At 35.3% G+C, this 72,089-nt stretch overlaps 2 protein-coding genes across 5 annotated transcripts in view; both read right to left on the bottom strand.

The window, feature by feature from the left end:
- The window catches only part of LOC138706413 (protein croquemort-like), a 64,540-nt gene extending 57,576 nt beyond the window's left edge, over nucleotides 1–6,964 (bottom strand). The window contains exon 1 of the mRNA XM_069835690.1: nucleotides 6,824–6,964. The gene's annotated coding sequence lies outside the window, so the exon portion shown is untranslated. The remainder of the gene's footprint in view (nucleotides 1–6,823) is intronic.
- A 37,477-nt stretch (nucleotides 6,965–44,441) lies between these two features.
- IFT57 (intraflagellar transport 57) lies at nucleotides 44,442–67,707 on the bottom strand. Of its 4 annotated transcripts, XM_069835688.1 has the most exons (11): nucleotides 67,461–67,707; nucleotides 64,745–64,933; nucleotides 64,127–64,289; nucleotides 62,252–62,370; nucleotides 60,195–60,360; nucleotides 58,401–58,515; nucleotides 57,747–57,943; nucleotides 56,306–56,450; nucleotides 46,290–47,327; nucleotides 45,987–46,105; nucleotides 44,442–45,695 (listed from the first exon to the last, which is right to left on the bottom strand). In XM_069835688.1, exons 2-9 carry the CDS (start codon nucleotides 64,921–64,923, stop codon nucleotides 47,164–47,166), a joined length of 1,248 nt encoding a protein of 415 aa, XP_069691789.1. In that variant the 5' UTR covers nucleotides 64,924–64,933; nucleotides 67,461–67,707; the 3' UTR covers nucleotides 44,442–45,695; nucleotides 45,987–46,105; nucleotides 46,290–47,163. The 4 variants fall into 4 exon arrangements, with proteins under 4 accessions (XP_069691789.1, XP_069691787.1, XP_069691788.1 ...); XM_069835686.1 differs by having other exon boundaries at nucleotides 45,987–47,327; XM_069835687.1 differs by lacking the exon at nucleotides 45,987–46,105.
- Between the last annotated feature and the right edge of the window lie 4,382 nt (nucleotides 67,708–72,089).

The raw sequence follows: 72,089 nt of genomic DNA, 5'->3' as shown, positions 1-72,089 counted from the left end.
ACCTGCGCTCTGGATGTCAGTATGACGCAAGTCCTCCCCTCTCCCCCTAGTAGAATACCGAGAATCGAATACAAGACAATCAGACTGAGCTGCCTTATATTACGCAGAACATTACAATAAAGTCACACGAGTCGTTCACGTATTAGATGGTGAAGATTCGGCTGATTTTACAACGGCAAAATCCCCGATTTCAAAAAATACAATCTGCAATTCATAATGACCAATTAGTTTATAACGCAACTGGAAAGGTCTGGTCTATAACTGTCCGAAGGTATTAAAATAATTGAGGAAGTATCGAAAACAATTATGAAGGCACCATAAGGACCATATACTGATAAGGTGCAAAACAAGTTCCAGTGTTAGGCCTATACAAAAAAAAAAAGTTACTATGCAATGTTGTGCATTTTGGTGAAAAGAGAACAAGATCGCAAACTTGCAATGCTTGGAAAAAGTGGCATAAGGTAATTTCCACAAATTTTTTTTATCAGTTTATTGGAAACTTACGGAACATCTGCTCGCTTGGGAAAAGAGACTTAAGTATTTCTCCAATTAAAATAATTCATACAGAAGAAAATCAAATTAACAAACCAGTGTGAAGCCAGTTTCTTCCTCCTCCTGTAAAATTAACATTTTTGACTTGTGCCACTTTTCCCCGAGCACTACAGAAATTATGTGGGACTTTTTACTTGCGCTCCATTCACCTCATGCGATGTCGAAAGAAGCTTCTTGCAGTATAAAAATTACCTAACTGATAAACGCACAAGCTTTTATTTTGACAATCTACGTATGTACATAGTAATTCTTTATTGTGAAGATGACATTGGCACCACTAAAAAGTCGAGGATCATATGGACGAAGTATGTTAATTATGATATTCATGGTTTAGTGTATCGAGGCATTTCTTATGCTCTCACTGTACGTCTGTAGGTTGGCCCGTTTCTTTTTTACTTCATAGTTCGTTGTTGAACACTTCAATCATACTTAACCTAGAAGATAAGGGCACCGAACCACGCGGTCTACTTTTTACTACCTCGTTCGATGAAAACTTCTTTCAATGTTCGGATGAGAATTTGGCGAATATGGTGGATTTTCAATTAATTCAAAGCAAATTAAATTTTTCTGCAACGCAATTAAGGACTTCTCAATTGCGGCATTATCTTGCAGTAGCAGCACACCTTTGAAAATTCTACAACTTTTTCCGAAGCTTACCTACGCTAGTTAATAAAGAATGAAACGCCCCCTTTATAGTTTTACCTTATTTTACAGTAAGTAATCCAAGTTCTTCCTCCTATATCTGAAAAAAAAAAAAAAAAAATGACGAGAAGATCTTTCCTGCCTACTTAAAGGCAAAAATTCATTTGGACAGGAAGGACCAATATTTCCATCCCTTTTACCGTTCTTTTGTTTCTGTAAATTTCGACTGATCCGAATTTCGTCCACAGTTACAATACAAGAATCCTATTCAAAATTGCCGCAAAGAGACTTTAAAATAAGCGTTTAGGAATAGACTTAGCATTTAATTTTATCATATCCAATTCATTGTGTATGATGTGAAAGACACGTTCATAGGAAATTGTCAGAGCCTCTGATATACGTTTTAACCAAATTCGCCGATTGTCCAAAATTACTTACGTCCTCCATGGCTTTGATATTTACTGAGAGGTCAAATAGGTCTTCCAACACCAGCTTTTTAACAGTTTTTTCTCTCAAATTTCGCAACTCAGTTTTGTATGGCGGCATAAGAAAGGACAATTATCCCTCAAAGTATCGGGATTACTGAAGAATACGATACAGCCATATTAGATCCCCACTGATGAAACAAAGATGAAGACGATAACTGCAATGCACAATTATAGGCCTATATGCAAGGCATACCAAAAGCCTAAAAAAAACCCAACCTGTCGAAAAAAAATCGTGCAGTTTCGTATCGTATTCTCCAGTAAACCCAATATATCCACCATATACTCTAATGTCCTTGCCGGACAAACTTTAAAAAATGATACATCACAGACTGATACTGAATTTTATCGAAATTATTTTTTTCTTAGAAAGTTTCTTAAAATATTCACAACAGAATAGGGTAAACTTTTTATCACAAAGTGGAGTGAGTAGTTATATTTATCAAATACTTTCACGGTAACTTCTCATTTGTTTAACGAAGATCTGAGGCTAACCATATAAAATACCCTTTTTAAACGAATTTTGTTTCCTTAAATTCTCTGTACGCTGCAGACTACTTTTTCTGATTTTTCTCTGGGTTTATATGAAGTTACATTTAAAAATTTTGTACCTATGTAGTGTGTATACTAGCGTTGTGCATTATAGGCGCTATGTTCGTTTCAAGTTTGTCGAGTATAATGAAGTTCGATATTTGCCGACGTTTGCTCCACAGATGGAAGTTTGTCGTATTTGTTCCATGTTGTTACAAAAATATTGGCTCTCCTCCACTCATGTTTTAACCGCTTAAGGATTTTAGCACAGATCTTGCGATTAATTTCTCATCTAAAATAAGACTAAGCTTTTAATATCTTGGTTGTCTCATGTTCGAACATTGCAGGACACTAATGTATATACGTGAATATGTGTAACTCTGCCATAATTGACTTGCAATTGATCGCACTGACGCCAATATTTACATACACTGTTCACTTATTGAAGAAAACTGACTTTTCACTCTGTAGCTATATAACACGAACGTCTCTGCATATGATACCTTAACAGAGATAGCTTAGCAGCAGCTGAACTATTGATATAGCGAGTAGTTTGTATATTGCTTATACTTGCTCGTTATGGAATTAGATTTCGTCACTAGAGTAAGTTTGTCTGTCATATGCAGTGAACCTCTATGTAATACGGGTTACAACTAAACAAACAACCTAATATAAAAAAAATATTAGTATCAACATGCAAAATGAACATGTTTCATTCACAAGATTTCCATTACACACTGAACGGTCACGAGTCGCGACTCTTTCGAAGATAAAATCACATTCCATTTATTTATTTTTTACCGAGTTAGACGTTTATTCTTTCCTTCATTTACCTCTTCACTTAACCTTTAATTAATAGGCTGTAAAATGTCGCGGAATTTTATGTCTATTTATTTAAAACTATAACTGCGTATGAGATTTTAATGCTTTCACGGGGATTGCGTTTAGAGGAAGAATTTTGATTCTGCTGTAGTTTTTGCCTCTACATCTCCAACGTTTCTTTTTTAATTATTATCGACATTTTATTGATATTTACTTCTACTAAATTAATTATACAGAGCATAAAAAGATCAGGAACACCCGTATGAGCAAAGCTCGTGTTCGGGTGTAGTTTCAACGTTGAGAAAGTACTTTGTCATCGCCAGTACAGTATTAGGTTACCAGACCTGAGGAGTCATCCACTTTGGGTCCGTTATGAAGTCGTTTCTATTAGACATGTGTTAAATGGGAATGTGTATTAATGCTGAGTTGCTGGCGCTACAGCTAAGAGCACTTTTTTTCTTCAACACGATACAGATAAGCAGACGCAGATACCGATGTAACAGAGGAAGTGAGAACTGGATTAAATTAGTGAATTTATTGACGATTCCTATTAAAAAGTTTTCTCTGATCATGTTCTAATTTTGTAACAAGGCTTAGGATATGAAATTTGAGAAACCTCAGACTATTAGCGCTCGTTAACTCAGAGGAAGTCTGTAATCTCCGTATGTGTCTGCATAAGCAGTCTTCTTTCCTCCTTTTAAAGGTGTGTAGTGTTCCTCAGTTTGTCGACCATAAAGTGTACAAGTCATTTGTATTTTCTTTTAATTGTGTGCAGTGTTCCCTCTCAACGTCTTATTCAGTTCGATTATTTATTTCAGTCAGTGAGGTCTTCATTCTCTGGTGACTTCTTGGATGCCGCTTCCAACTTATTCGAGTCTCAGCCGTCTAATTAAAAATTAACGGAACTTAAAATTATAGAGAACTATTCAATTTATTTCCAGAAATGTAGGCTGAAGCTATGTTGAACACGACGAAAGAATGTGAATCTTTCTATTCGGCGTTCAATTCTCAGTTTTATAAATCTCAACCCAACTTTTTGGATTTTATCGATATTTTAAAACGGTTTCTTACTCAAACTTAATTAAAATGTAAAAAATCTACAAGGTAAAGAAAACACGCACAATATTGCGCAAACGTCAACAAGGAATGAGAATGGCAGACTTTGAACACTACATAGAGATGACCTGGTCAAATACGTCAATAATAATATTCATCATCCTCGATTACAAAAACGAACCAATTTTAATTCAGTATTAAAAAACTGAACTCAAAAACAAAGTTAAACGTTAATAATACTTCAAAAACTGAAAAAAATTAACCACACAATAGGTCTATGCCGGTTAAGTCTGAGAAAAGTGGGAAGAAACTTGTGATTTCGTGTAAAATTTTGCAAAAATCTTTAAATATTTTTGCCCGTTTCCTCAAATTACAAGGGAGTTTTTGACTATTCCCTCATTATGTATGTGATCAATAGGTTCTATTAAATATTCCTGAAATTACGTGTGCCAGTCCAGATATCGAACGTTCACTATGGGACGTAACTAGAACAAAATGTCACAATGTTTTCTTTTGCCTTAAAAGCAAATGTATAATACAGTCTGACAGCAGCCTTGAAGTATTTCCAGAGTTATCGGTGCCGCCGGCTTTTTTTCTAATGAAAACGTGCAAAAATACTTTTATCAGTGTCTTGTTAAGATCGGACAGACATTAACGATAACGTGTCGGTTAATGAAAAAGCGCCTTAACGCTAGTACAGCAGTAGTATGCTATATCCACGTGTAAAGACAGATGTAAACTGAGTCCGATCGAAGACCCCCAATATCGAACTTATTATATTTAATGGATTCCTTAATCCAAAACAGCCTTGGAACAAAGGATTCTTATTTTCCGCTTCATTTCTGCTGCTGTACAGAGATTAGAAATTATGTTATTCCTCTAATTTCGAACTTCTTTTGATATCTCTCTTTTTGTTCACTACACGAAATTAAGTGTAATGCATATATGAACCAATACGAGATATTCATACAGTTTTAGATTTTGTCCAATTTTACCTACAGAGTATCAGTACAATTAATTTCAAGATCAGACGGCGCCAACTCCATTAAAACTTGAAACGTCTAGTCTACTTTTTTTTGTAATGTAGTAGTTGCATTCTCACTTTTTCCCTTAATAATTGAGTAACCAAGACCTAACATGACTAATATTCTCATTATGTGTTTACTTACAAATTAATTTGTGACTATTCTATATTGCAACAATTTCATATTTTTATATTGACCACTGTATCAGAAAAGGGGTCTATATTCGATATCGCCCTCCTGTATTTCCTAAATAAATTCATAACAATTGTTAGCTGGGATATGAAAAGAATATGAAATTATTTGAATTTTCTGTATAATTTTCTCAAACCCATTTATGAGGTTTTAGAAGTAAGCCAACGATGCAAGACATTCTGAAAGTTGTAGTGAAGTTTAAATCTATTACATTTATTACAAATAAATTAATGTACTATATTTAGATTTCACGTTAGAAAATAGCAATAGTAAATAACTTATTTTAGCTGTTATATTACAATGAGGGGAGATGTCCGCTAAGGCAGTCAGCATAGTACATAGGTCATTCTATCTCGGACAGACTTTTTTTTTTGTATCGGACGGTTAGAGTTCTTCCTCCTTTGCACGTAAAATTAGGTCTTATGAAGAACTTCGTTAAGCCTATGGATAAGATTGAAGAAGGTTTTGCGTATTTCAGAAGACAGTTGCCAAAGCTAAGTGATGCGAAAGTGAAAGAGGAAATATTTATCGACCCTCAAATTAGAAAACTCCTGCTCGATAAAGACTTTCAGAAAAAGTTAAGTTCTAAGGAACTAGCGACTTTGACAGCCTTTTGTGCAGTAGTTAATGGTTTTCTTGGCAATAGTAAAGCTGAAAATTATCAACAGTTCGTGCAAGAACTGTTAGATAACAACTAGGATGTCAAATCAACACCACATACGGGATTGACGTTTGATTTTTGTTTCGTTATGGGTTAGATGGGTTAAATGAGAGATAGCTAAGTGACTAAGGCCGAGGTATGCGACAAGGTTAGTGGGTTAGTTGAGGGGATATATAAGAGATGATGTCGAGGAATGTGAAAAATTTTCAATGGTATAAGTAAGTTTTCTTTCCCGTGTGTAGTGTGGGGAGATATCGAAGTTTCACCGAAGAAAGTTCACATCCTAGCCTTGTTGACAGCAACTTTATAACCTCCTGAGTTGAGACATCTGTCGTTTTATTTTCAAAGTTCAATATAATTTTACATTTAAAAAAAGTAACACACGAGTAAAAATGGTTAAAAAATTCTGCAGATTACAGTTACGGCACAAATGCAGGTTAAAGTATATTAATACTATTCTTCAGGTTTCTGCACATCTTATATCATAACCACATATGATAAATAGATGAAGAAAAATCTTTCAGCAGAGTTTCCATATGCTAAATTTAGGTATTATGCAGTTTGTTATATCACCGATAAAGTTCTCCATTTTACTCATCCCCCCAGTAATACAATTTCAAAAAAATATTTTCCTAATATATTATGTTTGATCGTCTAATACAATAAAGAAGCATTGATTTATAAAGCTCATAAGGACAACGAAGTTCGATAAACATGCTGTTAACAGCGCAGATAGCTTAAGCCGGTTCATACAATTTTAAAATTTCTGCGAAATACCAAGTTTAAGAAATGCTGCTTTTATAATCTTATTAAATTTCTCTTATTTCTATGCTAAATTTAGGTATTATTCCGTTTACCTTTACACAGCCTCGAACAGTTCACAACAATGTTGCAAGATCACGAAACCATGACAATCCAACACGAACAAGAAGCTCAGCCGTGCACACTAACCACACGATGATCGCAAGCACACTAAAGCACTCACTGTCCAAGCTCACTGAATACTGCACGAAGAGGGGAATGGAGAGGTGGGGGGAGTGGGGGACATGACGGTACTCACTGAATCATTGGTCCACTGGATGATCTGCTTCTGATTCATTTGTTGGAATTACTGGACTCCGAGATCAAAGGTACGAATGCAATCAACAACGAATCCTCGAATTAATGAGCGAAGTCCCTGTCATCGCTATCGCAATTCTAATTTAATACTTTTCAATCGAACTGAATGTTTTCATCTTTCTTCTCTTTTTCTTCTTCCCATTTTCCTACCCTACTTCCTTTTCCTCCTGTTTCTTCTTCTCTTGTTTTCTTACTATATACGTCAATCATAGAGAAAGTAATTAATTACTAACAATTTATTTCAAGATCCTTAAATAGAAATGCATGTTTTCAGTATCTGTGAATAAGAAAAAAAAAATGTTTTAGAGTTCTCTCTGTTTTTTTTTGTTTATCTCTCTCTCTCTCTCTCTCTGTACAATCATCCCTCCTGAACGTAAAGAAATGAATGAAATCCAGGGCCGTATTTATACATGGGATATAAGCCCGACGCGTCAAGTGTTGGGGGGCGGCAAATTTTTGGGACTAGAATTATTTAATGCTGTACTCTAAAAATTTGAGAAATTTAATACACTCGTGCATACGACACAAGCGCTTTACATTGTATATATATATATATATATATGGTTCGAATCCCGGTCGGGGCAAGTTACCTGGTTGAGGTTTTTTCCGGGGTTTTCCCTCAACCCATTACGAGCAAATGCTGGGTAACTTTCGGTGATGGACCCCGAACTCATTTCACCGGCATTATCACCTTCATATCATTCAGACGCTAAATAACCTAGATGTTGATACAGCGTCGTAAAATAACCCAATAAAATATATATATATATATATGTGTGTGTGTGTGTCTGTCTGTATGTATGTGTATATATGTGTATGTGTGTGTATGAATGTATGTATGTATGTATGTAAATAGATAGGCCCTACTTAACTAATACTTAACAAAAAGTATAGTTGTCTGATTATATTATACCGGTAATTGAGGCATTCTCTGGAACAAGACTTAACTACAAAATATTGAATTTGAGATATATCGCATCTCTCGTATAACAGTATTTTGATTCGAAACTCCTCACATGTAATTCTGACTTCAAGTAATCTTAAGATGGTTTTAATTGGTTATTTTATGACGCTTTATCAACTGCTGTGGTTTCCTAGCGTCTGAATGAAATGAAGGTGATGCCAGCGAAATGAGTCTAACGCAGTAAGTTACCTAGTATTTGTTCTAAATGGGTTGAGGGAAAACTTCAACGAGGTAACTTGTTCCAACCAGGATTTGAACCCGGGCCCACTCGTTTCACGGTCATGCAGGATAACCGTTACTCTACAGCGGTGGACTTCACAATGTTACTGAAGTGTATTTCGTATATACAGTATACTATCGAATAACATAGCTCACAATTACTGAATATTAACACAATGTTTGTAGTAGTTTAGAACAAGATGCATAAAGAACAAGGGATGGACAAGGATAGACGGTACGCCAAAACCCACTTTTTATGTATCAGGGATATTGAAAACGCGTATAATCCGTAAAATCTCTAAACAGATTTTTTTTTTTTACTGTATCACGATTCTTCGTGCAATGAAAAGGTAGGCCTAAATATGGATAAAATAATTCTCAGTGAACACTGTTGTAGACTACATGCCTTACCGGAGAAGTAAAATGTTTCTACCAGTATACAAAAAGCAGTTCACATTTAATAAATTCGTAATTTCGTTTCTGGAGAAGAGAAGAGATTCATTAAAGCAATCCTCAATTACTGATTATTCCTATCAATGTGTTTTCAAGCAATCTAAGGTTCGTTAATACCAAATTCTCTGTTAATTATATATAATTATCTTATCGTCATATCTTGCCATAAAATCTGATCCATTGGCTCGCCCCATTATAATTCTTGTGAAGGTTTTGAACCACTATTAGACATTCACAAATAGAAAACATAAGACATAACTTACACAGGATAAGAGACACATAATCAATCATTCTCAATAGAATGGATAAAAGTTATGTTAAAGTATGGCACTCCGTTACATTTATTGGAGTAACCAGTGTCTTTCTGCAGTCAAATGAACCACCTGGGAAGATTCTTTGAAGTCTGTGATGCACAAAGCATGTATGACTGAGTTCTCCATATACGTGGGGTTACTTTGCTGTTATTAATATTACTTATTACGAGTACAAAACATTATCGCATTATTATCTCGTCGTTGGTCATCACTCATCAATCATCACATTATATTTTATTAATGGCTTCTGCAATTGAAAAGGGGCGTTAAGAACTGATACAGGGCTGCCAAGTTAAAACTCTGAAATACACTGGAAATCGTATTTAAAAAAACTGACAGAAACAAAGAAAAGCTGACACCACTAAATTATTATTTTCATAATAATAATAATAATAATAATAATAATAATAATAATAATAATAATAATAATAATAATAATAATAATAATAATAATAATAATAATAATAATAATAATAAATGCATTACAATACATAGAATAATAAATTATTTAGCATTAAAAATGTGAAACACTCAACAAATGCAGCCAGATTACTATGAATTACTTTCATTATACTTTTCAGTGACATGTCTGGCTTCATTTAAATATGTTTAATAAAAGACTTGTTCATGACACTTTCCCTCATAGTTCAATTTTCAACATACAATAAAAGAGAGAGTTATGTCTATTTTCATTGAGGTACGAAATCGAGTTTTATTTTTTCGTCTCTATAGACATTCAAATTGAAATAAACGGAATAATACAAAATAGGAATTGGCACAGCACTTATGAAAAAATCTGACAAATGGGTATCGTACGCTGGCAAGCTGAAAACCCTTGGAAAACGATGCCAGCTTTAAAAGGTATGTAATAGTAGTAGTAGTAGTAGTAGTAGTAGTAACAGTGGTGGTGCTAGTAGTAGTTGTAGAAATGGCAGTAGTAATAATAGTAATACTTAGTTGTAGTAATAGTGAGCAGCAGTAGTAGTAGTAGTTGTAGTAGAGGTAAATATAAGTAAAGGTACTCCCATACACGCCATAAAACACATGGGGGAATGGAGGAAGAGCTCGTGCAATATTTTATCTCGCCACTAGAATGGGGCACCACGCACCGACCGCCTTTTCACCCCCGTCACCACTCGGGATCGAATCCCGGACCTTTCAACCCGTAGCCAGCTGCTCTATCAACTGAACTACCCGGCCGCTGTAGTAGTGATGGTAGTAGTAGTAATTGTGGTAGCATTAGTTGTAGCAGTAGTGGTGACAGTTGTAGTATTGGTAGTAGTAGCAGCAATAGTAGGTACTTGTAATGATATTGATAATAGTAGTTGTAGTAGTAACAGTTGTAGTAATGATAGTAGTAGTAATAGTGGTAGTATCTATAGTCTTTCATCAGGGTGGCCCGAGTTGGTTTCCTGACCAGTTCGTGATGGGATTTGTGGTGGTAAAAACAGATGTTGACGGTTTTCTCGGGGCACTCCAGTTTCTCTCTTTCATTCCACCATCACTCTCCACCTCCGTCTCATATAGAGAATCACCAGCAATAATTACAAATAGGTCGAAGTGAAATCTTGGGGGCTTATCAAGTACTCGTTAGAACCTAGCTCTACAATTCTTATATTACAGCTCTGCCTCTGTGCAACGTCAGAGTTTTCGGTGAGGGAGAAGAGAGATAGCAGAAGTTTGCAATGTTTTTTAATGCTCTGACGCCTACGAGTAAGATATGTCACTTGAAATTTACCGGTCACTCACAGGCAGAGATATAATAAAATAACTATAACAGAGATGAAACAGGATGACATACCTGTCAGCATTGGATTCACGAGTGCGATTCGGACCACCGGTTTGCATATACGATATAGGGCACACCAACCAGGAGATTAACCGTGAAAGGAATGTGCTTACCATTGCGTCATCTATTGGAGCGAAGTAGATAGATAATATTACCGTTATAACGTCAGTTTAAAAAACATGCGCTTTCCTGCATATGTTATTTCCTGTATGGAGGGGTTAAAAGACCAGGAGATTAATCGTGATCTAATTTTGTAACTGGGGTAGTATAAATATGTGTGTATCAGTGTTATCGATTGTGCTTTGAGAGTTAGCCAATGGAGATGCGTGTACCCACGTATGTGACCTTACGACATCAACATTCATTCACAGCATTACCCTGCTGCGTCTCATTTCTCTTAGACTTTCTCCTGGTTGGAGTACAGTAAGTGCATAATCCGGTTCTCGAAAAGCTAATCTTCCAGTAGTAGTAGTAGTAGTAGTAGTAGTAGTAGTAGTAGTAGTAGTAGTAGTAGTAGTAGTAGTAGTTGTAGTTCATGTAATAACTCACTCTCACAGATTATTCTGTCGAAGCATAAGGAGGATAGATTGCTAGAAATAAGTGCATATTTATTTTACAAACATTGTTTGATAAGCTCACAGTCAGTGAATGTCTCACTCGTCCACTGTATGCCGATGCGACGTTATGTTGCGTGGATGACCTCGTAATACGCTTTCTCACACACTTTCTCCATGGCAACAAAACATGACGGAAGCGCACATTGCGTTCCAGTGCAGGAAAGGAATGCCACATGGGCATGTTTATATCAGAGATCAAGTATACAAATTTACCTACATATTAATGTGTGACAAGACATCGTGGTTCATTAGCAGCATAATACTGTAATTTGCATCTGCATAGAAGTTCGGACAAGTTCTACGCGTTAAGGACAAGGTTTATTTGAAAGCTAATAAGATTATTATTATTTATTTATTTTTTATTTCATTTATTTATTTACCTGGTAGAGATAAGGCCATCAGGCCTTCTCTTCCCTTCTACCAGGGGATTACAACTACAATATTAAGAATACAATTACAATTATAATTACAATTAATATTAAATTTACAAATACAATAAATATCAAAGTACTAAAAGATTAACTGATTAATAAAGACTAGACAGTTTATTGTACAAGTTGAGAACAAAGAAAGCGAAAGAGAAAGAGAAAAGAGAGAAAAGTTATTTGGTGAAAATATTGTCTACTTTATTGGGTCCTTATTCACTATTTTAATTTTGTTGTATAATATAGGCCTATATATTTTTTATTATGTAAAATAAAGCGACAAATGAGATGAGTTATTTAATAGGCCTATCGACGGGAAAACTTTCCGTTAGGAAAAATTATTTATTATATAAATATGATAATATAATTGATATTTTTTGTCATGAGTTTCTCTCAAGTCCCCTGTCCTAGGCGGTGATCACGGAAACAATACACGGATAGTCTCTTGCTGTTACCCCTGCGGTGACTAAGTGACCTTCAGTCTGTCACGCAGATCCGGATTCGAGTCCCGATCAGAACCGGGATTTTTCATTGAAAAATCCATAGTAACGCTTGTGGCGGACAAGGTCGCAGTTAGGTTTTTCTCGGGGTTCTCCCTTTTCCCCCTATTGAGCATCTACGTCATTCTATCAATATTTCTACATTTCGTCATCATTCCATAGCATTCCCCGAACGTCGGCTGGTGCCGCACGGAGGTGGCTGGCCTAGAGACGAAGGAGGTTGCCTGTTCGAAACCTGGGTACACAGTTGACCTTAGTGTAGTCAGCCAGTGTTGGTTTGGGAATGCGCTTAGTTTGAAGGTTAGCCCAATAGATCTTGTAAGGTCAGAATGCTTGGTCATTGTGCTTCTTTCCCGAAAATTCCATTCCATTCCATTGTTCAGAAGATAAGTGCACTATTGTAAGAGCATTTGCTATGCGTGGGAAAAATTTGAGTCCAGATCTTAAATGCTTAGAATGGAAAGAGAGAAATTTGTTGAATGCCTCAATATAAACTTATAGCAAACTTTTTAACATACACATTACTTCTAAGTGCCGATTTTCGTAAATAAAACATTTTTGAAATGATTATGATATGTTATTTTATCTAAATTTGGGAAAAGTAATTACATATTATATCTATGTGTACTTGGACCGTGTAAATGAAGTGCAACATCTTGCATTTGTTATTATAAATATTACCTTTAATGTTCAATCCAGAAACCGAAAGTTCATCTTCTTACAATGGTACGTATTTAATGATTTCATTTATGTACGTGCCGTACTTCTGTTTTTTTAGTTGGTTGTTTAACGACGCTGTATCAACTACTAGGTTATTTAGCATCGATGGGATTGGTAATAGCGAGATGGTATTTGGCGAGATGACGCCGAGGATTCGCTGTGGATTACCTGGCATTCACCTTACGGTTGGGGAAAACCTCGGAAAAAACCCAACCAGGTAATCAGCCCAAGAGGGGATGGAACCTGCGCCCGAGCGCAACTTCAGACCGGCAGGCAAGCGCCTTAACCGACTGAGCCACGCCGGTGGTCGTACTTCTGTTGAATTACATTTCAAGAACATAAACTATGAACAGTCATATTTATAATTCACAACATGATAAAGGAACTGAATTGATACGAAATGTCTAAAACGTATAATGAAAAAGTATGCGTTATTTTCGAAACTCACATCTTTCCAAATGTCTTCGATGTCTTTTAACCTTAGTTTTAAGTAGTTTAACAGAAAGTACATTTCAGATTTGACCATAATAATTACTTTAACAAACTGTACAGGAAATGAAAGTTCTTGTCCGTTTCCACTCTAGCAAACTAACTAATAATTTACTTACTGATCACTACATTTAAAGAAGGAAGGAAAAGTGGAAATGAGAAATGAAGACTATAATCACCAATGCTGTTCAATATTGTAAAATTTCACTATAACAATATTATACTTCAGCACTGGCAAGGTTTAGGCCTACTACGAGTAGGATATTATGGAGAAAACTATTAATCTGCAAAGGCGAGTAAAGACGCGGCAGGACTTGGACTACGTAATGCTATAGAATCAGGGGTGATCAACCTTATGAATACTACGGGCCAATATTAAAAAAATATATATTCTTTTGGAGGGTCGCAGACATCCTCCAATAATAAATACAATTTACATAAATGTCTTACTAATTAATGATTACTGTAATTTATAATAATTAATAATACAAGTCTGTTCAAATATTTTTTTAAATTTTAAGTTTGAAACTTTACTATCGGGCCGCAGCAAACATAGTGGCGGGCAGCGGGTTATGCACCGCTGCTATAGATGTTACGTACGACCGCTCGACCTATGCTATGTAGTCATATTCCCTTTCAGATGTGGGTAGGTAACTATGAATTGGAAGACTAATAATAAAATTCACAAGCAAGATATTCATGTTATTTATAATGTTATTAAGTTTGCAAATGTAGAGAAAGAACAAGGCTTTAAAATCCCAGTTAAGAAAGCAACAGAACGAGCTGCGGTGTTGATTCGTTTCAGTAGATCAACTATTTGTAGAAAAAGCAAAAATCGGCACTTAGAAGTAATGTATGTTAAAAAGTTTGTTATACGTTTATACTGAGGCATTGAACAAATTTCTCTCTTTCCATTCTAAGCATTTAAGATCTCGATTCAAATTTTTTCCCACGCACAGCAAATGTTCTTACAATAGTGCAATTTTATCTTCTGAACAAGGGATTAGAATAGAATGGAATTTGAAATGCTTATGATAACTTATAAGTTATGTATCTAAATTCGGGAATATCACGAACTTCATTAAGCATTTCCAACTTTGCGTAAATTGCATTTCAAAAAATTGTGAAGTCTATGGAATTTACATTTAAAAAGGCAAAAATACTGGAAGTTTCATAATGAGCGCCCCAACATAGTAGCCCACAGGGCGCTGTATCTTCGAACACTTATTATGTAGGTCTACGTCTAGGTGGTTGAAACATAAATTCACACCCGCTGTACAGTATCTAAATGTTGACTAAGCGATAACAATTCCGAGGGCATACACAAATAATAGTCTTAGACAACGTCTAATATTGGTTCATGCAGAAGCTGAAATGGATTTATTCTGGGTGCGTGTAATGTTATGTTATTATACTTATTCTGAAGTATTACAGAGCGTACGGTTAGGCTCCCGATTCATGAAAGCGAGATGCGCTTGTTACTTGTTCGGAGCCGTACATTATTATTCTAATTGGTTATTTTACGACACTTTATCAACTGCTATGGTTATGTAGCGTTTGAGTGCGATGAAGGTGATAGTGCCAGCGAAATGAGTCCAGGATCCAGCTCGAAAGTTACCCAGCATTTCCTCTTAACAAATTGAGGGAAAACCCTGAAAAAACCTCTTGACCCAACCAGAATTTGAACTCGGACCCGCTCGTTCCACGGTCAGGCATGCTAACAGTTACTCCACACAGGTGTACTTCATTATTATTATTATTATTATTATTATTATTATTATTATTATTATTATTATTATTATTATTATTACTGCACGCATTGTATTCTTCACCTGACATAATTAGGAACATTAAATCCAGACGTTTGAGATGGGCAGGGCATGTAGCACGTATGGGCGAATCCAGAAATGCATATAGAGTGTTAGTTGGGAGGCCGGAGGGAAAAAGACCTTTAGGGAGGCCGAGACGTAGGTGGGAAGATAATATTAAAATGGATTTGAGGGAGGTGGGATATGATAATAGAGAATGGATTAATCTTGCTCAGGATAAGGACCAATGGCGGGCTTATGTGAGGGCGGCAATGAACCTTCGGGTTCCTTAAAAGCCAGTAAGTAAGTATTATTATTATTATTATTATTATTATTATTATTATTATTATTATTATTATTATTATTATTATTATCATCAATGTCATCATGTTAAATTGTCGTTTCCTCATTTCAAGAAATCTGCAAGCATTGTGAGTAGTGTCGTGTGCTTTAGTTGTCCCTGTAGGCTGACTGTACTGTTTCAAGTTGTTTCCAATGTAAATAGTGCTAGTAGCGACCACATCTTCAGGATTCTACTTGCCTTTGTGGGGTAATAAGTAAGAATGTATACAACTTCCCATAAAGAAATGAAGTTCATACAAAATGATAAAATGATTAGCAGAATTTTAAATAGCTCGTCGAGGAAATGCTCAATGCATTTGGGAAATATGAAATAAAGTCAGTTAGTAATTCTGTAACAGCCTAACTACTTTTCTCTACGAGAATATGATCGAAGGAGAAGAAATTTTTTGTGATTTTCACTTCCTGAAATTGAATGTTAGAACATATAAGTAGGCTATTAATCAGTTCAATATTAATTACCGGTACATATTGGAAAATTCATAGCTTATCACTTGTTTCGAAACAAGATTTATAGATGAAGAATCGGTGGAGCGGAGAAAAATTCTCTTCGGCACCGGGATTCGAACCCGGGTTTTCAGCTCTACGTGCTAACTAAGTCACACCGGATTCCAATTCCGATGCCGGATATAACGCAGAATTCCTGCAAGGAAATATCATACGTACTTCGGTACATCGCAATAATTAGATTAATAGTCTGTGTGCCCTGCTTTTGCTGATCAGAATTTGGTCGCCTATTGTGTGACCCTCTTTATATGCAAAATGTCTTCACTTATTTTAGGCATATGCTAAAATGAAAAATGGGTAGAATTAAAACGGTAAAAGTCCCACATTTTTTAACAATTTCTTCGAAAATCCTTCCATTATTGAGACATTAAATCTCTCTAAATTAATTTTTCTCTAAACCTTGCAACACCGGTATCATTTATTTATTTATTTTGCTAATAATTGTAACATAAAATATAATAAAACAGAAAAACCTTAGCTCACCCCTGGAAGAGTAGAACTCATGCTCAGGTACGGATTCCAGAAATGAAATTAAGAAATGTGTAATACAATTTGTCTTATGTATACTACGCAATAAGAATAAATACATTTAAATTTACAATTTTTCATTTTAGTATTGGTAGTTTTGTCACTCCATATTACAGTTCCTCTTAGTCACGGTTAATAAATATTAGTCTTTCCGGAGGTAAATGTTGTCATTCAACATTGCAACACACTGTAAACAAACAAATGTATAAAAATAAAAACATATTAGTCTTGTCAACTGAATGTGTAATTCTACGTATTACGCTAGTCGCTCAGTTGACATCTTTATCTTCAAAGCCGTTACTGATAAATCTATAATAATTATAATGTATCCGTATAAACAGAAATATGAGCACTAAACACGCCATAAGTAAACAACTTTGTGCAAGATTCCATTTGATTGTTCTTCGCGTTATCACAAAAATAGACCTTAGTTTTGAACTTATGACGCTGCCAGGGCATTTTTGGGGCATTTAGGTTCCTATTCAAGCCACTCTCATTAATGAACATTTTATGTACAGTAGTGGCAAAAAAAATCGGACCGACGAAATAATCAAAGTCCCCGAAATGAACCACTGCGCATGCCACGCCCGCATTCACAAGATAGCGAGTAATCTATTGAAATTGTTGTCGTTTCGACTGCTGACGTAGCCCATTGCGAAAGCCATTAGAAAATAAGCTAGTAAAATTCATGTTCTGGGAATAATAAGTTAATTACGTAGTAAAATATCGCTGCAATCGAAAAGTATTGGGAATAAATTTGAATAAGGAACAAACAAAGTTTCCTTTCCAGGCAGGATTCGAACCACGAAAGTCTTAGTTACCAGTCTATCGTGCTGTCACTGTGAACAAGGCTCTGAAATCAGCTACAAGGGTCGGTCCGGTTTTTTTGCCACTACTGTACTACACCTGTTCCTTCTGAATAATAAAAAAAGATTACGGTAACAATATTGTTATCAGTTATCAGTATCAGTTTATCACAAACGACGATTTGAAATCTTGCTAGAGACAAAATATTTGTATTAAAATGTTGAGTCAGATGTTCAATACAGCTATTTATATCGGAAAGAGAGGAAACGTGTATAGGTCTAGATTCGAGAATGGGAATTATCAACAATTCTTGATAAACAAAAGCTTGCGTACAACTCGAAACTTCGAAATGCATCGTATGCACAGTAGTAACGTATGTTTAAGATGTTAATTTGCATTCGATAAAAATGACATACGTATGTCCATAGAGTATGCGCTTCTCACCTCAAGCGGTCCGTGCCGGGCACAATGGGACACTTCACTCCCTCACATGGCTGAGAACCCGAGAAGAGTTATTCTACATCAAACGCCGGGAAAGCCTCAAGTCATACGATGATGATGATGATGATGATGATGATGATGGTGATGGTGATGATAGTGGTGGTGGTGGTGGTAGTAAATACATTCTCTTATATCGTATGTAACAATGCCACTAAATGTAATGCTCCCTGAATGATCACTAACATCAGCATATCACGTTTCAGTCTGTTAAGTCAATCCATGAATGTGGAAATCGTAAATATAAGTTGGCTTGTTACGTCATCGACAGGTCGGGAATGCGCAGCGTAAAGCAATTTTGTTAGCATTAGTTATACAGAGACATCATTTTATTTTTACTAACATTTTTAATATTAACCTGGCTATACCCTTTGGATTAATAAGTGAGACCCTGAAACGCCGTTTGCTACCTCCTTCCACGACTGGAGTTCGATGATACTGGCGTAAAATACAAACAAATCACTTTACTAGGTACAGGAGGGAAGAAAAGTAGTTCATCCATTTACGTAAAGTAGGAAATATCGCGATTTTGACTGTGATAATTTTCTTTACGTTTTGTTTAATCAAAATACAGTACAGTATTAACAATGAGTGTTTTTTACTCACGAACTGAGTTATCCATGCGAACGTATTCATTATGCAGTGTATATTATACTTCTACAGCACATTAGCGTACACTATAGAGAATGAAGTTAAATTGAAAAATAATCATAATATGAATATTTAAACACATTTTTTAAAATGGTGGCCGTTCATTTCGATACAGGCTTCAGTTCTTTTGTGCCTATTATCACACTATAGACTATTACATCTAATTTCAATTACCAGTTTCGTCCTTCGTACTAGTAACTCATGTTCAAATAATTCTGTACCTACTCTATAAAAGAGTACTTTAGGTACTGTAAATTCAATCTTCACTTCTGCCCGACCCGCACAGATAAAATTACTCAGACATGCTATCTACTGTCCGTCCAAGTGGTTATGTCGCAGGATCGTAGAAAGGGGGGAATCACGTGATAGTTAATTACTTAACGAGGCCCTTTTATTTAAGTACCTGTGCGAAAATATGATTCAATATTTGAAGTTTTCGTCACTCGAGAACGCGAACATATTTCTGAAACGTACTATAATCACTAACTCAGTACTGCGGCCTTGGTTCTGTGTGGAGAAGGGGTGGGAGTAGAAGGGGTAGGAGTGATGTACATTCAAAAACTCAGGTACAATAAAAGTTGAAGTAAAAATAAAATGATGTCCCTGTAGTAGCTCGTATGTAAAAGAGGGTTTCGACAAGGAGACTCTCTTAGTCCATTATTATTTAATTTAGTAATGAATGAGATTATAAAGGAAATTAAATTTAAGGATGGATACAAAATGGGAAATAAAGATCTTAATATCTTGTGCTATGCTGACGATGTTGTTCTGATGGCAAATACGGAAGATGATCTACAAAGATTACTGTATGGATTCTATCTAGGATGTATAAAGTATAACATGAAAATATCACTAACAAAAACAAAAACAATGACCATAAACAAATTCCACCTAATATGTAAACTGGAAATAGAGAGAACAATAATAGAACAGGTAATGTGAATAAAATATCTGGGTGTTGAGGTAAATGATTGGGGGCATTGCAAAATGAAGTTAAGCACCAAGCAAATAAAGCAGCAAGTATTGCAGGATGCATGAATGATGTTATATGGAACAACAAATACTTCAAAAAAGCAACCAAGGTAAGAATATATAAAGCTGTAATTCGCCCAATATCAACCTATGCCTGTGAAGTACGAGCGGGTACTTAAAAAACTAAAAGGATTCTGGAAGCAAACGAAATAAGGGTATTAAGGAAAATTATGCAGAAAACAAGAAGAAATAAAGTAAGAAGTGAAGAAATTAGAATTCAGCTAAACATCCAAGCAATAGGTGATTGGGTAAATAGAAGAAAGGAATGGAATCATCACGTATCTCGCATGACACCAGACGGAACTACACGCATAGCATGGGATAATCTACCAGCAGATGGAAAGAGGTCGCCTGGTAGACCAAAGAAAAGATGGAAAGACTCCTAATCTCTGGAAAGAACAGGCCGTAGGCCTATACAATGAGTAGAAAAAGAAGAAGAAGAAGATCGTATGTACATTTGAGAGAACTGCAGATAACTACAATGTACAGTTTCCCTGGAAAAGGATGAGACGATTGAATATTCCTAAGTCTCAGATGTAAGACACTGCGCATGATCGGAGACCAGAGCACCGATACACAAGATAACGAATATTGAGTTACTTAAATTCAGGCTATTTGGTTTGTTACTAGCATCGTTCCGAAATTCAATTAAAAAACTGCAAAAAATATGATAATATTACGTAAATAAAAGATAAATATATACATAAATCGTGTAGTTAAATCGACAATGGACCTTCATGACTAGATCGACACTCCGCACAGAAAGGAAAGCTTTCATGTCGTTTCCATAGCTCAGACGGTAAGACTTCTGCGTGTTGTGTAGAAGAGTGCGAGTTCGATTCTTAGTCTACACAAAATTTTTTTTTGTCTAAATAACGTTGAAATAGCTAAGTCACGTTGAAATATAGTTTTACAAAGTCCTGAGATTAAGTGTTAATGATCGCAAACAATACAAAATTACAAGTTATATTATAAACGTTAATCTAATGAATGCATTTATACACACACACACACATATATACAATGTAAATGCATATATATTAAAAACTAACAATTAAAATGAAATAAAAAAAATATATAATAATAGACAAACTTTTACAAAGGTTTAGAGTCCTTAGGCTATGTCATTTGTTGAGTAATTATTACAATAATTTATTAATAGCTTTCCCATATGTGTAAGAAATGCACTCGCAAAAAACAATTTTTGTTAAAAGTATGGCTTTGGATTATTTCATTCTCACCCCTGCAGTTAATTTTAACTATTTTATCTACGTGTTTGCATTCAATTTTATTCATGTTATGATTGAATGTATAAGCACTGTTGCAGTTATTGACTAATTACATATATTAATAATAATTATTAAATATATCTGTTAAGTAACCAATTGCAGTATCTTTTGCAAAATCTTGAATGTTTAAGTTGTCAATAATATTTCTGTACTATATACTATAATACGTTAAAAGAATTTGCAATAGATTTGGGATCCTCTACTTTATAATCATTGGTTTTAATGAAAAAATATTTTCTTTCTTAGGATATCTACAAGTTTAAATTTAATAATATTACGAATAGGTTTAATTGCATTATCTGAATTTTGTACTTTTCTACTCAAATATATTCTATTTCCCTCTTTCATAATTTTTGATAAATTACACTGTACTTCTTGCAGTATTTAAGAACATGAAGATCATTACATTGCAACTCATTACATATAGATTCTTCTTTTTAATACATGAGATTTTGAAGTCCCTGCGTTATCTACATGTTTTAACTTTTGAATTTTTTCACAACATAGAGTGGAGAACATCCACTGAAGTGATTATGAAATTAAGTGAAAAATTCAATATATTTACTCTTAATATCAGTAGTACCAGTATCATATATGTTTTTCCAAGATTCATTTTGTAGACATAAATGTAAATAATCACTAGATACAGCAATTACGATCCTTTCTTAGTTTTTAAATTAATATTTTGAAATTGTTCAGTGACATTGGAAACACATAGGATTTGTTTATCATGGTCAGACAAGCCATTGATTATAGGTTCTGTCGAATAGGAATTCAGTCTAATTCTGTGTACAAAACGTTTATATATGTCTGTGTTACTTCAGCTTGTATGCTATGGGAAAATGACCCTACGAATAAGGTTTCCAGTTTCAAGGAGTGAATTTAATTTACTTTTACGGAAAAGTTCCGAGAGATAATCTATGTTTATGTCACTACAGATCACAAATTCCATATGAGATTTCTAAAGTCTTTTCTTTACAAATTCAATGTTGGCTATAAATATTAATAAATAATGTAAGAAATATGAATGATTGTAGTTATAAGTCTGATTTACATTATAAAAAGCAAGAAGTTACATTCCTCGGCAAGATTCGAACTTTCGATGTTTGGTTTTGTCGTCCAACGCACAACCACGGACCTATTCAATGCTTATGTTAATAACTTACAATTTAGCTGTAGCAATGTGGTGTTATAACTTGGGGTTTGTTTATTTAATGTAATTAGATTTAATTTGATTAGTTTCGCAACAATTGGACTTCCTGTTATATCCTGTTATTTAGATATTTAATTTAGGGTTGATTTATTAACTCTTACTATGCAAGATGCATCTTATTTCAATAATTCTATATCATGTTAAATAGTCATTGTCTACACTAAAGTATTATCGTCATCTCTCATTTCTCATCGTAATGGCGAACCGACGTGACATGAGACAGCGAGTTATAGCTCTAGTTGAGGCTGGATATGGGGCTAGATCTGCTGGCCGTTTGGTCGGTGTTCCTGGAAGTACAGCCGCGAGATGGGTTCATCGTTACCAAAATTTTGGGGAGGTCGAAAATCGCCCTATTCCTGGGCGTCCGCGGATTTCTTCATTGGAAGAGGATGCTCTTTTATTCGAGACAGTTCGACAGGACCCCTTTCTGACTGCTAACGAAATAAGAGCAGCATCTAACTTTCCCGGCTCTTCACAGACTGTGATCAGCAGGTTGAGGAACCGCGGTATTAGGAGCCGGAGGGCTGCGCAAATGGAAATATTGGGGGAAGCACAAGCTGTCGACCGTCTTGCCTTCGCTACCAATCGAGTGGATTTAGATTGGAGAAATGTAATTTTCTCCGACGAAACAACCATCTCGAGTGATTACGAAGGTCCTGTCCGTGTCTATCGTGAGGATGGTCTCCCACATGATCAGCGCTATGTGCACCGACGTGAAAGATCGGGGCGCTTTAGCATATCGTGTTGGGGGTGGATGTCTTACGATGAACCTGGCGTTATAGAACGCATCGATGGCCGGTTTAATGCGGAAACTTACGAGCACATTCTGGAAAATATATTCCTTCCCTCCGCCTGAGAACGTTTTCCCGAAGGAACATTGCTGTTCCAGCAGGATAACCATCCCGTGCACTATGCTGCAAGCATTCAAAGATGGTTTCAAAGGAGACCCGAGATCGAAATCATTAATTGGCCTCCGAAGTCACCTGATTTGAATGCCATCGAAAATTTATGGGCGGAATTGAAAAAGAGAAGGATAGCCACCTATGCCCACCGACGCCCTCGAAATCGAGACGAATTGTGGGATCAAGTTGTTGACACCTGGGAAGATCTCGCCGGGGATCAGAACTTATTCCACAATCTCGTGACATCCATGCCGGATCGACTTAGAGCTGTAATAGAAGCTGATGGCATGTGGACAAGATTTTAAGTTAACAGGTCTCTTTTTGTTTCTTATGATTTTTGTTTGAGGAAGAATACTTTTAACTTCCAAGTAAGATTTATTTTTTTTGACGAGGTTCAGCCCACTTGTAAGACCCAGAAATTGGGCATAAATTATTCCATATTTTTCGACAAATTAGACAGTCGAGGAACTCTGAACAAATTAATTACACCTCAATAAAAAAAAGTTTTACCTGGGATCGAACACGAGACGTTTCGGTTATACAATGGAACCGGCACGCTACTGTATGAGCTACCGAGACAAGACAGTGATAGCAGCAGTCCAGAATGTAGATCCCTTAGCAGGCATTTGCCATTCGGTACAGTGAAGCAATGATATTTTGGGACTCGAGCTATGTTGTGAAATCCTGGCCTTAAATGGCAGTCTTCTTCGTGATCCTTATTCTGGTCCTTGTCCTTGTTGTGGTCCTTGTAACAATTCTTGTACTATCTGTCATGTTATGTATCCCTACGTCGATATCGAGTGAACCGCGCTGTAGAACTTTAACTTCCGACGACCAAGAATCGTCTCATTCTTTTTCAGGGTAACTGTACAAACAATAGTCTCACAGTATGATGGGCGCATTTGGACAAGATAATTATTCGTATAACTAAGTAAACAGTGTCACTAAATAACACTTTCTTATTACATCACACACTAATAATATAACCGCTATATTACGTAAATTTCTCACAAGTAACTTGTCCATTATCATACTGTTTTCTTGCCTGAAGTTTCAACGTCTCCCACCAAGATATTTCTGCTTCCTTGTCGCTAAAGCAATGAACAATATAGACAGGTTCAACTCACTCAATCATCCATTACACTTCAGGTTTCTGTAAAGTTTCGTCACGTTGGGTTCTACCACAGTCAAGTATATCCAGTCACAAAGCTTGAGTTGTGAGGGTGCTAGGAAGAATAGACTGTGCCGGTACTATTTCGCATTGTCTGTAATGAGACGATATTAGAGATCCTATTGGATAGCAACTATCTATGGATGCATATTTACTACGTATTCAGCTTCGTGACTATATATATACTAGACTGTAGTTCAACTGCATCTCACTTCTGATCACCGCACTAACCGAATGAAATGCTACCAAACAGATGAAATGCTTTTCTTTATCGAATCGTGATCTGTCCGTGGCATCGTGGTCTAAAACGCATCCGTTACCGAATGGGCGCGCTGGTTCGAATCCTCATGGGGAAAGAAATTTCCTCATGGAATTTCGGCAAATGTATGTGACTGGTGCCCACCCGGCATCGTTATGCACTTGGGGAGCTGTGATAGGTAGCGAAATCCGGTTACAAAAGGCAGCTATAACGGCTGGGGGAATCATTGCTTACCTCCATTCTGGTTGGATAATCGTCCACCTCTGTTTCGGCATGTGGACATGATGCCAGCAACCGGCTGGTCGGTCGGGGCCTTAAAGGGCTGTAGCGCCACAGATTATTACCATTATTATCATTATTAATATTATTATTATTATTATTATTATTATTATTATCTTAATCTGTAGTCGGAGTTCATTATTACGCCGCTGAATCGAAGATGATATTCATGGAACAGAACTTAACAGATACGAAAAATATCCAACTAACAAGAACAAAGTGTTTAAGGTTATACAGTTGTCAGGAAAAATCGTGGTGACTTTCCTGGATGCCGAAGATATTTTGTTGTTGATTTTTTCTAGAAAAAAAAACTGTAATTGTGAGATCCTCAATCGACTCAAGTATGCAGTCCGTCATAAGCCTCCCTACGTTCCTCATAGCAACTATAATTCTCTTCAATGACAACTACTGTACAGTCGTAAGACTTCCAGATAGATAAATGCCAGAATTGAAGACTTTGGCTGGGAATGTCTTGACCGTCCACCGTGCAACCTCGATTTGGTCACCAGAGATTTACATCTATATCTCGTCTTGAATACATGTTTGGAAGGTCACCGTTTTCGGAGCAATGAAGCAGTAAATAAAAAGTAGGCTACGTTTATTGTTTAGTATTGTAAGATCAATGATCCGTACTTTTGAGAAGTTGGTGCGGAGATAGGACAAATGCCTCAGAATTGAAAGTAATATATTAGAGGGGAAGGTAGGTTAAGGACGTGTGTAAAATGTCATATTTTCAATACTACGAGATTTCATGAAACACTGTTTAATAGTACTCATAGGCCTATTTGTTCATGAAAAGATATGTTTAAATGACAACGGCGCACATTAAAAATCCAGTCCACGTATTTCAATTAAAAGCAAAGTATACATTTTCGTTGTTTTAACTTTCTTATACCGAGTGATTCACGAGGATTTACCGCCACTTACGGAGCTTATTTCCGAAGACATTCTGAGCAAAACATGTCATATAAACATGTGTCCTAATCTCAATATTTTCAGAGTTACACTAATTTGAAGTTGATAGTAAAATACCTTTTTTTATTTAGTTTTAAGGGTAAAAGAATATTACAAATAGAGAATGAACTATTCAGATGCATCATTTATTTGACTAGTCTTCTGAAGCTCAAAATGTGTTGTTAATTGCTTTATACAGATTTCGTTTTTCAATTTTTAAGTAAAAATTACATAATTCTCAAGCACTTATCACAAAAGTGGTTACAAATCATACGACTTTAGGAACTTGATTCTTTACAGTTTAATTATGCATCTTAATTTACAGTCTTGAAGAATTTACAAGAGTGGCGTCATTTGTAACAATTGTTGTGATAAATGATTAAGAAAAATGTAATTTTGTAGATAAAAATCGAAAACAAAATTCTGTACCAAGCAACTATGGAATTCACAACACATTTCTAGCTTCAGAATACTAGCTAATTAAAGAAATGATACCGCAAACTGGGGTAAAGAGGATCACATGTGGTAAAGTGGATCATACGTGTACTTCTCAGATAAGTCAGCGCCACATGGATCACACATGCAAAGAAAGCCTTTCTTCTATAAATGCCACTAAAAATAGTTTTCTTTGCATGTGTGATCCATGTGGCGCTGACTTATCTAACAATACACATATGATCCACTTTACCACATGTGATCCTCTTTACCCCAGTTTACGGTACTCCTGAATAGTTAATTCTTTAATGGTATTTTACTAACAACTTCAAATTAGTGTAACTCTGAAAATATTGAGATTAGGACACATGTTTATATGAAATTTTTTGTTCACAATATCTTAGGAAATAAGCTCCGTACGTGGCGGTAAATCCTCGTGAATCACCCTGTATAATCAGAAAGTACTGTGGAGCTGAAAACTATAGGCTACTTCTAGATTTACTCGGAAATAATACATTTTCATCATCCCAGTTAAAGAAAAGTGGTTTCTGTCACGTCAACTGCTTGTATAAAGCCTTTTATTTTAAATTACTGGAAGCTCAAGAGGTAAGCGCGTTTGTTTGTTAATCTGCAACTGCGTTCGGACGTGAGTTCGATTCCCGCTGGGGCCCATTATCTGGTTAGTATTTTTCCGATGTTTTCTCCAACTGTATGACGAATTTCAAGTAATCCTGTGGCGAATCCTCGGCCTCACCTCACCAAAATATCACCTCAGGATCACTAATTACATCGACACTAAATAACTCAGTAGTTGATACAATGTCGTTAAATTACTTACATACTTACTCACAAATGGCTTTACTCATCCAGAACAGTAGACTACCGGTATCGTAAGTTATTGTTTAGTTCGACTTCATATTACTTTGCAACATTATTTGTCTCGTCTCTACTCTTATAAAACGTAGCAAAATCAATACGCTAATAAAAAAAAAAAAACTTCAGAACAATTTATAATTACATCAGTACAATAATGATAAAATTTAGCATAGGAAATAAGTTAAAAGTGCTTAAAGGGGCAATTTGCAGGAAAATGTATAATTAAGTTATATCAATACAATAATTGTATACTCTTGTATTATATTTGTAATTATTATAAAACTTAGCAAAATTAATAAGATAATAAAATTTCTGTTGTAGTATCGCTTCAGAATACAAGTACTGTACACGGCATGTGAAAAATGTTATGTTTTATTTAACGACGTTCGCAACTACCGAGGTTGTATTAGCGTCGCCGGTGTGCCGGAACTTTGTCCCGCAGGAGTTCTTTTACATGCCAGTAAATCTACTGACATGAGCCTATCGCATTTACTTAAATACCATCGACATGGCTCGGGATCGAACCCGCAACCTCGGGCATAGAAGGCCAGCGCTGTATCAACTGCGCCAACCAGGCCGACGGGTATGCGAATACATGCAGAGCTGTCATTTATAATGTACTTATTCGCCAGTTTCATAAGTTCGGTTTGAAGAACAGTACCTTAATTTGTTGATATAAGAAACTCATCGCTCTACTCAACTAGAGAAGTGCTAACAAAATAAAACTGTGAAACCTAAATGAGTGACTGTCAAAGTGAGAAATCAAACTTCACTGGCAAACGCTTTTATTGGGTCAAGGCTTCTCCGTTGGTTACATCAGGAAGCGACAAAGACGACAACCAAATTATCAAACTTTGCACGATTACAACTGCACTTTGGCCCCGAATGGTACAACGTATTCACTTAACAGTTGTCAGTTGCCAGAAACTACACATGTTCTAACAACAACCAGTTTCTCAGAATCAGACTGTACAATTATTCTGAAGAAAAATATAGTAATGTAGTAATAGGATATGAAGTGCTTAAAAGTATATGATGAGGTAATTGTGGTCACAAGATATTACAATTTTCAAAGACTAACACACGGAGCAAAATAAACAATGTTATGTGGGTACACAGCCTTTTCATTCAAAACATTCCAATTTTCTATATCTGTTTACTTCTTTATCTAGTCGCAGGATGAGAGAGAAGCTCCGCCGAGTACATGCGCGAATATACTGTATTATTTAATAAAATTTAATACACGCATTATACAAATAAATTACATAACGTTATTCAACGGTAACTTGGCAATCGAGGTTCTCCTGCTTACTTTTTAATTGCTAAAGAATGTATGTCATAATATTACTCTTCCTGTGCAATTTTATTTCTTTTGGAGCACTCAAAATAAATTTGGGCTGGAAATTAACTACTCTACATTAAGTTCCTAATTACATTTCATTTGCAATGAGTGTCTGGAATTGAGTTCCAGAGATAAAAAAATCTGTTTGAATAAACAGACAACAATTCCGTCATAAGACAGAATAAAATGAAGGGTAGGCCCTACTATTCAGATTACATGCTTTATGGTTTACTGTTTGACACACTAATTCAAATAATATATTTTTTTTTACGTGAGAGCAAATTTTTCACTTCCACATTCTTTCAATCCCTTTCTATTCACAAAATCATAATTTAGTGCGTGCGTTAAAAGAATCGAACATATTTTATGTTTTACAGGGTGATTCAAAACCTCTGGGACAAACTCTGAGGGGTGATAGATCTAACAATAAGGAACCATTTTTGTTAAACAACCTATGTCTTTTGACGCGTCGAAAAACATAGGTTGTTTAACAAAAAGAGTTCCTTATTGTTAGATCTATCACCCCTCAGAGTTTGTCGCCGAGGTTTTGAATCACCCTGTATATTATATTGTCTCCTTACCCAGTCACGTAGTGAATGAAATTCCTGCACAAAGAACATAATGATGTCTATAGTACCACCTTCCGATATAAGTCACGCTTTACTCAAATAAATTGCTGTGAGGTCCCATCCTCAGACCAATAACTGATAAAACCCAGGACACGAAATCCCAATCCCTTAAACCCTATATCAGCATCGTGACCAGTACTACACAGAAGACTTCCAGCCTATTTTTAACGACTGCAGATGATAAGTGAAATGAGGAAGAGATGGAGAATGTTGGAAAGCTATAGAAAAAATCGAGTGTGGCAGTGTTGGGAACACGGCCGTGAGTTTTACGTGAATACCTCTGGTGTAAATCGACAGATCTAGACAAGATCTTTCATTTGGCATCAAAATCAGCGCGCTAGCACGTCGGCGTCGCGAGATATATTGGCCGGAAATTTTCGCCCACACTCAAAATGGTCGCCAGTCGCCGCGGGACCCCACCGCGCCTCGCGAATGCGCAGCGCCTACTCAAGGTCATGCTCACATCTCAGTCGTATAACCGATCGAACAACGCCACATAAATATACAGTACGATTATTTAGTCCTGACAGTTGCCGGAGATGTGCGCCTGGGTCAGGAGAGTCCATTTAGTTACGCCAAGGGTTGTTTGGGTTAGTCACTCGCTTGCCTTCGGAGCGATTGGATGTCATACGTGCTGTAGAGTGGTATGTTTCTAGTACAATTTAAGCTGTACTGCATTCCTTTACGGACCGCTCGCCCTTATCTCTACTCCGGAAATCTCCCCACTACTCCTATCATTTCTCCTCTTTCGCGTCGCTGAGCTGTCAGGACTAAATAATCGGTCTGTACTTCAAACGTGTTTTTAGTCACGAAGTTATAGTCTAGTGTCGGAATGGATCGCCCTGCAAACGTTACATCACCGTTTCCGTTCTGGTACCTTTTAAAGACGTGGGTATTCACGCTAAAACGAGAATACTCCGAAAAGAATTCTGCGCAACGTCTGCATTTTCCACTACTCCATTACGACTAGGCGAGAGATCGAACCCAGACCGACTGGACGGAAGATCAGCACTCTAGCGATGAGTCACAGACGAGGCTCGGTAGCGACATAAAATATAACTTAGTTGCGTGAGCCGAGTTACACAACGAAAAATATGTTTGTTTTTTTCGTTCAACTCATTCATAGTTTAAGTACTAATTCCAAGTGTAAACAAACTTTAAGAAGATGACACATCATCATCCCAAGTTTCAGGGTTCTTAACCTAAGGATAATGACTCAGACAAGGGTCGCCGTAGCTTCTCTGATTTCATCTTAATGTTTGTCTTAAAGATAGCTTTATAAGGTAATTTCTTCCAGACTTAATTTTTAAATCGCAATCACACGTACTATAATAAGAATGAAATTGCCCTTTTTGTTTTTTTTTCAGCCACCTACGAAACATTACGTCTTTTTACCATTCCGAATTGTATTTTGTGTTATATTTCTTTTCCGGTTCTGTCACTGACGGCGAGAAATCAGAACTCGAATCTATGCTTTCTTTTTTCTGATCACTGTACATAGCACGATACAAGCCCAACAGACCAACTGAATGAACAGTCAGTGATGTAATCGAGGAACCGAGGACGGCTGTCTCGAAGAAAAATTAGAGTACCTATAGTAAATGAGGTGACATCCCTATGAATGACGTAATGGGTCTCAGACTTCAAAATGATTTGTTTCCTTATAATTTATTGACGGTAAAAAATGTCGGAAGATTTTCACCTAATTTCTTATTTTTCTGGAATCTTAAAAAAAATAAAAAAATAACGTAAAGTGTTCCGAAATTTCGAAGGACCTGGCTACACTGCATGCAGTACGCTTGTATTGTCTCTAGAGACATACCGGTAATTCGGAAATTGTCTAACGGAAAGAGAGTCCCAAGTTCATTAATTTAGGTCTCTCTTTGGATCTGACAGATATTCCACTATTTAGTATGGTTAAATATTCGAGTTGGATCCCTATTTTTGGTAAGCTTTAGCTATAGGCTATACGATTTCATTCAGGAGCTCAGTAACGCATTTAGAATACCGATGGTTTATCGTCCAAGGCTTTTGAAAGAAAACCTGTAGACAGACAAACACACAGAGAAACAGAAAAGAGTCCTCGGTATCACTTTTTCTGTATCAAGTACTGAAAACGCGTATTTGCATGAAAAGTCAAGAACCTAAAATTCTCTATTTCTCCGTACAAAGAGAAATAAATTATGGTTTATTTAACGACGCTCGCAGCTGCCGAGATTATATCAGCGTCGCCGGTGTGCCGGAATTTTGTCCCGCGGGAGTTCTTTTACATGCCAGTAAATCTACTGATATGAGCCTGTCACATTTAAGCACACTTAAATGCCATCAACCTGGGCCAAGATCGAACCCGCAACCTCGAGCACAGAAGGCCAGCGCTATACCAACTGCGCTACCGAGGCCGACGTACAAAGAGATAATAATAATAATAATAATAATAATAATAATAATAATAATAATAATAATAAATATAGTTTATTATAAAATAACCTCTTGAATTTACAGGTTACCGAAAAAGACAAGGTAAACAAAAATACAATAATAACTGGAATAAAAACTTAGGATTTAAGTGTGCATACAATAAATGTTGAAGAACTGTCGTGTTAACGCTTAGTAACCTATAGATGCTGCCAATATCATAAATACAGTAGTATTAGTAATGACAAAAATTGGTTTTTAATATTCTGGTTCTAATCCATTTCTTTTATTATAATGAACTGCTTTGTATTACAAGGAAATTAGAGTAAAATGTTGTAACATTTACGAAACCTAGGACTGTCTATGCCTTTCATCACTTCATCCAAGTTGTGAAATACAAATGTTTTGTATTTCGTTTTTAAATAATGTAGATTTATGCAAACAATAAATGCCTAATATATTATGAAATAAGAAGATACTGGTAATGGTGAATAACAGGACTTCGTAATTTTACGCTTGTGTAGCCTACGTTTTTCGTTTCTGTGTACAATATTGGCAATGCAAACTGAATTATTATGTCACGTACAGTAATTTTCTTTCAAAATTCCTGGAATTAAGACATGTTTTCAAACCATCATAAATTATTATTGTACAAAATTATCTGGCGACCTCACTGTTTAACGTCTTCCAAGCCTCCTGTGATGACTCCTGTCTGCTGGAACAGGCTACTGTTTCATTGCAGAATGAAACCTTATATCAATACCTAATTAAAATTTGCATCACTTCCTAATACAAAGCTCAGAGAAGTAATAGACTTTGTTGGAACAATATGACACACAAAGTTTCCATATACCACCCATAGGTGAATGCACATTTTTTTTTTATAAATAGCAAGGGGAGGGTGCTATAGGTAGTTATGAATCGATTTAAGATGACTCAGGAACCTAGGATGTAATAAGTACACGGTCAAGCATTCTAACATAAAATGTTTTTATATACGTATACGTAATGCATATTAATAACGCATCAATTACTGCCACTCATCCACCAACAGCAGGTACAACACAATGGTGATGCTCAGAAACAAGTATAGGCCTATGTGTTTTTGTAGTTTGGAATATTCTCTTATTCATTTTACTTTTTATTATTCTTTATTAATTTTATATTAAGTTATTTTGTAATAATATATTTTCAGTATGCTTTTTTTATTATTGTAGAGAAACTGCAACGCGGCTGCCCAACTCTCTGCTAAGCCGCTCGCAAATTCCGGTTACGCAAAGTGATATGCAGTGCAGTATCGGTAATTCGGTTCTGCGAACTAAACTGTTTATCTGCTGTGGTTTTGACTACATTCGTGTTCCCTCTCAGTCGGCCTGTACACTAGGACGTATCGAAAAAAATTCCGAAATTCAAAACGCAAGGATGTACAAAATTGCCTTGTAGTCTTTATTATAACCAGTAAAAAACCTAGGTCTCTGATTACATTTTTCACCGAGCCGCAGGAGCTCTAAAGATTATCGTATAGGCCTATCTAAAGTAAAATTTTGATCTATTTTTTTTATTTTCATAATTCTTCGGTGCATGGTCAATGGGGTTCAAATCAATTCTTTTCTACAATTTTTAATTTCTGAAAAGCAATTAAAAAGAAATCTTAAGTTATAATTTGATATTACGGATTTGTGTCCGGGCGGAATGCAAATCATAATACAGTAAAATGGTCAATTTGCCTCAAGTCTTATTTTCTAACATTTTTTCGGTATTAGCGGTTTATGTCGATATGTACCCTTAATATCATCATTATATGATGTACTGGAAAAATATTATGTTAACCACTTGCTTGTAAGATTTATATTTCCACTGTTGTTACATTCTAGAATATGAAAGAATAGCATTAACGAGTTACTGAAAGTATTAAGATGTTTTATAGTAGAAAGAAAATGGTTTTTCTTGTACAAAAGCAATAAAGGTAGAAAAATGTTTTTAATAGGAGTATTTTCTGTATTTATATTTTTAATATAAAATAGGCAAACTGACTCGCTCTACAGATTAGAATCAAATTAAAATCATGATTTTAATGATTGATATTATTATTTACTACAAATTATACAACTGATTCCGTATGGGTTATTTTTTGTCTACTGCAATAAAACTTTCAAATTATCTTCGTTCTGGGTGTGATACAAACTATTGTGCCTATATAAAAATATTAAGCATTCAAAGTGTAATTCCTGTATAATATTGATTATGGCAGTTATACTCTTTTTGTGTTACGAGTAAGCTTATAAATGCACCGGCGGAACGCTATATATACTGTTTAGTGAAATATATTATTTATAACAAATAAGTAAAATTATCTGTAAAACTAAGTATATCATTAATAATGATTAACTTTTTAATTGTATTTATTTATGTAATGTTACAAGATTTTTCCCTTATGTCGAAGCAAAAATGATGCCATGAAATCCAGGTAAATACGTCGCGTGATCGCATCATATGACGTTGCGTTAGTATCTGGTAGTTCAGTTGCCTCTATAGCATGACTGTACCGCCTGCAGGAGGCATAGTTCGTAAACAGAACAAGTTGCGCGCTCATCTCCCAGATCTCATTCGCTTTGGACGGGTAATACATGAAATAGCATCATAATATGATCACATGGCTAAGAATATAATGACACATGATTGTTTGGCGTACAAGGGAAGGCCAGCCATGTTGTCAAACTTGAAACCTGACAATTCTTGCATAATAAACATTGAACTTGAAATAAATGTCCTTAACATACAATGGGAACCACGGTCATTAAAACAGGATTTCTTGCTTATGAATAAATATTTGGCGTAGGGATTCGAGCCTTGGTTTTGTCATGAATTCATTTGGCTGGTTCCACGTTAGTTGGTGTCACATGCAACAAGGCTCATCAACCTTCCGAAATCCTCGCCAGTGAATGAGGTCAAAATGTCGATGGCATACCAAACGTGCAGTCGCTATCGTTGGTATTTGACAAACAACTCATAGCGCCTTCGACTGAAGGTAGTTGAGGTAAAATAATTTTGGTACCGAGTAAGGTTACCAGATCCATTGGAGACATTCGTAGTGTTCATTCCATAATATTTGTCTACCGCAGGAAACAGTAGAGTGTTGGAGAATTTTGAGTGCTGTATTATATAGCCCTGAGAAAATGTATGACGCCCAGTATGGCTGCGTATTATGATTTTAGAACAGTATTCGAAAATATTTACTTTCATTTTTGTGAATATCTCATTTTTATATCAGCAATTCAAAGAAAATATATTCAAAAGACGACAAGTTCGACAGCAAGGGGAGATACTACTAGGAAGGGAGAAGCGAGTTGGTCACTTCGAATGTTCCGGAACATAAGTATGGGGTATCGTAGCTTGATATTCGTCTAGTGGTAATATATAGACATTGGTACTATTTAACAGGAACACTCCTCCTCTTGTTTACCTATTTAATATCTAAAGTACTGTAATACTGTACAGGGTTATATACCTTTTCTTGATCATAAGCAGATAGTAGATTTTGTATTTGTATGTGACACAGTTGAATCACAGTCTACTATATAGTCACGAAGCTTGAGTTTTGAGGGTGCTAGAAACAATAAACTGTGCCGGTACTATTTTGCATTGCCTGTACTGAGGCGATATTAGCGATTCTAGTGATGAGCAACTATCTAATATTTGCATATTTACTACGTACTGAGCTTCGTGACTGTATTTACTAGACTGTGGTTGAATACAGCTTCAGGAAAGTTCTGTGCACATCAGCCGTTATTATTTAGGCTATATTTATTTTTCCTTACTATTGTTTGCTTAGTTATTACTGTTACATTATTATACATTACATTTATACTTGTTTGTATTTAATATTCAATTATAAATTATTATATACGGTACTAATTAATATCCAGCCTTTGTTTAGTTCTCGCTTCCACTGCACCATGTTGGTAAAATCCCTAATCACCTTCAACATGTGACTCGGTAGACGTACCCAATATGCTTTGTGTGAGATGAAGACGTCTCAACATCATTATGCACGTTATATTGTTAAGAGTTATTTTATTTGTATAATTTATGTTATGTTGCGAGTTACATCGTCCTGCTACCGCTAAGAGGCAAAACATTTTAAATTATAGTTTATTTAACGACGCTCGCAACTGCCGAGGTTATATCAGCGTCGCCGGAGTGCCGGAATTTTGTCCCGCAGGAGTTCTTTTACATGCCAATAAATCTACTGGCATGAGCCTGTCGCATTTAAACACACTTAAACGCCATCGAACTCGGTCGGGATCGAACCCGCAACCTCGAACATAGAAGGCCAGCGCTATACCAACTACGCTACCAAGGGCGACGCTAAGAAGCAAAGATATGTTGCGGGTTGCATCGAAACTCTCCCGCTATACAAAAATTGTAACATATATTTTTTTTCCGAGTATGTGCCTACTTAAACGTTCTTCGTAAAGTTATACAAAAATCCGACAAATTCAGATAACCAGCTTTTATTAATATAATAATTCCCTCCCGTATCGATACATTCGGCAGTATGAACAGGACGAATTCGTCTTGGTATAACTTCTTTTTCGGAATCGCCTTTAGCTGGCACGTTACATTCTCTTTGATCGCTGGTACACCGATTAAAAACTTTTTAGGCACAATTTTATTTTGGAAAATAAAAAAGTATGTCGGAGCCAGGCCATGTGAATCCGACGTGATGGATCACTGTGATCTGTTGTTTGCCAAGAACTGCGAGATAACAGTGGTTGTGTGCAGGAGATAAACATTTGAGAAGAGTTCAAATCGTAGGCCTACCTCACAAATCCCATTTGTTTCAAACCCTCTTAATAAAAATCAAATTCAGTTTGGCCTAGCGGCTCAAATTCGCGGTGAATTAGGCTTCGGGAATTGAAGGCTACGATGAGAATTGTCTTCACTCTTGATTTTTGTTCACCGTTTCGATGATCATCGTTTGGTCCTTAAAATGCTTTTATCAGTTGAAGGGTACTGCACATGATGTCCTTCCTGCACGCTGATTTAATAATTTCGTAGGTTTCCTTTGCATTTCTGCGTAGCTTGAAACAAAATTTGACACACACTCTTTGTTCCATCGTGAATTGAAATGGCACGCACACACGTTCATACTCTCCAACTACTAGCCAATACCGGAGAAACTTGGACACGAGGCTTCATACAAACTACTTTGGTAATTGGCCTATATTGGTGCAACTTACCTATTCAGGAAAATATCAGTCCTGTATCTTTTCATACGTATTATGCACTATGTTCTCTATATTAAAAAAAAATGGCAAACTGACAATCCAAACTATTCCAGAATAAGCTGCCATTGTTTCTTCTCGATTGTGAAAGTGTTGTTACGATTACTTTTCCGAGAAACTAACAATATTAAAATGTTCATATTAATCGTAATAAACAGACATAACATTAATGCAAAGTAATTTCATGGCAGACTTACAACCCAAGTTAAATGATCTGCAGTATCTGAACGTCACATTTATATTCACTTCAATCGCTGCACAACTCTTACATAACATTTAAGGAATATGAGCCGATAACACGATTAAAATAAAAGAATAGTAGAGTAATAATGGCAGGGAAAACAAGCTTCTTCCAACACAACTTGCCAACAGTTTCTTTATACACCTCAAATCTCGAAGGAGCTGCCGCGGATCTAATTCTGGACTTCAGTAGCGAGAAAGTTAAGGCTGGTTCACAATAAACCGAGAACAGAAACGAGAACGAGAACAGAAATGTTGTTAAAATAAATGTATTTAAATGTGGGCATTCACAATTAACTATTGTGAATGATCGTATTCAAATACATGTATTTTAACATTTCCGTTCTCGTTGTCTTTTCCGTTCCCGGTTTATTGTGAACCAGCCTTTATTCTATAGCAATCTTACTTATTAACTTACATCACATCGCTTTTTGATGGTCAGTTTCTCTTTATCGGCTTGATGAAGCTTAGCTATATTATGCATTTTACGACGTAATCAACATATGTCGAAGTCAATGGATCTCTTTTCTCCTAAGATTTTATTCTTATTTGAGTGTATGGTGCCATATCCAAATACTCATACATCGACGAAAGCTCCAGAAATTTCTGTGGTTACATGCTGCACAAAAAGTTGTTTGAATGAATTATAGGAGAAATGGGAGGACATTAATATGTACGAGAAAACACGTCCTTGCAAGAGAGTTCGGGGCTAAGAAAAACTGAATATGTGAACTCCAAGCCTGTTGGCCACTTTTCTCACTCCGAGTTTCGCTATTCCACTGAAGGAACTCTAGAAAATCCTGAAGGGGAAATGTCGAAAATGAACGTAACCTAATAGCTAACACATAAAGGGAGAAGCATCACAAGAATATGGTCTCCCGGAAAGAATGAACAAACTTAAATCCAAATACTATGTAATGTTATCTTTTCAGATCGCTTAATAGTTTTCTATAGACCTCTGCGGCCTCGCTAGATGTACTGTAGATCATCTCTAGTCTTAATCGAGGCGTAGGCTCGCAGATAGACTACTTTCTTCACCAAGTGCGAACTTGGTGGGACGAGTTTGAGTCATGTTCCTCTTGCATGCTGTCAATGTACAACACGGGCCATCTGCCATTAAGCTATTATTATCCGAAAGAGGAAAACCTACACTAAGGATTTTATCGCACCTATAAAAATTTATCGCCTCGAACCTGCGAACTTTGGATCTGTTGATAAGCATGATAATCGATAGATCAAGAAAGATTTGGGGAAGATGGTACGGTATAGAAATTTCCATTACTACTATAGCCTAACTGTAACTTTTCCTTCTGCAAAGGAATTTTTCAATGTTACATTTTGTTCGGATCAAATTTCGGCACATTTAAGAGAGGAAACTAAAATTCTTCAAATTATTTATCTTAATACACTGTTCTCTTAAACTGACCGGACATACTAGAAATGCAATCAATGGCTTTCCCAAAACACAATAAATTTTATCTCAAAAAGGAAGCAAAAACGGCAAAATTGTATTATACTTTTTGTTTAAAATATCTCAAAGAATAACCCTTCAAATAACGAATTACATTACTTACGGTTCACCAGTATATAAAGCTAATACTCGGCATCATCTCACTGGTCATTAATTCCGTCGCTGTCATCAACATCATCGTGACCATGAAAATAACAATGTTTCGGTTTGTGAAAAAGTCAGTGGCGGTTCCTCGGGGGAGGGAAGGGAGGGACGTCCTCCTCACATTTTTCTTCTTTTGAAAGTAAATACCAAATAAAATATGTGCCTTGAAATTCAAGGAAGATTCGATAATTTTTAAGTTCACAGTATAAGAAAACCTCGGTTGATGGAGTTTTAAACGATGCGCGCTCATGTGCTGCTAGAAAACTGTGAGAAAGATTCGAGATTGTTTGTGTGGAGGAAAGTCAATCCATTCCTCCTTTACTGCAGTTAGCACACATAGACAACAGCGCGCTAGTGGACAGAGAAAGAAGCAGAGTTTTAAAGCGAGTAAATGAACGGAGAGGGAGGAGATCCTCCTCTGAATCAGCGCATGGGCGGAAAATAGAAACCGACTGGTCGTGCAGCAAGCTCGCTACCGCTGCCATCTAACGATCTTGCATTCAACCAGACTATAACACATCTAGAAGGAGGCACAATAAAAACAGTTTTAACGCAACGCTATGAAGACTCCAAATAAACTTTTTTTTTTTAAATTATAAATCAAAAATATTATTCATTGCACTTTATATAAGCTACTATTCATGTTTGAAACTTTCAAGGATATTTGAAAGTTAAAGTCGGGTTTATATAAAACAAATTGGAAGTAGTTCTATGTTAGTATCGCAGATCTTTTTGGCCCCTGAAATTCACTTCCATTCATTGCGTATTAGACAGGGCAACAGCCAAGATGTCAGTTTTGTACAAATATATTTGAAATTGAAAGTAGGTACTCCAAACTACATTATTTTTAACATAAAAAATTAATTAGCCACCGGCAACGTTGAACAATAATGGTAATATGACTTGACAAGAACTGATATTCTTCAAAAGCATGTGATACTGAACTTTTAAAATGTACATGTGGCAACACAGACAACGTGGGTGGGTGCAGTGTTCTTGCTTTCCTCAGATTATTTCCCATTCCCATTTCCGCGGTTCCGGTTACGTGTTAGTAGCTATAGTCTTTTCCAACACTGTGATGCTGTAGTGTGCTCGAAAAATGCTGCGAGGTGAATTTCCTTGTAATTGTTAATTTGTGCAATTATTCAACAATGAATGGAAGTGAAAACATAATATATTTTGGAAAATTAGGAAACTCAGTTTACAAGAACAGATTATTGCTATACAGAAGGGAAGACCAACCCCAACACTACCTGGTCTTACATGTATGCATGTTGGCTAATTTGTAGCATGTTTCATTCAAGAAAGTGTCATTTCGTCCTGTTACCTTCTTTCCTCCTCTTAAGAAATACGTAGGAGCCGCCACTGGAAAAAATCCATTTCAACCCCTAAAGATATAACAGAGAAAAACAACAGCCTACATTTATCCCCACAAAAGAAACAGTCAAAACAACGCCTGATCGAAAAAGTAAACAACAAACTGAAATAGCACAAAAAAAATTGGAGAGAAATCAGGAGAAAAAAAACAGTAGCAGCACAGTCTAGGATATACAGTCACAAAGCTCAATACGTAGTAAATATGCATCCATAGATAGTTTCTAACCACTAGGATCGCTACTATCGCCTCATTACAGACAATGCGAAATAGTACCGGCACAGTCTATTGTTCCTAGCACCCTCACAACTCAAGCTTCGTGACTGTATACACTAGACTGTGGTAGCAGCTTTTCTACTCAAGACAGAGCACGATTATTAGCAAAGCACTTACATAGATTCAAAATGTTATTTTTGACAACTGCACCTTATGCACACTGTCAAATTCTATAATGGATTCGAAATACTCCAGTCAATGAATAATGTAAACAGAGATGTAACAGCAATGTGTTGGGATACTCGAAGGAGAATGGTTAAAATTACATCAGCCTGATGTCATTAGAAAAGAAGAAGGCATGAGTAGATAATTGAAATGAGTTAGGCAGTATCTCCACGTTTCGAAAAAAAAAATTATATGCAAAATTATTTCTTCTTCTCGTTTCGTATTTTGTCGAAGTTCCAAAAGTTCCCAGGCTTCACTGACAACCCAATAGTTACTAAGTTTAGTAAAGAGTGCCTCATTGTTACAGGATTAGTATTTTTTATAATACAATATCGTTGTTGTTCCTGCAATAACTCCTATGTGCAAAATATAAAATTTTTCAGTAGGAAGAAAAAACACATTTATTCATTCTATAGCAGCAGTACATAGGAGACTGTGAATTCTTACATTTTCGAAACAAAGAAATATAATTACATATAGGACATTTTATTATTTGCTGTATCACTATTTAAGTTATTTAATAGAGCAAAAATCTGAAAATCTATAAATATGTCACATAGGAGTTATTGCAGGAACAATGAAGATATGTAGGTATATGTAAATATGTGCACGTATCTACTTAAACTGTACAATGTTCGAATAAGAAGAGAGAATGGTGTTTGTTGAACACGAGAATGCCCGACATATTCCCGATGTTTACAAAAACCAAACGCCATTGATTGCCCAACATTATCTTCCGAATAACAATTCAAGAAAATAAATTGTAAACAGTAATATAAATTGCCAATAGACAAAAGAACCAATATGTTGTGAAAAGCGTAAAACATATGAGTAACTAGTCTTTGCATCAACTTTATGCCACTGAATTTGTAATAGGCATGTTGAAAACTTGTATTTTCATGAAGATATCAAAACAGACATTTTGCAGCATCGCCATATTTTTTCTTTATGTGAAAAGTAAGAAATCGAGAAGAAAATCGCATAACATGATTTTCAGCAAATCTCCAATCTTTATCAAATAACATATTATTTTTCCAGTGAAGTTAGGGCTATAATTTAAATAAAATTGACTTCTAGATATTGATAGGAGACAACCTGTTGTCTGATATCTCAGAATCTATTTCCTATAGCATCACATTACTGTCTCTATTCTTCGTATAATGATTGATTGAAGCGAAATGTGGCATGATTCAAATTTTGATACCAGCAAGAGAACAGAGATATTAAAATAGGGACAAATTTATTATTTTCCACGCAGCGCTGGACAGTGAGGTATGTAGTGCTGAGTAACGAAACATTTGTTATCACGAGCAAACAGGTTAATCTTATCAACGGTGCAATAAACAATTCTAATCCCTAAAAAGTCCGAGGTAAAAGGCCAGCTTGTAAAAATGTGGTTGTCACATGTGCATACAGTTTTCCTTCAACTTGGCTTTCCCTTCGACATTTTCAAATGTTGGATTTGTTTCAATAATTGAAACTTCAGTATGTGCGAATTTCTCGAACTATTTCTCTGGTTGATTTACGATGTTGAGCATTTGACAATTTAGTTGTTGATTCATGTCGAATGGTCTCAACTTTAACATTCATTTTTAATTTCTGCGCCTTGCACATGCACGTCAGGTAGTATCTCTACCAGTGGTGGTTCACAGAATTTATTCATGAAAGGGCTCAGTTATAAAAAACGAACAGACTCTTCATTCATTTCCTTCAAGTGAACATATATACATAGCGAGTGCAGAGTCTCACAATTATGTTGAGACTTGTCATGAGAATTGTAGGGCAAAATTCTTACCCCCTCCCAAACAAATTACGTTGTTGCGTCACTGTTAATATCAACTATAATTTCTTAAATTACGAGTATAAAACCGAACCAGGCAGGAATTGAATGAATTAGTGAATTAGACGCACTGGCACACAGTCGGTTATCCTGGTATGAGATTGTAAATTTGACAAAAAGGATCTGTTCAACAGTTGTCCTACATGATGACCATATTTAGGAGCATTGGAAATCAATTAACTAACTTTCGGGCATAAATTCGATTCCCGCTTGTGCTTGGTTGGGTTTTAACGAGGTTTTCCCTAACCGTAAGGCGAATGTCAGGTAATCTCTGGCGAATCCTCTGTCTGATCTCGCCAAATACCATCTCGCTATCACCAATCCCATCGATGCTAAATAATCCAGTCATTGATACAGCATAATTAAATACCGGTAACCAATAAACAACAGGTTAAAACTGAAGCACCATTGGACCAATATTGCAAATATGCGCTATTTGGTGAAATAATTATTATCAATTTGTAACATGGAAGAGAAATGGCCAGTAAATTTTGCGGAAACACTTTCATTCTTGGGCAGGATTTTCTTGCACACATTGAAGTCCACTGCTATGGAGTAACGGTTAGCATGCCTGACCGTGAAATGACCAGGCCCGGGTTCAAATCCCAGTTGGGACAAGTTACATGGTTGAGTTTTTCCCAGGGTTTTCCCTCAACCCATTAAGAGCAAATGCTGGGTAACTTTCGGCGCTGGACCTTGGACTTATTTTTCTGGCATTATCACCTTCATATCATTCAGACACTAGATAACAACAGCAGTTGAAGAAACGTCGTAAAATAACTCACTAAAAACCCCACACAGTGAATCAATGTCTTTTTAAAATGCATTTCTTTCGACCATGTTTGAAATAAACCTCAGAGTCAATGACAAGCATACGAGCATGGTAACTGCTTCATCACCCGAGACTTCATATTCAAGAATTTTCATTTTAATAACAGAGCTACAGTAAATTTAATTTGTCGTAAAATTCAAGACAACTTGTATCTTAAATGTTCCTGATTTAATAATACTAATTTTTTCTGCAAATGTTTTACAAATGGGATGTAAAAACTAAAACAGAAGTCATGTTGTAATATAACTAAACTAAGATATTTTACGTATTTTTTGAAGTTTATAAAATAACAAAAGTAAATCTATTCCATTTATTCCGTTACTGGAAATACAAATAAACTACAGTAATATATAATTATTACAGGTGGATGGATCAATGTCTGACATAGAAATTCTCATATGCAGTCAATAGCCTGATCTTCCTTCAAAGCTGCTAACAGTTTTCAACTACAGGACATTCTTTTTCCACAGCATAAAATGTACGAATTTTTTGTCTTATGGCATTAGGCTGTAAAATTTCCCACTTCTACTCTTTTCTTCCTTTCCCACTTTTTTCTATTGGGTGTAGAGGAAGACAGAGATTCCTTTTCTAAACTCTCTATCTCTTCCTTCATAATTGTGCTCATCACTTTTTTTGAAACTCCAGTGGCTTCACTTGTTACACGTGCAACATTAACGTCCATCTTGTGTTCTTCTTTCTGCTTTTTTAATGAACTGATGCACATTGTATACTACGTATTTCGCAATCTGGGCCTTTAGGAAAGGATGACTTCAACATCTAAATCTGGTAGGCCACTAAAAATAAAGCTTAAATGAAAAGCATTATTACTAATTTTACACTTTACTATGCTTCACTTCACTTTGGTGCGACTGTATGGTAGTCACTACGAAATGAACACTGATGTACGCTCCAATGTTCACATAATCATAACTTGTGGAAGAGGAGAGAAGCACATGTGCATTGCAACTGCATTTACAAAGTGGTAGCCCTAGAACACTTGTTCTGCAATGAAAGACAATGCAGCAACTTTTTAATTAACATAATATAGAATTTCTTTCACTGTACAAGTAGCATTTGTTTCTTTGTCTCTGTTAGAGACTTCATTGCATTCTTTGTCAAAACACAATAGCCATCCCTTTCAAAGGTTTAGAATGTTGACTGACATCCAAATCTGCAAGTTTATGGCCTGAAATGTTATCAACAACTTCTTCTACTATGGCTATTTTCATTACAATCTTTACTATAGAAACCATTTCATAATAAAGATGATGAATCAGAGGTTCTTTTTTTTTGTTTCAATGCAGAAATTATTCTTTCAAGTTCTTTGGAACGATGTGGAGATACACAGGATAAGAAGTAATGAATTAAGGCATCTTTTTCCTCCAATAAACGAGCAAATACTGGTCCGAAAGTTAAAAATCTAGCTTCACCAGATCTCATAAATACATGTTTTGGAGCACCTCCATGTTCCTAATTCTTCTCATAATCAGCTAATCTTGCACTACTGCCATGGAAATAGTAAAATACATTCACTACAAATTCAGAAAGTGAAGACTCTACTTCTTTTAGAATATCCATGATATGATATAATGAATACCTACCGTATCTATAACAAACAAGTGGGGATTTCTTGCTTTAAAAGAGCTAGCATGCCTTTACCCTAGCAAGAAAATCTATTACAATTCTCTGTTGCACATCATTAAAATATCGTATAATTACTTCAAGCTTTTATTTTTTATTATGCACACCACTCATTCTAATCCAATTGATGCATATTTCCCTCTCAAACTGTCCTTTAAAAAGTTTCATATGTTCACCCCAAACCATATTTAATCAGGTGAGACATCATTGTTCGGTGCATGTGAAATGATTCAGCAATTTTAGAGTCAGGAAAAAACTGTGTTGAATGATCACAAAACCTGAATGAAATACTGTGTTCGATGAGTGCAGAGGCCCACAAAACTTCAGCAGTAGTAACCTGATTACTAATTATTGTTTGATTTTTTAAACTTTCTGTCAAGTACTTTAACTTTGTTATAGCTTTTCTATTTTTCTTATGATTTTTACTTCTTAAATGTTGTAAAATTGCTTGAACATCCACTGTAGACCTGAAAATTCTTTTCGGTACCACACACATGAAGCTTAAGTGTATTTCTTTTCTGGTCTGCAGCATTTGCCAATTTCGCTGCTGCCACCGCCACCGCCACCGCCACGACAAGACGAGGACCATCCACATTGATAGTGGCATTGTAATTTTGACATTCATTCATTCATAGTGTTCTGTCCAAGGGCAGGTCTTTCACTGCAAACCCAGTTTTTTCCAATCTTTCCTATTTACTGCCTTCCTCTTTGTTTCTTCATATGATCCATATATCTTAATGTCGTCCATTTTCTGATATCTTCTTCTGCACCAAACTCTTCTCCTGTTCACCATTTCTTCCAGTGCATCCTTCAGTAGATAGTTTCTTCTCAGCCACTGACCCAACCAATTCCTTTTTCTCTTCCTGATTATTTGGACATATTGAACTATAAATCTATGGAGTAAAAAAATAGTAATTAATCTTAATTTAATCATTAAAAAACTAAAAAATAAATTAAAAACAACAAACTAATTAATAAGGGCTTCGTTACCTCGGTATTATAGTTCACCATTGCCCTTACATAAAGGAGCATCAAAACAAACTTAATTACATTAAGTTAAGTTTAAGCGCGTGCACACGCACGCACGCACGCACGCGCACACACACACACACACACACACACACACACACACACACACACACACAAAAATTATCTATATATATTTAGTTATACTTATTAGTTACCTGCTGAAAGACACTACCAACCTCTCTTGAGTAGTAACTGGTTGCTTATTTGGATTTTAGGTTCTGCTAGTATCGAAATATAATTGAAAGAGACTTCATTAAATATTCATCCAAAGTATCTGGAAATGTATTAAGCTGCTGACACAATTGATATATTTCCCCAAGTCTGGTGTGTAAAGTCAACTTCATGAGGGTTCAAATCAGCCCAGAGAGTGGCAACAGGTTAAAGCTCCCACCTTTACAATTGGCATTTAACGGCAGTAGGAATAGTGTGTTTCTTATAGCCCAAAAATTAATACATACCACGGTGTGTTCACTGCAAGGAACTCACTAGCTGATTCAGTTTTTTTGCTGAGGCGAGGTGCACAGCGAGGTGAGCTACTCGGAATGGCGAGATGACCAAGTCCAACATGTTTTTACCCTTAGAGTTGGGGTGAATAATGACAAGTTAAGAGCCCTACCACTGGGGGAAAAAAATTCTGTACAATGAATTATTTTTGGAAGCTAGGGCGTCAGATTACGTAAATATAATGTTGCTTAATCACTTAAGAGCATATTTAGCTATCCTGTTTAAATTATATTTCATTGTAAATTCATGTATCAAACGTCTAATATAAATCGTGATTTTTTTCATCTTTACAAGTTGCCTGGGATAAATGTATGATGAGTGACATAACAGTTGAATGACTCGAGTATTTTCATACTGTCATACTGCACATGATCCATGTCGAAAGCTTTGGTTCATATGATGATGAGTTATTCGCTCCACTTAAGTATTAGTTGTTTATGCTGAGGATGATTTAAAACTGTAGTCCGCTCAACAATTATGTACTTCACTGTATGTAGACTGCATTGTTCAATCTCTTTGATTAAGCAAATACATGATAATTCCAATAATTGTCTTGATTATTTGAGGTTACTACATAATTATGAAACTTGTGGTGCAGAAATTCGATATAAATTTTCGTGTTCATTTTGACAGCTTGAACAGAAAAACCAATTTATCTGACAATTGTTCCACTGTAGCACTAGTGTTAAAGCTCTATTTTATCTGTGTTCTCACACAGCTAGCACGGTGACACTACATCACACTAGGATACGGGAAAGTGGGCTATAGTTGTTTCTTGTCACACTCGACTAGGATGTGGTAGATTCTGCTGCAGTACATCCTTGTTTGCTACACTAGAATGTGAGGGGGAGCATTAAGGTCCTGTTGCAGCAGGTTTTTATCACGCAGCCGTGCTTGTAGCAGACTGTGTTGCAGCACACCCACGCGTACTTCCATGCTCGTGATCTCAGTCTTGATCTGTGCAATCGCCTTCTTGATGTTCACGAGGGGTGCTGCAAGAACAAAATACAAAGAACCACTATATATATTTCCGAGTTCTGTAGCTTTAACAGAGAGGACTATCGGTACTCTGCTGGGTATGGGTGAGGATGGCTAGGTGTTACAACTGTTCAATGGTGATGACTGTAGAGCCCGGATGTTAGGCAAAATGCCTTTTTTAAACTGAGTGTATGTATGAAAGACCTATTAGATATAAACACGTTTCGACACATTTGTGGATGATAGGCCCAATTTTTATTTTGCCTATTTTAGCGTCCATTGCCTATTTTAAGGTTAAATGCCTTTTTTTTAGCCTTTTTACGTCGTTATTGTACATTTTCTATATTTTTAATGCATTTAAAATAAACCGGACATAAATTATATCAAAAAACAAAAAAGAGCAGTTGTACAAATTAAAAATATATATTCATCTCACACAAATATTTGCTGAGAATCTTATTCTCCAGCAATAAATATGTTTCCAAGAAGTCAAACTTTTCTCCCCTACCGATTCCATTTTTTATGTCACTTAACAAAGATGTTTGAACAGTATAACCCTCAGTGCTCAGGTCACTTCGAGGTTTACCAGGGATGAGGAAAGTATTAAAAGCAAGTCTCCAGGTCCCGTTATTATTGTTGCTTGCACGCACAAGTCACGCATATTTTGAAATCTCTAATCCCTTCTCACATCCCTCTTTTTGAGACAATACACAATCGGTTTTTCCTGAACTCTGAAAGAAAGTAGAGACAGTCCTTCTGAAATTAGTTGTTTTAAGTTTGCTCCAATCATTTCAGTAGAAGTAGAAAGATCTTTTTTCATCATGAAAAACGTTCTCTCTGACAGGCAGCTCACTATGACAATTGACAACTTAAAAAAAAACATCTTGTTGATGATATGTAACCAAGGAAAGTGACTACCGTATGGGATAGTTTATTAAGTATTTGTGTGTTTTTTGTTTGTTTCCATGAATAATAAATGCCTAAACATCCGGGCTCTAGTGATGAGTTTCAAAAGATTTGCATCATTTTCTCTTGTGCTTCAAAATATAATCTGAAATTATAATATTTATAGGAACTGACTACAGTAAACAACGTGAACAGCAGAATTTTTATTCCTTGCAAAGAAAAAAAAAGATAAATAAATAAATGTATGAAATAAAATAAAATAAAATAAATAAATATATAAAATAAAATAAAAAAATAAATATTGTAGTGGATTTTATATGGATTTACGTATATGTATAGGTATAAAATCTTGTTTTAGATTTATGTTTAGGAACTTGAAGGATCTCAGTTTAATCTACGCTGATTTAACCCAACAGAAGTCCAAAATTACATGAAGATGAAATTATTAATACAAGAAGTTTGAGATTATAAGGTTCTTTTTGTCATAAAGTAAATGCTCTGAAGCATACCAGGTTTCCAAAGGATATAACCGTGTTATATTATTTACTTCTTTGAAACATTGTTACAGATACAAAACATGACTTAAAATAAATTATCAAGGAATCATAAAAATCAAACTCTATCTTTAACAGCATTAAACAATACAAGAATGAAATTTGTGAACTCATAAATAAACAAAGTTAAGCATCCATTTTTGAATCTTGCGTTACACCACTTTTAACACTTGAATATAATTAATTGATGAACTAGTGGACTTACTCGTGTTAAATATGTAATATTCGTCCGGCTTACAGCTGTTTCAGAGCAGCTGGCTACAGACTGGAAAGCCTGGTGTTCGCTCAAGGGTGGTGACAGAATTTTCTCGTTACCAACCTTCCAGAATGGCCCTGAGGTGCACTCAGCCTCTTATGAAATTGAGTACCGGGTCTTTCCCAGAGGCAAAAGGTGGTTGGAGAGTGGTGCCAACCACACCTTCTCATTCCAGTGCCAAGGTCAAGAAAGCATTAGGCCTCTATGTCCATGCCTCCTCAAGTGTCTTCATGGCATGTGATGGGGTACCTTTAACTTTTGTACGAAAATTCGCAAAGTATTTCGATTTCTTGGTCATAAGGTAACATTTATGAATTAATGCAGTTACTTACAAGCAACAATAACCAAGTGATCAGAATTAAACTTTCATATGTATATGAATACCGATTTTCAGACTTTGATTGTGATGTGTGTAATAAACAGTCGGAGATCAAATACCTGAAACCACATGAAGTTCAAGCTTCTCTTGCGCAATTTTTTAGTATTATTGAACTTCAGATACATGATATCAGATACAGCAGCGATAGTTGTTCTTAGCTGGTAGGGCACGTTGCAAAGTTAGTTGTTTATTGGAGAGCTAGTAAGCCTGAACATTCGTCTAACAGAACAATGAAAGCTATTTCAAAATCTGTGAAAAATGCAAATGCACACCTAAGAACCAAATACCCAAAGCTCAAAGCAATAAGAATAAAACAAAATTATAGAAAATGAATGCACATAAGCAAACAAAAGTATATCAGGTACTTAAAGAGGCACTTGATGTCAGCTATCAGAAACTCAACATTAATATTTTCATATAAGTCGAAAGTCCAGCTGTTACACAGATAAATGAAGAATCTTTATAAACATATAATAATTTCCTTCTCGTTTCTAAATAATGCAAAATTGTTATTCTTATGTCTTAATTCCATTTACCCCATATTTGTGATCCTTTCAATAATCATTTCTGTAACTTGTTATTTTTTTTTTAAATTCATGTTTCACATACATGTAAGAGTAATAATTAATTTGTTATTTAACTCTTTGCTTTTATTATATGTACACATCATCATCCCTGTCTTATTATGCCTGAATTCATTAATTTTCGGTGTGATTCTTAGTTACAGAATTTCGTTCTGCTGAAGAATTTCATCTATTCTATGTTTATTCTCGATGTATTGTTCCTCAAAGATACGAATTTCTCTGCCACACAGTAGGGCTAGAAATGTTAAAGCAATTTAAGTCTTGTGATTTACTGAACTTATGTTGTATTCGAAATTTTATTTATCCTTCTTAAATAAATTTAAATTCTGTTATCTTGATATTAAAAAATCCCCTTCAATTTCATACGAATGGCTCACAGACAACTGAATATGTTTACTTGTTATATATTAATATTGTATTTTATAGGCTTCTTTTTAAAGGTTATTGTCTGAACGGCCATAATGTTAGATTCTGTTAAGAAATTTTAATGTGAAAAATTTTCACAATATTGTTCATACACATTATACTATGAATTGTTTTAAGAGGACAGAATTACTCTCAGTACGCACGAAGGGATAAATTCCTTGCTTCCTTATAGAAGTCTGCTCTTGGGATCTATTTATTTTTCCTTTCAAAATGTAAAATAAAATCATCTGAAGTATAGAAAAATCGTATATAGCATTAAAATCATTCAAGCTATTTCATTAAAACACAGACATTCAACAAACTGCCATACTTCGTGGCAACTTGATTCTCTCACAAATGTTCAATTTAATACATCTTTAATAATCTACATCTGAGACTGACGAAAATTAAAGATAACAGTTTATCATGGTATGTTAAAAAACTGTTATCTACTTAAACCATATTTAATTATCAATAGACACAATAATCAGACATCTTGAACAATGACCTGATTAAAAGATTTCTAACACTCATTAAACATTACGCAATCTCTATTAATATCTCAAGTACAGCTCCATTCTACATTATACGAATATATCTAACCTGCATAGCATGCAGTTTAGACTTTGTAGGATCTTGAACATAAATATATTTGGCATGAATGTCATGTACAGTTTTTAAATAAATAATTACTCTTGCATCTTTTCTTGGACAGTCTGAAAGCATTTGGGGGCATGGAGATAGAGCTCCATTCTTTCTTGATTTTGAAACTAGCATGAGGTGGTGTGGCCAGCACCATTCTCCAACTGCCTTTTACTCCCGGAAAAGACCTAGTACTCAATTTGTTAGGAGGATCAGTGAACCTCAGGGCTGTTCTGGAAGTTTTGGCAACAAGAAAATCCAGTCACTACCCAGGACCATTCAGTTCATAACCAGTTGCTTTATCAACTGAGGTACCAAGCTGTCACTTAAAAGATGGTCATCCATATTTCATAATTTCCTACTAAAAATGTATTTAATTATTCTGATGACTGGTGCAAAAAAAAATCGTCAAGCAATCAAGGTTACAGTGACCAAAGAGTGAAGTCAGTACAAGAAAGCATATAGAATAAATAAATAAATAAATAAATAAATAAATATATATATATATATATATATATATATATATATATATATATATAGGTAATGTAGCAATTCCAGGATTACTTTTTGCAGATGATTGTGTGATTGGATCATTTTATGATTGTGAGCTCCAGAAATTTATCGATAAGATTGCAAAGTTTTGTGAATGAAAATGGGATTTAAAGATAAACACAAAGGGAAAAAAAAAGATACTAATATGAAAAAACGGTAGACTACAGAGCAAAAAAACTGATTTTTAAATAACGTTCAAATAGAATGTGTGAAAAAATATAAAATTTTACATATTCAGGAGTGATGTTAGACAGAAAGGGAGACTGGATAAAACAAAATGAAAATGCTTTAAAAAAAGTTAATGCAACATTTCTAGCAATTGATAAATGTTTAAATACTGTACATGGCCAAATATTGGTAATAAAAACTTGGAAGAATATTTACAAAGCTATAATTGAATCGAAGATACTTGCTCTTATTCAGACTATATACTGACAGAATCAGATTCAAATTTGTAAAAAATATTTCGGAGTTCCTTGCAATTTCTCAAACATATAAGCTAGTTATGAAATGGGTATGGATAGTAACATGAGAACTATTTTAGTAAGGAAAATGAAATATTTCAGTATATTACAGAGAAAGGAGACAATAATATTGATAAAAAATGCATCAAATGTTTGTGTTCTACGAAAATGAAATCGAACTGGCTAAAAAATTAGAATATAATATTAACAGATTAGGTCTAAATTGGGTACAGCAAAAATCGAGGAAATTAATATTATTTCAGTATAAAATTATATATCTGTTATTATTCGGTTGAGAAGCTTTTATCATCCAGTCTGCTGTCAAAAAATCTGAAAGTTAGAATTTATAAAACAGTTATATTACCGGTTGTTCTTTATGGTTGTGAAACTTGGACTCTCACTTTGAGAGAGGAACATAGGTTAAGGGTGTTTGAGAATAAGGTGCTTAGGAAAATATTTGGGTCTAAGAGGGATGAAGTTGCAGGAGAATGGAGAAAGTTACACAACACAGAACTGCACGCATTGTATTCTTCACCCGACATAATTAGGAACATTAAATCCAGACGTTTGAGATGGGCAGGGCATGTAGCATGTATGGGCGAATCCAGGAATGCAAATAGAATGTTAGTTGGAAGGCCAGAGGGGAAAAAGACCTTTGGGGAGACCGAGACGTAGATGGGAGGATAATATTAAACTGGATTTGAGGGAGGTGGGATATGATGATAGAGAATGGATTAATCTTGCTCAGGATAGGGATCAATGGCGGGGTTATGTGAGGGCGGCAATGAATCTCCGAGTTCCTTAAAAGCCAGTAAGTAAGTAAGTAAGAATAAAATTATATATAAGAGCAGCAATGAGATAGCTAGACAAAAACTTTACAGAGGTTTAATGAACCTATGATCGTTAATTAATTATAGGGAAATGAAAATTTTATATGGATAAGAAAAATGCAGAAGAGCTAATTACAAGGAACAATGGATGGATTTAACAAGGTAGCTGTTACGAATATAGAAGTTAGGAACAGATGAGGACACATTGGGAAAGATGTTCGTCCCTTCTGCAGCCAAAAAGATGATGTGCTGCACATATTGTTACTATGTCCAGAAACTCAAACTTAAGAAAATTATTTACAGAAGGGAAAATTCTGAAACTGAATAAAGAGTAACATATAAGAAATTATGCAGAACTGTAAGTGAAGATAATGGGGGAGGGGGGAGGGGAGGAAGAGAAAACTCTAGATTGTTGTAGGTTTTAAATAAAATGTTAGAAGTTTCGTTCTCATCTTACAATAATGATTTAAAAAGTGTCATTTCAGGCGCCTAAAATAGGTTCTTGGGATCTATGAAATATAAAATAAACTGTAATTATATGATAAAGAATGACACTAATATAAGCTACCACATCTATTTAACGCACAATTCTAGGATTAAAAAGAAACTTGTCGGCCTGTGTAGCATAGTTGGTATAATGCTGGCCTTCTGTGCTCGAGGTTGCGGGTTCGATCCCGGCCCAGGTCGATGGCATTTAAGTGTGCTTAAATGCGATAGGCTCATGTCAGTAGATTTACTGGCAAGTAAAAGAACTCCTGCGGAACAAAATTCCGGCACACCGGCGATGCTGATATAACCTCGGCAGTTGCAAGTGTAGTTAAATAAACCATAATAAAAAAAAAAAACAACTTGCACACATTTCATATTTTGTATAAGTACATACACATACATACACAAAATTAAGACATTCTTGCCTTTAAGTTAGTCTTTTCAATTAATCAATCACACTTCCACAGTTTGCTTCGCAATAGATGATAACCACTTTTTCTAAATTAGCTATTGAGAAGTTACAGAGTTTTTCACTTAGAATTAATTTATAAGCCAAAAAAGAGCATTCTTCAGCGACTACTGGTAATTCAATTTCAGAACTGTTATTCTTTTCCATTAAAATTTTAGTGACAGTGGATAGTCTTCAGTCCAGTGTTTGTTTTTAGCACACCACGATGTCTAATTTGTATTTCATTTCCTCCTGCAGTTCCTGGTGCTTGAGGAAGCTTCTGTTCTGCTGCATTCAGAATTCAAATTGTACATATATTTTCCATTACTTTCAAGACCAGTAATTACGTTTGCAACGAATGTAAAATGTGATCTGATATATATCAAGTTATTATGGACACTATAGTCATTTACAATTTTCTTGACTTCGAATGCACAAAATGCACCATCCTCAAAGGTTGCCCTTTTTCACTAGACACATGAAAGGAAATGTAATATGTTTAAATGTTAATGAAATTTTATATTGATTTTAGAAATCTTAACAAGTACTTCAATAATTTGCTAGTAACAAAACACAACATAATATCAAATTTGAAAGTATGTTTTACTTACCTATTTGTTGCAAACTTGAAATAATAAACCTGTCATCCGTTGAATAATGAGGGAATTCATTTAGCCACTGACGAATTAATGATGTTTTAGAATATTTAATTTTCGGCATTACGCAGTACAAGTTCCTACCACTTAGATGTCAGAGGACGAACTGATTTGTAGTAGAGTAGATGTGCTGTTGCTATTCGATGAAAGTTGATATTTTGGAATTGAATAAAAAGGAATGGCCTGAATGTACTTTCGTACTGTCTTGCTCATTGCTGGACTTTCAGATTGTAGGAAAAAGGAAGGGATTGTTATCGTCTTGGAATGTAAGCAGTACAGGCTGTTAAGAAAAATGGTTTATGAAAAATTATGCAAAAAAAAAAAAAAATAAATAAATAAAAACATAAAAATATTACAAAAATTGTGCAAAAATAAATAAGAATAAAAACTTAAAAAGAGATAATAGGCATTTTTTTAGGCACTATAAAATTCCTTTTTATTTAGACCTATATATATATATATTTATAAAAAAATCTAAATATTAAATTTCAAGCCTGTCTAATAATGACTAATTAAGGTAATGTAAAATGTAGATTTACTAGACATTATAAAGGTCGACTGGTATGAGGAGTATTATTTATTGACAATTTTAAAAGGATTTTTTTATGGTAAGAGTTAGGTGTGTACCTGAGGAGTACCCAAATTCAACCTCGCAAATTTCAAGCCCAATAATTAACAAGTCCCTAATAGAAACAAACAACAACCAAATTTCTTAGCTTACAAATCGATAATATTATGTTAAATTGGAAAAATCATATTAAAGAAATTACGCCCAAACTAAATTCAGCATGTTTTGCTATTTGATTTATGCAAGAGATAGTACATACCAATAGCTTAAAAACAATATACTTTGCATACTGAGTTTTGGAATAATATTCTAGGGAAATTCTACAAATAGTAACAGTATGTTCCTACTACAAAAAAGAGTAATTAGAATAATAGGTGCCAAATCTAGGGAATCGTGTAGGACCATTTTCAAAAACTACAAATAATGCCCATGGCTTGTCAGTATATTTTTTCATTAATAAACTTCCTCGTATGTAATCGTAAAAACTTTGTAACTAATTCAACAGTTCATAGCATAAATACTCGTCAAAAATGACTTTCATACTCCATCGGCAAGACTATCATGCTATCAAAAAAGAATGCGTTATAATATGGCAGTAAAACTTTTTAATAGCCTCCCTATAGATATAAAAAATGAAACTCAAAACATAAGATTATTTAGGGCCAAATTAAAGAAGTATCTAATTTCTCATGCTTTCCATTTTTCTATAGGTGAATTTATGACATTCAACAAGCTGCATGAATATTTATGTCTTGTATTAAGTATCGATAATACCCCTTGTGTTCTACTAGCGTATAACAAAACTCTTCTGTATATATTTCAACTAGACGGTGACTATAATTAAGACTTTGTATTACTGTTAAGATTTTTTTGACATGTTCCATATTCTAGCTGTGAAGTGATGTACAAATAGCATGGAATGTATAGAAATAAAATATAATACAATACAGGAATACAACTGGACTGCCACTAACTAGTTGCACAGATCTATGTATTTGTTTAATGACAAATATATTATATTATATTATATTATATTTAATATATTGTATTATTAATTTCACTTACACGGACAAGCTCCCTGAGTCGGTCTTACTGAGCTACCCCTTGCAAGAGGAGGCCTTAGCCCTTCAGGAACAAATTGGCTATTCATTCATTCATTCATTCACATTAATTTGTATCAGTATAATCATATATTATATCAAGTCACTCACAATGCTTAAACCCTTTCGATGCTCCAAATACTAAAGGATTGTACTTACTGCCATCTGTCATGCTGGAACCCCGCTCATCCATCTCCTGTTTGACAGATTCTAACTCCTCTGTGACTTGTGCCAGGATACGTGATCGCTCTGTCACACCTCCACTCACTTCACGGTAATGTTCACTTAGGCGTGCAAACTCGTCCTGCAACAAGACCAACTGTGAAACACTCTCATAATTGAGGCCAACAACTCTTGTTTCATTAGTATATTTTTGGGCAAAGTATTCTGTTAGTACAGTAGAACCTCTATTATCCGTGGTATTGAACGGTTAATCGAAAAAATCGGATAATCCGCACCATAAAAGATTTTCGTAATTTTAATGAATAATGCTTACAATCTCGTAAGCTCCTCTATGGTCTTGTATTGAATACACGAGGTAGTGGATCAGAACTTCACTGATTTAAGTCTTCGTTGTTAACGAGTTGTTAAGTTGCAAGGAAACTCCTTATAATGGCTGTTCTGTTGGAAGATAGGAAGAGTGGACATCTCATGTTGTAGATTTACGTACTTTATCCTTGATTTTTATTAAATCGCATACAGCTGTGATCCCAATCTCGTATTCTGAGATAAGCCACAGTTTCTCGTTCCCAAAACCACTCTATTTGCATTTTTTGATGCTTAGTACAACACAATTTCTTTTGATACCCGTAGAAGTTATACAGTACAACAACTTGAACAATAGACCATACTGTGTAAGGACAAAGTCTTGTAATAATCCTCTCTCGAAAAAAATAACGTGCTAATATAATGTACAGAACTTTATATATTTCTACAGCAAAAAAAAAGAAAAAGAAGAGAGAAAGACAGTCGGTTAATCCGACAATCGGTTAATAGGATGATGGATAATTGGGATTCTACTGTATCCTCTAATCTTAAGAAATGAATATGTTTAAATCATTTATATCTTCTCATTATACTGTACAGTGATACCTGTTTCTGTTATTTTCCAGTCACTCTAATGGTCAAGTAAGATTTTCTACTATTCTACTTTAATGACAGAAGAAAGAAATTCTATTTCTGAAGTGTGATATTTGAAGGTTTTAATTCATTATCCTTCGAATAAGAAAACAGAAGAGGACCAAAAGGAAGAAGACAAAGAACAAGAGGAATAAGAAGTAAAGAAAAAACAAAACGAGAAAGAGGAGAAGGAAAAATACTTACATACAAAACGAGAAGAGAAGTAAGAGCAGAAAAAAAGTAGGTAAAAGAGCAGGGAGAGATGGGAGAGGAAAAATAAGAATATCAGTAGGAACAGTAGGAGAGGAGAAAAAGTAGAATAAGAAAATAACAGGAGAAATAATACATGGAACATAGGAAAGGATAAATAAGAGGGGAAACAGAAATAGAAGTGGAATGTAGGGGAGTAGAAAATGAAGGAAGAGACTGATTAGGACAAGAAGAAGAAGAAAGTTATTATTGACAACGACCATAATCTGACCTGCAGTGCTCGATATTGTATGAGCATGGGCTCCAACTGACTGTTCAGGTACTTTTCACGACTGCCAATCTTCTCCAGTGTGTGTGAGATATCTGTGTGCAGTTTGTCCAGCTGACCCTTTGTCGTGGCTAGAGCCTCATCAATACCACTGCGATGCTTCTGCATTTGCTCCAAATGGGAACGCCAATCCCGCGCATCTGCAATGTCACACAATGACCACAAACACTTTAAATATAAATACACCTAAATTACCATTTTAATCACTACATTGCTGAAGAAATGTCAGATTTAACGTGCTTTACAAATCTAATCAATTTACTTCCTTATGACGAAGTACACTGTTAGTTAATTACCAGAGCATTGCCTTTTTACACTACAGACTTGATTATATATTTATTTTGTATGTTTTCATCATTTAACTTATAAAAAAAATTGATAAATTAAATTACGGAAACATACAAAACAAATATGTATATTCACGTTACCTCGGAAAATCAGCTCAAGCAGGATTCAAACCCACACCTGAGTGTGACCTCTGCTCTAGAGTTCAACTCACTGCTATCTGAGCTACACCAGTGTCTATAATGTCTAATTAATTTGTCACCAAGTCTAATCGACTATGAGAGATTCTACAATGACTATAATAACTCTCACCTGTTTTGATGGTGACTTTGAGTTGTGGCAATACCCTCTCCAATTCCAGTTTCCAGCCATCTATATCTGTCGTGGATTCCAAAATGTCATCTGGCTTTTGTGCATCCGCCAAGTTCTGTAAAGGAAGCAATGTGATACTACAATGACATTCCACAATTCATAATTAAAACCACTCTATTTTATACGTATACGAAATACAGAAGTATCTTAACAACAGTCATACGAAATAGTATGAAGAAATATTTAAGGAATATGCTTATGACCCTGAAAGGTTTTGTCAAACAGTGGATTATGATGCACCATGTGAACGTGGATATACAGTATATAGTGGACCAAGAATGAGAAACTGTGAAATGATGGCAAGGAAAACTGAAAAACTGAGGAAACCTGTCTCAACGCTACATCAAACTTGGGCTCACCACCTCTCTATTAAGCTACTGCAAAATTTCCTTCACCAGTCAAAAAACTAATATTCTTCTTGTATTGTTAAGAACTGAGCAGTACTGCAGATGACTGGCATTCATTAAGTTATGTTCGCTCAAAAGAGACAATATGAACATATAAAATTTCCAATCCCATGGAGGTCAGAGGTGAGACAGTTTCATGTAAAGTTGAAACAGAGAAATAGCTTCCCTTTGGAGAGAATCAGGAATGATGAATAGTTTGGTTCTTCAGATTTTGCCCTTCGTTCAATTTAAAATTTATTCTTTGACAGGTTATCAGATGTATGAGAAGCGATGAAGATCTATACAAACACTTCATGGCAGTATCTGGAAAATTTCAGTGCTCCATTTTGCCACTGAGTAGTCTGATTCATTATCTATCATGCTACAGTGAAAAGTAATTCACTTGAGAATCACAGTCATTTGTAATTTATCACGGAACTTTTATAAGAGATCAGCAATCCCATATTTAAGCAGATTTTAAAGATACTTTAGTTTGAATACATCTGACGCTTCGTATGAGACTTGAAAGCAATATACGACATGGAAATCAATATTGAAAAACAAAAGTCATGGCATTTCTTGGGAAATACCTGGTCATAAGCAAAATTTGCTTAAACAACAAATTAATAGAAGGAGTAAATGAGTTGACGTATCTTGGCTATAATGTAACATTTTTTTGGTGAAACAGATATAACTTCTGAAAGTTGCAAATACAAAAATCATGGGAATAATCAACAAAATTATGAAGCTTTCCCTAGTACAGCGACACACAAGAATATGTTTATATAAAACCTTACCTAGACCTGTACTATGTTACGGAAGTGAAAAGTACTGATATCAGCAGAATAACAGCCTGTGAAATGAAATTTATGAGAGCAACAGTAGGATATACTCGCATGGACCGCAAAAGAAATGAGGATATCATGCAAGAACTCCAATTACAATCAATCTCACAGTTTATAACCAGTTGCAGTGGAAAAACCATGTCTAACGAATAAATCGTAATAGATTTCCAAAAGCCATGCTACAACACTGTCCCCAGGGGAAGAGCTCTTTGGGCCATCCAAAAAAAAAAAAAAAAAAAAAAAAAAAAAAAAAAAAAAAAAAAGGTGGACTGAGAATGACTCACTGAGACTGTAACAGGCCATAGGCCTTACTCTTGTTTGGATGATGATGATGATGATGATGATGATATAGTTTTAAATGGTGACGTAAGTAACCGAATTTAAACTATCTTGAACTTGACAAAGAAATTTTGTTAATTTCTAATCATAATTCTTTGTAAAGATACAAGCAATGAGACTTTAGTGTAGTTTGAATGGAGGATCATAGCATCAGATTAATATACCTTATTTCCAATGCGCATGTTCTGCAGGTCGTCTATGTGTAGGAGAGTCTCTTCCTCTTCGTCTGAGAACTCTGCAGCCATTTCCTCCTCCACCTTCTCCAACAACAGTTCTGACTCATCCTCCAATTCCTCATCATCCTCCTCTACTTCCGCAACTGGCTGTGGTCTGTAAAACATCGAAAACATCGAAGTGAGAAACACCTCTTTTTCTACATATGTGTGCGTACATATGAAAAGGGACCACTTGGAGGCTTCTAGTTCCAAATATAGACAGTGATTTGAACGTGATCCAGTTGACGCAGGACTTTAATATTTATATAGTTTATTGCTTAGGATATGATTACACCAATTACATTAAAAAATCACCAGTTTCAATCGTCCCTGTGTGTTTTTTAAGATTATATCTGAAACTGTAAGCCACCAAGTGGTCCCTTTTCATATGCATAAACAATATTATGTTTTATAAGCCCTACTAATGGTTTCTCATCAAGGGAATCAACTACAGTTTGAATCGCAGACCATTTATTAATTTGCTCTCTATTGTTGTTAATTTGACTACTGGTATTTTTGTTTTCTGAAAAAAATCTGAAGGCACTGTCAGATAACTAAAATAAATATGCATTGCCTGGATATTCTCATTAGTTGAATGGTTACCTTCACATCTAAATTCTAAATGCGAGTGCAATGAATATTTCAGAGCATGGCTCCTTTCAGAAAGGAAGTAAAGTCGGGATTCTGCATCCCAGATTTATGACACGTAAAAGAACCATATTCATGAATAAGAAATCTCTGAACAGTATCTGCAAATGCTTCCATAGGTCTATCATTTTGCAGAATTCTCCATCGTTTAATTCGTTTTCAATGTTGAGCAGCTGGCAACCACATCACTGCCTCTTCTCCACTGGTACTGATTATGTAATACTCATTTTAAATGTGTGCATTTCATACTCAAATATCTATTACACACAGATGACTGTGAATCGGTGAGATTTTGAATCAACATATTCCCACCACAGACTTCCACAACTGTTATTGTGGTAACATGCATTATCTATAGCTGACAACTTTAAAGACACGCTCATTTTTCTTCCTAAAAATCAATCCTGGGATTGAATCTGTGTAATTTGAATCCAGGATTCAGAGGTAAATTCTGTAACCACTAGAACATTTTTTAACCAATGGCAGGTACTTGCCTTTTTGTAATTCTCCCAAGTGCCCCCCTCTATGAGCAACTTGCCAAAACTGCAGTTGTTTTTGTCACCTATAGACATTGTTCTCAGTGCACAATGGGAGGTGATGATGATGAGGATGATTATTATTATTAATGAGCAATGGTGGAATGCCAGTAGAGGAAATGAGAGTACCCCACGAAGATCTACCACCAAGCATAGCCTTTGTCCACAACTAATTCCACTTGGGCTCACTGGGAAGTGAACATGAGTTACTAGCATGGAAAGCCACTCTAGCCATTTGGCTAATGGTGCGCATAATCAGAAAAATATAAATGAGATAAAAACATTGATCTAAAGTTTCTGAAGACTTTTATTATATTATTAAAACTGAAATTGAAATAGAAACTAGTATCAGTGTTTAGTATGCACATACAAAAAGACAGGAGAATGATGTACACAAAAGCTTAACTTAATCCCAACTCTAATTTAAATCTGGGTTATCTAACAGTCCAAAAAGTGATAGTACAGCATGACAGATTGACAAAGTGGTCTTGAACTGAACGAATTCAGATTTGACTGCATTTGATGGCAAGGTATTTTCTCTTTCACCGTAACATCCGAAACAATTCTTAGACCTTCTCAGCCTAATATCAAATGACTACTATTACCTGTAATTGCAAATGCTCATCTGCAGATGCTTCAAACACTCTCATGCTTCTAGTGACAAGCCTAAGAAAGCACACACCTGTATGTCCTGCATATACCTGGGCGACATTTACTTTTCACTGTGATTGGAAAGTTACAAAGGGGTGAAACAAAAAAATGAGTGTTACATGCGATGTTTATGTCTACACTTAAGTAGGAATGGACAGAGTACAAACTCACTTGTTCCAAGAAAAACTGGCATTCTTAAGGGCAGCATTCACCAAGTTGTCCAACACATCCACAGCCTGCTCCCCATAACCTTGCTTCAATCTATTTGGAGGAAAATCTACATTTACGCCCTGAAGAAGAAAGAAAAAGAGTGTTATTAAATATCTGTGTGCGTGTTAAAATGTTATGTTTTATTTAACAATGCTCGCAACTGTCGAAGTTATATCAGCGTCGCCGATGTTTCGGAATTTTGTCCTGCAGGAGTTCTTTTGCATGCCAGTAAATCTACTGACATGAGCCTGTCACATTTAAGCACACTTAAATGCTATCGACCTGGCCTGAGATCGAATCTGGAACTTCGGGCATAGAAGGCCAGCGGTATACCAACTGCACCAACCAGGTCGACGTGTGTGTCTGTGTGTGTGTAGTATTACCTTTTGCTTTGACTGTAGAAAATATTTGAATTAGAAGTATATACTTCGTTTTGTATGCATAAACCTGATACTACTACGAAGTATATTTTACTACGCGATGGTAGTATGAACTATCAAGTGTATTCGATTATATCGATTATCGATAGTAATTCGGGTTTATCCGTGAAGACTCGTTAGTTTTCGCTTTCCATGCATTTATGTTAATTTCTTGCTGGGAAAACTGATTGTTGTCCTCAAAATTTGGTTAGTTTAACAAGAAAATGTACAATTATGACGAAGTGGAAAGTGCAGAAGAGAGAGAATGAGAACAACTGCTGTTTGTTAATCTACTAAAAAAATACCCAGCATTATTAAACAAGCTGCAAACTCCTGCCACAAGAAGTGATAAAGAAAAAGCCATCCAGGCTATGAAAGTTCAGGTGAAAGTTTACAGCAGGAAAAAAACTGACAAAAATCAAATTATGAAGAAAATAAATAACATAAAAAGTACAGTAAAGTCAAAATCAGACATAAATCAGACAAGCCCAAAACATTAGTTATTAAATTTACATGTTACCTAAAATATTGTATGCACACGTAAATTAAATGAACCATATTAGAACCATTTTGTTAAAAATATATTATTTTAAATAGATAACAATAACAAAAATCAGTTATCTCAACATCAACATTTGAGTAATCCATTACAAAAATTGATCATTATAACATTTTTTTTTATTTGTGAAACCTATATAACTTCTTATAATCACATTCTGATGGTTCTCATCTTTCCTTGTTGGATTTTCTAGCGCGAATTTGCATACACTCTGCCGTTTTAAATCATACAAATGCTCAAGTCTCAAACAGAGCAGACTACGATTTTTATTAGTTTATACTACGAATTATAGAATAAACTAAACACGCCTTCCAGATCAACTTTCTGCTATACAGCAAAGAATTTACGATGGGATTTTATACATAAAGACTGTAGTATATACTACGAAAACCTTAGCAATAGCATTTACATCAACTTTATGCATACCAGCCAAGGTGACTGATTAGCACACACGCACGCATGCGCACACAGTGTAAAAAAATGGTTCTGTTTTACCATTTACATCATTAACTCTCTTACCTTCCAGTCCAATTTCACTACATCTACAGGAAACCAACCCAACCTAACTCAAATCAATCGACCATATTAAACCTTCACACTATAAGTCCTGATTATCTCTTCTCTTTCTTACTTACGGCTTTTAAGGAACCCACAGGTTCATTGCCGCCCTAACATAAGTCTGCCATCAGCTCCTATCCTGTGCAAGATTAATCCAGTCTCTACCATCATACCCCACCTCCTTCAAATCCATTTTAATATTATCTCTTCTCTAGAGATCACAAATACACCTTTAATTTTCTCCTCAACGAGAAACAAATGTCAATTAAAAACAAATATGTAGGGAATATGCATACATACTATTTCTCGAAGTGAGTCCAATATACTAGAAATTGTAGAGTTGGGGTCATCATACTCTTGTGGTTGTTCAAAAGACCTCCCTGTTTTTCTGATTAACCAAGCAGCTAGAGATGTGAACAAGTAAAACTGCTCACCAGGATTTGTCTGCAGTGCAAAATAGTGCCTGAAAACACAAGAAAACCTGTCACTGCTTATTGTAGAGGTTTCGCCCATGATCTTCTCCAACTGTGATTTCCTTCAAAGAAAAAGTACCTACATTATAAAATGCACATACAATAATTTTCATTACATATTTGTGTGTAGATATAGAAAAGGTATGCTTACACAAATCTGTATCAATTGTACGAATGATTTCTAAAAACTACTAACTATTACAGCAGGTATCTTTGGTGCCTCAGCATGCAGTGATTCCCCCCCCCCCCCAAAAAAAATGTTTTAGGCATATAAAAGACGACCTATTAAGATCAGAGGCTTTATCCACAGTTTACTGAGCTCTATAGCTGAACTAAACAATGGAAGAAAAAGTACCAAGCATGTAACTTTTCAACAGTTTGGACTACGACATTATTGTTTTACACTTTGAAGTTTAGCTGTTGTTGACAGTGTCCACGTACCTACCTATTTAATGGCTTCATTTTTAGATCCTTGATAAATTCTTGGTCATATTTCAAAAGTTTTAACTTGTCTAGGAGCTCCTCCATTTTTATGAAAGTCTTATATGCACCACCTGGCCCTGCCTCTGCATCATCTGGGGTAAGCAGCCCTTCACGAGATCTCTGATCATCCTCTCGTAACATGATTTACATGCTGAAGAAATTAAACATTGTTATTAACATATCAAAGTTGCTTAATTTTATTATAGTTATTTCGATTCTGAGAAGGTTTGTTTTGCAATTTAAAACTTGCAAGATATTATGTCAACTCTCTGTACTGGTGAACAATATTATCATTGGCAGCCTAGCATACTGGACCTATTATTATAATTTTATACACTGAACAATAAATTACAGACAGACATTTTAAATTATTCCCATTTCAATAAAGATATATGAAAAAATCTCAAAGTAATTAACTTCAATATGATATCGCCATGAATTAAACCATATACACTGATCAGTTTTAGTCTCATTCAGTAATTTTCCAAAGGAATTAATTTTTATATGTACTTTTGGTTTGTTATATCTAGACATTCTGTTCGTTTTCCTTTTCGGAACATTTTCTTTTTTTTTGTTTATGATGACTGGTACCACTATCCACGATTAGAATCTATGGCCCTGACAATTCGAGAAAGGAGTATAATCAGCCATCTTTGATGTTGGGGTACTGAAGAGTGATTTTTACGGCCTATTACCACAGTCTAGTATATACAGTCACGAAGCTCAATATGTAGTAAATATGCAGCCAGATATAGTTGATAACCACTAGGATCGCTAATATCGCCTCATTACAGACAATGCAAAATAGTACCGGCACAATCTATTGTTCCTAGCACCCTCACAACTCAAGCTTCGTGACTGTATATACTAGACTGTGCTATTACGCCAATTTCTTTTAACGTCATTTTTGATTCTGTTGTTGTTGTTGTTGTGCTAAACAAATCTTAAGAGTATTTCAGTCTATACTTATCATTCAAAGTAGGTGAATACAATAATGTTACACCTTACATTACATATCTTTAATTGGACAAACGTTTTCGGTTTTTTATATAAAGCGTCATCAGGTTCTATGATTACGATTTATATTTTCATGCATTCGCATATATTCTTCCATTGGCTTTAATTAATTGCTGATTAATTTTCTTCACGAATCATCAACATTTAAGCTTATCACAGCGAATTTTATGTTGCATATATTTACATATTTTGCCTCATTTTTTATAAATGCACAATATTCCACGATATTTATATTATTTTGGCAAACTTTCGCGTTTAAGATGATTAAAGGTGATTTTATGTTGGATAAAAATGCTTAGTTTGGATTTTAGAACTAAAAGCATCATATTTTGAAATCTCAATCCGGAGTCCAGTTAAATTCAGATCTTTAACATATGATGTTCCACTTCCCTTCAACCAGTTTTAACATGATGGGGAACATGGCTTCAATTGATTCTTTATTATGCACAATGTTTATAGTCAATCAATACTGGGTAACAATGACTGGAAGTTAATCTTGTTTTTATGTCAGCTCACTTTTGCGAGTTACATAAAGCTATAACGTCTTTGGAAAGGGTAGACACAACTTTAAATGTGGCTTTGCAAGTGTTTGAAGAAACAATATCCAGCCTACATTCCGTCCCTAGTAGTGAAGGGAAGAAGCTTAAGGATAAAATAAGTTATATGGTATAAAAAATCCTGGATACGAATAAATGTGCAAAATTACAGACATTTTAAACGGAAAATCACCCATTAATCCAAGTGAATTATCTTTTACTGTGCAACAGTTAGCAGCATTTAAGTATGCCAGAGTAATGTCTTGCAACGTTGAGAGAAGTTTTTCAAGATACAAATCCATCTTCAGAGACAATAGACACTCTATCTCTATTGAAAACCTAATCATACAAATATCGTGAACTGCAACCCATCACTTCTTTTGGACAGAGATTCATATACTTCAACTTGTCAACAGTAAGTCTAATTTCATTTAGTTTGACCTATAATATTATTCCATTTATTGCTTATTATTATTATTATTATTATTATTATTATTATTATTATTATTATTATTATTATTATTATTATATGGAGAAGAAGAGAATGTGTGAAATGGACAGACAGAATAAGAAATGAAGCTGTGTTGGAAAGAGTGAGTGAAGAAAGAATGATGCTGAAAATGATCAGGAAGAGGAAAAGGAATTGGTTGAGTCACTGACTGAGAAGAAACTACCTACTAAAGGATGGGCTGGAAGGAATGGTGAACGAGAGAAGAGTTCGGGGCAGAAAGATATCGGATGACAGACGACATTAAGATATATGGGGTCATATGCGGAGATTAAGAGAAAGGCAGAAAATAGGAAAGACTTGAGAATGCTGGGTTTGCAGTGAAATATCTCCATTGGACATGAACTTCCTGACTCTAATAACTTTAATTCGGCATCGATTGTGAGCCACAGTTATAAAAGCTATTCCCATGTCCATAAGTAGGCCTAGTATTGTAACCTACAGTATGCAGATTAAGTTAGGTTAGATTAATGCACACGTCAGATCTTGCCTTTAACACTAAAGGTAAGCTTAATTCCATAATATCATGCGATAAATATTTTAACGGCCTATATAAATATTAATAGTATGTTAAAACGGGCATTGTATGTATACCAAATACATTTTCAATAACTTACCGTCTCAACACAAACAGATTATTTGCTGTCAAACTTCCATCACAAATTACAAGTTATGTTTTCATCAACATTAATTCATAATATTACCTAAAATACGTTTTTTATTTGCAGCCTCATTATCTATGTTTCAAACGTAAACATTCACACAATGCTCCAACAACAAAAAAATATTCAAATGAGATTAATTTCAAACACAAACAAGAGTATTATTCTTCTCTCCTTTAAATTTCTCTGGAATGCATGCATGCATAAATAATAGAGCAGGGTCGCCAACACAAACCCAGTGCATCCAACACCTGAAACACGAAATCCGCTAGGGAGCTGCTAAAATTCTGCTACATTCCGCTAAGGTTACTGAATAAATATCAAGAGGAGTAGAATACTCCTCTTGATAAATATGGAGCAAACAAAAAATATGTTAATAGGTTTTATGGCGTTTCCTGACATAATTTATGTTGTTTCGAAATCAAAACTGTCAATTATATTCATTTTATTTCATATTTATTCACAAATGCTTAAACTTTAATAAAGGTATATTTTGTAAACAGAAATAGCTGTATGTTAATACTGTAAGTAGTGTCTACTAATGATATTATTTTATTAAAACCAGGGATGTATTTCAGGACTGGCGAGCCCTGGCAGGGCCAGGGTGCTATTTGTAGAAGCCGGGCGGCGTCAGAGTACTTTTCTGATTTCCATATTATCGTCGAATTTTGCGTTTATAAAAAGTCATATTTTATTCATATTTAAACAACGAGTTAGAAGAGAGATTGTAGAGAGGCAAAGTTAAGAGCTTTCCTCCACACACTTGGCGAGTTCTCGCTATCACAGATCACACCTCGCTATGATCATCTATGCACTGCCTTCATGCAGAAAGCATTTTTCTGATTATAGTAATCACTCGTTAGGTTATGTATTTATGTATATTGTCGTACTTAAATATATAACCTGTAAGTATATTGTCGTACTTTACAAATTACGTACGAACGCTATGTTGAATCTGAGTATTCAGATGATGAGGAAATGGAGTTATATGAACATATTTTGTTAATGAAAAGAAAAAGTAGGCCTAAAATTAAAGCCAGAAATATCGGAAAATCACATTGTATCTTACGAAAATAATGGCGAGTTTTGGACACTGGTTTCGATTTGAATGATGATACGTTTAGGTATTATTTCAGGTTCAATGGACCTCAGTTTTTTGCCATTCATGATATGATAGAGGATTCTTTGCTATGTTCTGATTAAAATTACGTAAACTGTTAAGAGATATAGATACAGTATTTCAAATGTTTAATCAATACTATTAAATCTCATCAAAATAAAATATAGGCCTATTTATTTTCAGATAATCTGATATTTGTCTCTAGTTTTCTTCTTTAAGTTTCGTGTTTTTATAGTTTTCATCCCGTGTATCATATAAATAGGCCTACGGGTGACATTGTACAAGTTCGATAAGTTTCTGACTGCAATTATCAGCCATCTTTCCTCATTTTCAAATAAAAACATTACAATTCATCGCCACCTGTGATATCTTTTTCTACATTCAATAGTCATAAAGAGTATAAATGTCAAACATCTTTGATAAATGTGTCAAGAAAATTCGCTGAGCTACCGATTCCAGCGAGAAACTCGCGCGAGGTTTTTGCCTCGAGCGAGAATCTCTTCCAGTGTGTGGACGTCCATTTGAATCCATGTTATAAATTTTTTAATTTTCTCGCAACACATTTCTCGCTGACGAAAACTCTGCAAGTGTGTTACGGGCCTTAGCGGTGCCGCGGCGAAATACGGCAGGGCTCTTATCTCTCCGTTGTATAATTTCGTGTGCTTACAACGTTGTGTATACAGAGAAATAGGAGCTAAGAAATATAAATAAATAAATAAATAAGTAAATATATATATATATATATATATATATATATATATATATATATATCTAGTAGCAATTACTACCACTGAGATTTTTATTTTGTTTACGTTTTTTTTTAAATTTTTCTTTATGAGTTCGATACATGTTTTCTCAAACTCTCAGTAAGCAATTCAACAAAAGCGAGTGCTTCAAACTATGAATGCGTGCGCAGGGTAATTTAGATTTCAGAACTGGCTATTTTTTATGTTAAATTTTCTCTCTTCTCGTCCATCCTCTTTCTCTAATTTTCTAATCATCTTGCTACCACTGAGATTGAATCCTGCGGGCGCCCTTGTTCACTGTCATATCTTTCCACATATTCTCGACGGTAGTTCCCGTGATAATCTACGATTCATCAGTATAGAACAAGGGTCTACCTTCATTTCTATATTTCTTTATTGCGATAAAATAGTCATGGTGCTACATCGCTATGTCGAGGCTTCGGCACGACTTGGAGTCACGTGATTATCATGGTCTAGTCATGGCCGTCTTGACAATCGCCTAATATAAATACATGTTCAAAGTTCTAAAAAACAAAGGACTTGCTATATTAAACTCATGTTAAACGTGCATTTATATATAAACTTGTTTAATGTTGGCCATCGTCGCGCCGTAGCCTGTCTTTCTCGGCTATGTTCGCTGCCTTCTATCATTATGGCTTTGTTTCCCCTCTTTGCATTCGAAACCTATTTCTATTAACAAGACATGAAGGGTAGTCCTCTTAAGATCTTGGTTGATAGCACTCATAATTGAATTTAGAGTCGGAACCTGATTTCTAAAATAAAATTCGTGAACTTTTCGACGTGTGCAACTTATAAGGTCATCGTACTTCACGTTCCTGCTATTACCACAAATCCTTTACTCTAGCTCTTCCTGGTAAGTATCACCAAAGGACTCCGTGCACATTCACTTCTAATTAAAAAAAAAAAAAACACGTTTTCGAAATTCCACTGGCTTCAGCGGTTTCATTGTGACGTTTAAAATAAATGAAAACATTCACTATAATTTAACGTTATTTGCTTTGGATGTAGTGAATACCTCAGAAAATGACCAGAGTGTCTAAAGTTTAGAATAGTTGTTTCCCCTTTCTAACATTAAAAGTCACTGGTTCTATATTGTAGGGTAATATATTTGACGTTATTGTGTGTTTGGAACATTTCAAGTGAATTATAGTTTTAGTGTGACAGACATTTATGAAGACGAATGGAAAACTGACAGACTACGAGAAACAATTCTAAGGAGCATTCACATGTTTTGAAAAGTATTTCAGCTTTTGTACAGAAATTTTGAAAAGGCTTTGAAAGTAACTTAATGGTAATTCAAGCTGCCTCACAGCTCACAGGTGGGGCTGGGCTAGTCATAACTTATCGGGATTTGTATGCTCTAATTGTTGTCACAATTCTTATGTTTTGAAGGGAACATGTCCCATGTCACATAACTCAACGCGTGAGGGACGCTAACGAAACAGGTGTTCCCCCTCAATGGCTGTTGTTCCCTATATAAGTTTTGACTCGCCCTGACCCCTCGCTCACTTGCGTATTCTGTGTTTCTTCGCTCACTTGCGAACTCTCAGTTCCGAACTCTGTACTTTATCGCTCACTTGTGATTTCTTGTTTCCGCGCTCACTTGCGTATTCTGCGCTAGTCGACGCTAACATTCTGTAACTTTGTATCTTTAACATTTTGTAACTTTGTATCTGTTCTCATTTAGCGACTTAAATTCTGCGACTAAGCTTCGGCTATCATTTCGACCTGATATGATTAGAACCGTTAATAAACGTGAGCTAGCACAGTAATCCTTCTATTTATTTCTTCAACTCAACTCAACTCAACTCAACTCAACTCAACTCAACTCAACTCAACTCAACTCAACTCATCTTCCAACATCTGGGGTCGTCGCCGGTACATCAAGAATTACGTACAACCTACGTCTTCGAAGGGAGTCCGTCGATCCTGGGACTGCAGCCTGGGACACGACATGGAGTACATTACCGCTTTTTTGCTTAAGAGACGCACACACTTCCATTGCTTAAAGAAACAGACAGAACAGTGCTTCACAATATTTCAATCAGCACGGTGTACGCCTGTAATGCTCATGATTAGGTTTTCTCCGGAGCGGTTGTTCGCGCGTTTTCAATCGGAGACCTCCGGTTACCTCCGATTGATGCCGCGCAGGTTGTATATGTGCTGTGGCGCAGACATACACTTTCCGCTGTGATTCGAGTCCGCTGACGTCCGCGTATCTTTTAAAATAAGTTGTAATTTGTTGTTTATTCTTTCTTTTATGTTAATCTCTCTCGCTTTCTTCGGCTTTTTTTTTCTTGTTTTGCTTGAAGTTCTACGTTAGCTGACAGATTTTTTTCTAGTTTTGAAATTCATAGTATATGTGGGAAGGCGTATTAGTTTTATGTCATTGATCAAATTAATAACATTCAATGTAACTGCAAAATTAACGCAGAAGTAAAGCTATTCAGTAGCTAATGTAAACATTTATACTGTAGTTCTCCTAGAAACTCTCGTTTAATCACAAACAGTGTTTGTCAATTATTATTCTAATCAGTTTAGTTTAAGGTAAAATATATTAAGGGAGCTTCAGAATGGAACAAAAGAAACGTGGGCTATCAATGGGTTAAAGTTTACTGTCCAACATAATATATTCAGATTCTTTACCGGACAGGATTGTGATTATTGTGTTAAAGGGTGTCAGTATTTGAACTGCCT

Source organism: Periplaneta americana, chromosome 9 (assembly GCF_040183065.1).
Source record: "Periplaneta americana isolate PAMFEO1 chromosome 9, P.americana_PAMFEO1_priV1, whole genome shotgun sequence".
NCBI lineage: Eukaryota > Metazoa > Arthropoda > Insecta > Blattodea > Blattidae > Periplaneta > Periplaneta americana.
This window is presented reverse-complemented; position numbering and strand designations above follow the sequence as displayed.

What these genes read in the sequence shown, in the direction of transcription:
- IFT57 (XM_069835686.1), bottom strand. Translation starts at nt 64,923, where the DNA reads ATGTTACGAGAGGATGATCAGAGATCTCGTGAAGGGCTGCTTACCCCA. An exon ending in AAAATGAAGCCATTAAATAG is followed by an intron (nt 64,290 to 64,744) that starts GTAGGTACGTGG and finishes TTGTGTTTTCAG; the next exon opens with GCACTATTTTGCACTGCAGA. An exon ending in TTCCAGCATGACAGATGGCA is followed by an intron (nt 47,328 to 56,305) that starts GTAAGTACAATC and finishes TTGTTCTTGCAG; the next exon opens with CACCCCTCGTGAACATCAAG.